This window comes from Scardinius erythrophthalmus (assembly GCF_964197995.2).
Source record: "Scardinius erythrophthalmus genome assembly, chromosome: 14".
In the NCBI taxonomy this organism is placed as follows: Eukaryota; Metazoa; Chordata; class Actinopteri; order Cypriniformes; family Leuciscidae; genus Scardinius; species Scardinius erythrophthalmus.
Genome location: NC_138234.1, coordinates 31,002,541 through 31,074,629, shown reverse-complemented (window position 1 = coordinate 31,074,629; position 72,089 = coordinate 31,002,541). Strand labels below are relative to the sequence as shown.

Below are 72,089 nucleotides of genomic sequence, written 5' to 3'. Positions count from 1 at the left end.
AGCTTCGAGTAATGAACCTTTGGCTGAAGCAATGGGCTGCGAGGTCTCAGTGGTTCAGGAAGCCTCATTTTGCCATCACTACCAGTAACTTAAAAATTTAGTAGCCAAATTGGCTGGTGAGTGAAAAAGTTGATTTCAACTATCATTCTGTTGGTTTTATTGTGTGGACCATGTATTATGTATTGAAATTAGACTTTGGGTAAACAGAAGTACAATTTTTTTCTATGATAAATGAATATGCATAACAAGCAGATTATTTAAACTGAGCTGACCAATAAACTTTGAGGAAGTAGAAGGAGATGTGGAGCATTGCTTGTGTTTTTATTCCTCCCATGTGGGAACGCAGGAAAAGGATCTGAAACAGCACAAGGGGAACAACAGAGGAAAGTTTGTGGGAAAAGATTAACTAATTCATTAATTTTTCTTACAACTCGTGAGCATCTAGATTGAGATGTAGTTAATGACAAATTAACTTAATGTGCCGTTCTTTCTGATTGTGGTGTGAAATGTGACCCAGGCATGACTTTACAGAATTTAATCTTTATATGTCACTTATATAACCACTGGACTGATATGGCATGTAAACAGACCTTTACCATTGTGTGGGAGGGACCATTTGTACTGGAATGGAGCATTTGTGATTGTCAAGGAAGTGATTCTTGTGGGAGTATGAGTTACAGTGGTTTTTGCACATGATCTGTCATTTAACAACAGATTTCAGTCACTGTTCGGTAAGTAATTATCTTAATTGTTTTTGAATGAGTTCATTGCATTTATGGTTATATCATTTATTTATCACATATCTCCTTTCCTCTCTTTTGAGTTTCACATTAATCATGTTGCTTTTAACATTGATGTTGTATATTATGTGGCCAGAATCATGTGTTTTTAATGGTATAGGATATAAGTAATTTTGTGGTGTTGTGGATATTATATGGTGGTAAAGCTGCATTTGATGTTGGGCATTTGTGACAAGTGTGTGGCTGTGATCGCATTGTGTTGGCGCCCCTTCTGAGTTGCATGTTAGTTTTATGAGTGAATGTATTTATGATACAAATGTGTTACATTCCTACCCCAGTCTATGGTTAGGGAACGAAAAAAACTAATATTAATGCAACAAGAAGACATGGAATAAAAATAGATAAACCACAGCAGATAAAAGCTTAACAAAAACTTTATTTGGAAAATAATTAAGTGTGTGTGTGTGTGTGTGTGTGTGTGTGTGTGTGTGTGTGTGTGTGTGTGTGTGTGTGTGTGTGTGTGTGTGTGTGTGTGTTTGAATCATACTAAAGGAAGAACAAAACTAAATATCCTACCAAAATAAAATGAAAATAATGACACAACTCATACCTCCCTCCCTGACTAACGAAAAACATGTTTTCCTTAAGATGTGCCTATAGCCCAGCTGTACCCTACAAGTTCAAACAAGCTAGTCATGCTATTCCAGCAGACTCTCCAAGCATTTTCCCTTTATACTGGTAAAAAAAAATAAAAAAAAGTATCTTTTTAACATTCCATTCTTGACTAGGGCTGTAGTACACATACACTAGTATGTAGCGAGCATAGACTTGTTCCCTAAATGGTAATGTACCGCTTATTTTCTCTAATTTTCTTCAGTTGTGAAAAACAAAGAGAGGTTAGATTTTTCCCCAATCATGTTTTCAACTCAACATTCAAATTTAAGGTTACATATTTATTCTAAATTAGCAATTTTGAGTATTATCATGTACATTTACTAATTCTCTTTGGCAAAAGAAATACAGTTTATTGTCATAACAATTTTATAATGTTAAAACCATTAAATTAGTTTATCAAACGCCAGTCCACCCTGTCGATGCTCTGAGCTGTCGACACAATCTCATCACAGTTGTTGTTGGTGCGTCCTACGATGTAGCCGGCCACAGGTGTCGCACATAAACTGGCTAGATGTGTATTTTTAAGGTATTGTGCTTTCAGCGTCTTCATTTCTCTACTGCAATGATTCTCTGGCTGGACTCAAAGGAGTGTGTTCTTAATGATCTGTGACCGTCATTTGGGTTCACGTTGCATAGTTTCAGATTTCAATAGGCCGTCCTTGTAATGTTTGAGTTGCACTCCTTGAGAGCGCATACCGCTTTAGAGCTGGCCAAAGAAAATATATAGGCCTACGCTATTTTGTCTATAATTTCAGGAACTGACAGTTTTTCCCAGAAAGGGAACCGTATTTAACTGGACACGACAGAAAACCCACAGTGTGTGTGTGTGTGTGTGTGTGTGTGTGTGTGTGTGTGTGTGTGTGTGCGTGTGCGTGTGTGTGTGTGTGTGTGTGTGTGTGTGTGTGTGTGTGTTTGTTGGTGTTATGTGTACATGCTGGTATGATTGTGTGCATTGTGTGCATCAAGGCAACAGTGTGTGAGTATGTGTGTTGCTCAGATTGAAGATTGTTGCCCAAAGATTGTGTGTTCGATTCTCAATACTGGCAGGAAATGACTGAGTTGTCCTTGAGCAAGGCACATAACCCGCAATCGCTCCTGTGTGTTCACTACTCACTGCTCCTAATGTGTGTGCACTAACTTGGATGGGTTAAATGCAGAGGACAAATTCCAAGTATAGGTTACCATGCTTGGCCTTCACGTGACTTCATGTAATATTAATATTCAAAAAACTTTAACTCTGTATTTTAATTTTGAACTGCTTGCACAAATTTCACAACCTGGCACACAACTAAGTTATGAGGTTCTTGCTGAAATCTATCAAGACCTGATGTCCATTGCAATGGATTTATGATGATTTATGGGGATTAAAAATAAGAGTGGGTGGATTTTTTACCATGGATTTTTTAGGGTGGTTGTGTACACACACTGCTGACACACATTTATGTTCAAACACCATGCAGAAGTGAATTTTGCATAATAGGTTCCGTTTAAAATAGAAAATTTGCAATGTAAAATATTAAAATAAGTTTAAAAATTGAAAAACCAGCTCTTCATATTGTTGTTAAACCACAGAAGCACTGTGCAAAAAGGACAAATATCTCCTGAAAGAGATGGAATGTAAACGGTATGTCTTTATGTTTGTGAGAGAGGGACTCCATGTTCAGTGTACATGAAGTGGTTGTTTTGAGAATAGCCAATTTGACTTTGTCTTCTCCTGAAAAGCTGTGGAATGATTCACTCTCGTTTTGTTTTAGTATGTAGTTTTTGCGATGTGATCTGGCATTTAGGGTTGAACAGATACGAGTGGCAGTCTGGTAGGTGATTTTCTTTTGTATAGATGGTGTGCAAATGAGCTGCTATATTACACCATTTGTTGTGTTCACAGTGTGTGTGTGTGTGTGTGTGTGTGTGAGAGAGAGAGAGAGAGTATTGGACACCATATTTGGCTACATGTCAAGTCACTTATGGAAGAAAGTTTGTTGTGAATATTTTGGAGTTTACTCGGATGTTCTTACTGTGCATTCTCCTGAATTACTTGAGCATGTGTCACTGGGTATTTTAAAAACATTAATATAAATCAATCGTGTGATATAGCCAACAAAATAATGAGAAAAAATATTGTTTAACTGTACAGTAATGAATCAGTTATTACCCAGAGCTTTTGTGGTGTTTGTGTTCGGTGAATATAATGTCTTTAATGTTGTGTACAGTATATTTAGAGTGCCTCTTCAGATTACTTTTTATTCATTTTAACATTTAACTTTGCTTTTATTTGCATTTTCTTCAGTTGGTGTGTGTGTGGTTTTTCTATGGTTTACCATAATTTATATCAATACATCTGGTGGGTTGTGACCAAAACTTTGTTTGCTTGCTAATACTATACAATATTTGTCCCTGTGTGCCATGTGTTTAAGTCGCACTTCTGCTGTTTTTTTTTTTTAGTTGAAAATTTTTAATATTTTCCTATGCAGTCTGTGTTTAGACTTCTCTGCGTAAAATAGATTTATTAAAGTTATAGGATCTGTCTCTATTCAAACTATTCTCACTTTTAACAAAACTAAAAAGTCCAGGTGGAGATGGGTGCTGCATTCTAGTTAACTGAACTTTACAAGTTTGAGATTGTTGTAGGCATGCTACTCTTCAACCCCTGAAACAGTCAGAGTTAAACATTTCAACACTCAAGTTCCAATACATGAGCAATTAGCCTATACTCTTTACCATCAACCACTGGTGAAAACAGATTTAAAAAACACTCACAAAAATATGTTTCGTGTTTTATATCCTATTTGATACATAATTTATGGTTCAAATATTGAAATGTCAAGTGATGACAAAACAATGACTTCTCAAACTAAATCTTTTATTCTGAATGATAAGAATACAACAGACAACTCACCACTCTAACACATTTTTAAATAGATAAATTAACCCTTTACGTTCTATAGCATGAACGGCAAAGTAAGAACTATAGTAAGACTGTCAAAACACTGCAAGTCGATCACATGAAGCACTACTGACTGTCGCCATCATCCTCCTATCCAAATCCGGTACACAACATCAGAAATCTTGAGCAATACCATGTATGTAGCCACACCAGTGACTAAAAAGCTTTGGAGAGAGACCCTTCCTCTTGGGGACGTAAGCCCAAACTTGTTTCCCAGGCACAAAGTCATTGTTATCATTATGGACGTTATATGCAGGCTGCCATGGTCTCCTGTTGGTCATTGATTACTTGAATGACTACTTGTCTCATAACCGCCACAAGTAATCCATACTTGGATACTCCTGATATCTCTTGTTCAAGAGGAGCCCTAACACTAACTCCATCGGCGTTCAAAGTTCCCAGCCAAATATGAGAACAGCCAGTGTGCAGCATTTGGACCCCTAGAACACTGTCCAATAGGACCACAGGACAAGAGGTTGGTGACGGTCCTAGTTATGCTGGTGTTCACTAGTCATGATAGCCATCTGGTTGGACATAGTGCGGATAAAATTCGGATGAGACGTTAAACCGAGGTCCTGACTCTCTGTGGTCATTAAAAATCCCAGGATGTCCTTCAAAAAAGAGTAGGGGTGTAACCCCGGCATCCTGGCCAAATTTGCCCCTTGGCCTCGGTCCATCATGGCCTCCTAATCATCCCCATATACTGATTGGTTTCATCACTGTCTCCTCTCCACCAGTAAGCTGGTGTGTGGTGGGCGTTCTGGCGCAATATGGCTGCCGTCGCATCATCCAAGTGGATGCTGCACATTGGTGGTGGTTGAGGAGATTCCCCATTCTATGTAAAGCGCTTTGAGGTCTCAGAAAGCGCTATATAAATGTAACTAATTATAATTATTATTATTAAACCGCTCCACTAGGCCATCGCTTTGTGGATGGGAGGGGAGGAGTGCAGGCCTTAATTAATCCAAGGAGCCAACAGACTTCCCCAAAATTCCCAGTTCCCACTGAGCCGTGGACCAACTGTAGGATCCAGCATCTAAATGTGTGAGACAACAGAAGCTGCGTGCTGTTATCTCCGTCCACTCTGGTCCCTGCCCAGTCACCAGCTACTCTCATCAGGGTAGGCCGTCTCCTGTAGCTGCAGCAATTCATGTCATTCCAAGAGTGCCCAGTCGCCATCTTCCTCGGCGACCAGCTGCACCATCTCCTCTATCACTGCTTGCTCCCATTCCTTCAGTCTTTGGCAATAACAGCAGTGTCACCTCACACTGGCAATGGGTCATTTGGTCCCATGTTGTATTTTGAAGGTGTAATCCTGAAGGACCTCCAGCCATCAGACCACCTGACGCTCTGGGTTTCTTAACAGCCAGGTAGTGGAAGCGTGGTCAGTGAGTCTGTAGCCAGAACCTTCTTCCGTAAAGGTATGGCCTGGAAATGGTGGAGCACCAACAGCCCCCGGCAAGTGACACACCTCCTTTATTGAAATCCTGACTGTTGTACATGATAACGTACCGCTATTGTCACGTGCCTGGGATAGCACTGCACCCACTTCCACATTGCTGACATCGGTGTCAACGATGAATGGACGCTCTGGGTCAGGATATGTAAGCACTGGAGCTACTCTGTATGCAGTATATTTTGGTATTTGTGGGATGTTAATTACTGTCAGCTGAATTCAGCTTGTCACCAGCAGGTTCGGAGGTAGTCGAGGACGCATTGTGATCACTCAGTCATTCTCAGTGTAATGTGAAAGCAATACAGCCATCGTGTCTGCATTCACAGGTGGACGTCACACAAAACCCAGCCCACTGTCTTTATTCCCCCTCCTCTCTCCAGGAATTGCTGCATGTAGCTGTGTGGTTTTGCGATACAGTCGAGTGCGAAGTACATCGCAAATATACTGAAATGTTTGCTTTCGCACCCTAAAGTTGCAGAACCATTCATTTTCTGTAAAGAACACGCATGTATCCCACCACAGCTGGCAACGTTCTCGGATACGTTTATCTGTACCATTTACATTACGGAATATATCCACATTAGTACTTGCAGTCTCTTCACCCTCATTTTGCGAGATTTGTAAAATGTACCCCGACTGAAAACTGTTTTTAAAAGAAAACCGACCACTTCAGGTCGACTTTGCACCGGAGCCATCTGAGTAAACGCACCGTGTCCTGATTGGCTTATGATCCGATCTGCTTGATTGGATCACGTTGATCGCATGTTAATGCCAAGTGTAAACGCAGCCTCAGTCATTCATTGTGAAGTCTTGTGTGTGTCACTGCTGCATTTCTGAGAGCTCTGTCTTTGGTTTTTCATGTTCATAGTTTTTGACTTTCTGTCTGGTTCCTTTGCATTTCTCTGTTTTGCCTCTACCCTGGATTCTCTTATTGTTTATATCAGGGGTGCCTAATCCTGCTCTTGCCAATCGACTGTCCTGCACAGTTCATCTCCAACCCTAATCAAACACACCTGCCTTTAATTTTCAAGTGATCCTGAAGACCTTAATTGGGTGCTTCAGGTGTGTTTGATTATGGTTGGAGATGAACTGTGCAGGACAGTTGATCGGCAGGAGCAGGATTGGGCATCCCTGGTTTAGACTGCCTGTTTTTTTTTTGGATTACATATTTGGATTACCCTTTCATAAACAACTGCATTTGGATCCTCAACCTTTGCGTCTCTGAGCAGTTTTATGATACAGCCATTATCTCACAAAACATTCAAAATAATTTGCAATATCTTAAATTATTCAAATAGAACTTTCATATTTACATATACAGTAACAGACATTACTGTGTAGACTAGAGTGCTGTGTAGAGACACAGGAGGCAAGAGTCCAAGGAAGGTGATCTTAAATCCATTGATGCAAATAATCACAGGAGAACACAATAGCACACCAACAGTGAAAAAAGGAGAATGACTATGGAGTTGGTGACAGAGTGGAGACCGTGGAACACTGGAGAAGGTATAGGAATCTTTCATAGAGACGTTGTCAACAGGTAAGAATTGTCAGTCTAGTATCCGCTTGTGAGAACAGACGATGTGTGTGACTGAGGTGTGTGCCTAAGTAGTCCATGGTTGATAAACAACAGGTACAGGTGATTTTTAATTGCTTTCCCTATTTTTTTCCAAAAATACTAATGTGACAAGGTTGAGAATAGTTTGCCGGGGTTGAAGACTGTAACCGGTGTGAAGGGAGGCATTGCCTTCAATTTTATATATTTTGTAAATATCTTTCTCATATTGTGCCCTTCTTTTTGGATCAACATATTCTGCTGCTGATGTGGCTGCCATTTCTGAGATTAGATGCTTGTCAGTGTTTAAGTGGACACATTATAAAAAATATTCTTTTGATAACAAAATTATGAGTTGTCATGAATTTGGTTAGTATATCTTTACTGAATTTTTTTTATTTTTTATTATTAAAATTATCCATAAATTAAGTCGAAAAACTCAACCCTGTCACAAGTTTTCAACCCTGAAACAAGAAGAAATATACAGATATGTGACAGGGTTGAGTGTGACGGGGTTGAGGTTTTCTGCACAAAATGGCCACTGGTCCTCTTGTAGTGTAGGAGAGTAGACCATATATGGCAGCAATGAAATAAGTACATTGTATTTACCTATGGATTAAGGTAGTGATGGCAAAATGAGGCTTCCTGAACCACTGAGACCTCGCAGCCCATTGCTTCAGCCAAAGGTTCATTACTCGAAGCTTCATTCAGCATTGCTCACTAGTGACACCTAGCTACTGTGCAAAGAAATAGCAGACAAATTCATTCATTCCGAACCAGTGTTCAGAGCCACGCCCCCCCCCCCCCCCCCCTCCCTCCCTAATTTTATAAAAAATATATATTTTTATAAAAAAATGTATATTTTATAAAATACTTTTAGAAATAAAAATATTTATTTGTAATGTAAATATACAAATAAATATTTATATTTATTTGTATAATTATATTTAAATGTATATTTTATAAAAAATATTTATTTATTTATTTTGTACTCACTGTTGATGTCTGTAACCTTTCATTTGCAATAATAAAAAGACATGATCAGACATTTGTCCATTACTGTGTATAATATAAAATATGTATCTTTCTCTGTCTGAATTTACTTGTGCAAAGTCACACACACAGTTTATTAATTATTCATAAATTGTTTGGATAGTGACAGTATGAACAACAACAGTGACACTGTGTTGAGTGCAGTGCTTATGTTAGAGGGAGTGTAATAAAGTACATTTATTCATTTAGCAGATTATAGATTAAAGTAAACTGCAACAGAATAGTCCGGAAGGAAGGATTACAATAGATTTTTTATTGAGAAACAGAATTATTTCAAGTGTGTTGGGGTTTAGACGATTCCTCTTCTTGGACAAAATCTCTCTAGCCTTGGAAAAGATCCTTTCACAAGGAACAGGGGATGCAGGGGAACGTAAAAATGCCAGTGTCATCTGGTACAAATGAGGACACTGATGCTTCTGTTGAGCCCAGACAGGGGAGGATTCCCTCTTTCTTGCTGGCTCCATTACCAGGAAAAAGGAAGAGTCACAAAAAGCAAACAATTCCAAAAGGGCAATCCAAATCAAAAAGCAGTCCAGTCCAGTCCAGATGCAAAAATCCAGAGCAATCCAAATAATCTTATCTAATTAATGTAACAAGACTATAATATAGCGAGGCCTACTATAATAATAATATACTAGGCTACAACTATTCTAACCTGATAATGTAATAATATACAGCCCTCACATATGACACAATAACGACACTGACACGGACAGTGATAATTTTCTAACTCTCTGACTCTCTGACACTACTACAACTGCTTCTACTACTCCTGACAACACCCACAAGGTGGCGCGAGTTTCGAACCGCATTTTATCCGGAAGCGACACTCAGACCGAACCGATGACGTATCCACACAAACCGAGGCCTCGTTTGTCATTAGTCACGTGATTTTCACGTTAACAACACAAGCCTCGAATCGCGGCTTCATCTGGCACGCCCACTTTTTCTCGACACACGCTCCGACGCCCCGCTTCAAATGTCACATCACTAGATTAAGGTAACATTTTAAATTTGTATGTGATGGGGTTGAGTTTTTAAGCTTGACAGTACCCTCCTTTGATAACAGGCCTAAAAAATATTAATGAAAAGTATGATACTACTTACCATTTTATGCAATACTGTTAAAAAGACCTGAATGATTTAATTTCTGGTAAATGTCACATATGGGTGGAGTCTAAAATATTATAGGTGGAGAATAGTTGTGAAGCAGTGAAGTACCTCAGGGACCTGACAAAATGCTTAGTTTACAATAGAAATAAGACATTATTTTAAATCGTCACATATGCAGTGTAGATGATCGACACGAACACGATGATGAATTGGAAAGTCTCTTTAATTATATCACAGGCATAAATCCAAACCAGAAAGAGAGCTACTCACACACATGTAACATAGACAATACCCGACAATGAACACAAACAGAACTGAACTTAAGTACACTAGATAATGAGTGCACAGCTGAACATAATGAGTGACCAAGACAACAAACGACTAACTCAGGCAGAAGGTGGTGAAACACAAAAAGTCCAAACTAACAGAACCGTGACAGAACGCCCCCATCCATGGGATGGCCTTCAGCAGGGGCAGGTAGATGATACTAGGGCTGGGCGATAAAACGATAACGATAATTATCGCGATATAATTTTTCTCGATAAAACGATATCAAGAGTTCGATAAATGTTCGATAATGTTTATGCGCCAAAAGCGGAACGAAACTCATTTGAACCGCGCGCCACACGGACCATTTATCCGCTCGGCTCAAAGTCCAAACAGCAGTGCAGCATTTGTCAACAGCGTATGTGGATCTGGGTCTTCTGACGGCCAATCTTCCACTACCTCACTGACTGCCTAACCTCCATTTGGACTTTTTGGCCTTTTCACCTGGTAGAATGGGAGTGTTACAATACAAAAGTTTCAACCAGCACTTCAGCCTTCACCAATCCTTTAATTGTTTTTCTTGTTCCTTCCACTGCTTCACGTCTTAATGGGTATTGTTGTTTTCTTGGCAGCTGAACTCTAATTCTAACAGGATCGGCTGACTTCACCAGGCCCACATCTGTGTCATGTTTAGATTACAACTGGATGGGTACCTTTTGTTCCATCTCCAATATCAGCTCAATATTTTTAACTTCAATTCATTTTTCTTTTATAACTCTACTATTAATTTAGGGAAATTTTAATATATGTCATATCTGGTGTTTGAAAAATGAAAGGGTTTTCAGTGGCTTCCCATTGTTTCTCTGTGGCTTTCAGCATCATTGAGCCTAAGTCTTTTGCTTGACACCCTTCATTCAGGTATAGAGTAACATTTAGGGTAACATCATCTACCCTAAACCATGTTTTAGTAAAGTCACATTCTTCAATGTGCAATGCTGCCCCTGCTGGTCCTACGATTACACTGTATATAATTTGAGTTCAAATATATATCCTTTCCCTTGGTTTTTTCTAACCAGTCTTTCTCCAGTCTTGGGTTTCTAAGGGGGTCATAACTCATGGTACAATGAAACTCAGTTTCTGGTGGGCTTGGTTTCCTAAGCTGTTCCTTTATATACTTTCTCCATTTCTCAAGTGTTTCTCCTACTCCCTTGTCTTGGTTCACTAACCAAAATATGTTTGCTTGTGGTTCCTGCAGGTTACTATTACTTATTACTATCATTTGTTTTATGCCTGTATTATCTATGCATATTCCTTCAAGAGAGCACCATATCTGTAATTTTAGTTTGCATATAGCATCCCTACCTAAGAGATTAACTGGTGTTTGTTCTGAAACTAGTACAGGATTTTTTATTTTTATGCTGACAGCGGCCCGTCATTGGGATTAGCTGCATCAGTCCCAAGAATCCTACTGTCTTGACGTATTTTCCAGATCTAGGGATCCCTAGTAGCCTTGTTCTGGGCCACGCCATGGGTTGACAGGCCCTGACACTTGATGCTACTGGTTCTGATGACTCTGTTGCCATGGCTGGTACATCTGACCCTGTGGAGGCCCATTTTGGGGCCATGGTTTAGTGGGACAGAATCTCTTGGTGTGTCCAGGCTGGTTGCATCCCCAACACATGCCTTGCGGGTCAGGGCTGCCCTACAAAGGCAAAAGACCTTAAGTCGCTAGAGTGTGGAACTGAGAAAAATGACTTTAAAGATTTTTAGTTGTCCCGCTTAATTAATTATAGGTAGGACACTGGAAATTTGGCAAATAGATGTTTTAGTAATGGAAATTATATACATAAAAAAATCTTGAGCTCAAACTTGACTTTTGACCACTATTTTAAAGTTACTGTACTCTGCCTTTGTATTGTCAGCAAAAAGTGAGAGGTCATACCAAGGCAAAAGGCAGTAACTTCCACATTATCAATATTTAGCTGCTGATCACCATTAACAAAATCATTATAGTACACACCTGTATAAAATCTAGTGATCATGGCATTTATTTTGTATGATTTACAATTATTTATAGCCATCTACTTATTGCTATCCTGTGCTTTGGTTGCATTCTGATGGCATTATTAATACATTTGACATGACAAAATACCTCCTATTAGTCCAGCGTTGACTCGACCGCGTTTAGGGCGGGGCTGAAGGCGAAGTTTTGGCACTCTGCCAGCTAGTTTGCGAGCTTTAATTCATGGTTGTATTCATCTGATACGGCAATGTGTAACGTTTTTCTGTCAACTCTGCATAATCCTTCGCGATCGTAATCGCACGTTTGTCGATGGAGCGGGTTCAGACCATACTAAATGTTCTGACCGCTCTGAGGACATCAGAAGTTAGAGCGACTGATGGCAGCTGTACAAAGTACACAGGATACACCGTAATTTTAATTTTAATGGACATTAAAACAAAGGCAGATAACCTTACAATCTGGTAGGTAGCATTATTTGATTAAACACCGGCACCGTAACTTCATATTGACGCGCGGCTAAACAAAGGCAGAGCACCGTAACTCGTAATTTGAGCGTTCCAAAACAAAGCCAAAGAGCGGTAACTGATGTTACGGTGGTCTGCCTTGGTTTCTCATGGGCTTTTGGAAGTTACTGTTAAGACAAATCATTATTTTCTCGAAAAATAAACGGAATTGATTCAAGATACTTATCCACATGATAAAGAAGGTCTTGAATGTGCCAAAAATATAAATAACTCATTTTCGACCAAAAACGAAGTTACGGTCTTTTGCCTTTGCACGGCAGAGGGGTCCTCTGTTGATTGTTGGAATTTCTTTTCTTTCCTCTTCCTCTTCCTGGCATTGTTCCATTTCTGTCTTGCTGTTCAGGAAGATATACTCTGCCTCGTAATGATCTCTCGCTCTGGTCCACATGTGTTCTTATCATCAGGCTTCAAAAAATAAAAAATCTCTTTATCACTGTCACCTCTCTCCCTCCTTATTTCTTTATCTCAATACAATTATTTACTCAATATAATGTATTTAGTCTGTTATGCTGTTCACACACACACACACACACACACACACACACACACACACACACACACACACACTCGTGTTTTTTTTTTGTTTTTTTGTTTTTTTGTGACAAATGGAGAGACAAAGTTAATCTATCAAATTTTTGTTCAGTATGGGTTGTGTTTCCCTATCTGGATGTGCGCTTGCATTCAGCAAAATGGCCAAACAGCCGACAAAACCAATTTCGAGGAATATTCTTTGTTCTTGATATGTTTGATTTCTTATTTTCCTTTCATTAATTTGTTTTTTATTATCCATTAAACTTTTAATAGCATTGTTTCACCATTCTTATTTCTTGCAAGGAATTTTTTCATAAGCCTTTGTCTATCTCAGCTTTCTCAGCCTGGTAACTCCCTTTTTACACTGAGTGGTGCCAAGGTCGCTTGCGTAAGGGCTCAGCTGCAGATTTTTTTAGGCAGAGCACATAGCCCAGTCAGAAAACACTTTATCTCTATAGTAATCGATTGTCGAGTTCACGCGCATAGGTTTAGTTACCAATGATCACGCGCGTGAACTCGACAATCGATTACTATGGCGTTCCACCGAAAACAGGATGTAAACAAAGGTATGAGCGCTGGCTGAATTAACTTCGTTTTTATTAATATCTCTAACATCTACTGCAGTCAGATCCACTCGTGTTCACTCGGAAGGAATCACTCACATTTTCTGTGCACTTGTAATAACACTTAAAGGATGTTAAGAGGCTAAAAAGCAGGCTTACTACTTGCCCTATTGAAGTCAACAGGGTGCAAATTTTAAAAATAGAATAACTCGGTGTAGGCAACACTGATTTTTGTCGTTGTTCTCTGTATTGACAGCACTCCAAATGTACAAAAAAATGAGCTCAATGTTAAAATTGACCGGAGTTCTCCTTTAAGTGAGCCTTAGCGTATCAGCAACGTCAAAACCTCTCTTGGCAAGTGGCCATCGTTTTTTTCCCCCATCGAAATCCATTGGGATTTGCTTGCTTTATTTTTTTATTTATTTGCTATATTTTGATTTTTGTGGCATTCATTTTTCTGCGAGATCTGCCTGTCTTATTTTGTGGTATATCACTGTATGGGAGGTCTTGTTGGGTTACGTGTTTTACATATTATGGTTTGATTTGGTTTTGATTTTTTTTGGTTTGATTTGTTCCTCCCATGTGGTGTAATTCCCATTTTATGATTCCTGGTCGATTTGTGTTATTTTGAGTGTCATTCTTATCATTGTCTTTTCTTCATCATTTGATTTAAATTATGATTTGTTTGTTTAATTGATCTGAATTTTGGATTGATTTATTTCTTTAATTGTATTCTTTTAATTTGATTTTGATTTGTTTGGAGCATTGTTTTCATTTCTTTTGAGAATGATTTTGGTTAAGTTTACTTTAAATCCATTTAGAGTGGAGTTGAATTGTTGTGGTTTGTTTGTTTTCTTTAGTTTGTTTGTGTTATGAATAACATTGTTACCAACCAAGTCATTTCAGTCATAAGAGAAGAACGGTACTTGTCATGTAATAAAGTAAATAATTTTTTTTGTACTCTGGCTTCTAGATCATTTTTTTGAACTGCCTGTGCAAAGAGATCATTGTTAGGGTCCCCCATTCCAGAACGTGGGGGTGGCGTAGTCAACTTGGTCGACAATTTAACAGCCACCAAGTTTAGGTCACACTTGCCGTATAGTCTGCAGGGTTATACATTAGAGAAGCCTGAGTGCAAATGGTTGTATTGCTTTAAAGTGTGTATTTTGTGGGGTGGGGAAAGAAACGGTGGTTGCAACAGATCGAAAATTTTATTTTGTTACGAGCGGTGATCCTCATCCATCGTCAGTTGTCTATTGGGTTGCTTTTGTGTGAATGTTACAGATCGCTATGGAGGAACAACTTAAAGTCTTGACTGAATTGGTACAACAATTGCAGACAGATAACCAGCAACTTCGGCAAGAACTCGTAAGGAGGCCTGTTGAGATTGTTGATGAGGTTCAGTCTGCTAGTCCTAGACGTGATGTTGGTGCCCGTCTATCTGCTAACATTCCGCCATCTGAACGTTATGTTTATGTTCCACGTGAAAGAAAGTGTCCCAGGTTTTCTGGAAGGAGGTCTATTGATTTGTTGACGGTAGAAAATTGGGTCGAAGAAGTACGTAGGTCTTTGATAGTTCGTCCAGTTCCTGTAGCTGAGAAAGCTTTGTTCGTCTATGATCTTCTAGATGGAGAAGCTAAGGATGAAGTAAAGTTTCACCCTTCTAGTGATAGGGATGATCCTGAAAAAATCTTTACAATCTTGCTTGATATGTATGGTTGTTCTCAGTCTTTGGTTGGTTTACTGTACAGAAGCTGTTTTTTCAACGTCGCCAGCTGGAGGGAGAGTCGCTCCGTGAATACTCGCACGCCCTCATGGCCCTAATGGAGGCAATGAAACGTAAGAACTTGACAGGTATTTGTAACCCAGACCACACATTACGTGATCAGTTTATTGAACATATGCGTGATAATACCCTTCGTAGGGAGCTGACACGCCAGGTGCGGTTAAATGCTGAGATGTCATTCCTGGAGGTTCGTGCTGAGGCTATACGGTGGGTAGACGAGGGAGACACCCCTAGTGTAAGACCTCGAGCTCATTCTTGCGCTGCAGATGTTCAGGTGGTGGGTACGTATGGGCCAAATCGATTCTCCTCCGAATCCACTTATGAATTGGGCGAGCTTAAAGATTGTCTCCGTAAACAACAGGCGCAGCTGGATGCTATTTTGAAGCACTTGAGTATAAATCCATCAAATCCTGTAGGGGGTGCTGTTGGTTCCCAGCCGGGTTCTGCCCGTTTCCAAGCCGATGGTAAGCCAATCTGCATGTGTTGCAATAAAGCTGGTCATATTGCAAGGTTCTGCAGATCTGACTTGGCAGGCATGCATGTGAGTGGGAGAGAGGGGGAATTGGCCAGGGACAGTCATCCCATGTGCAAGGTCAAACGGTTGTACAGGAAACCCCAGTGCAGCCGGGAAACTAGCACCCTCTGGTGTTGGGAGCTTGGCACCAGAGGGGGGTTCTTCTGGCTCTAAAGGGGTATTTGAGGAAGATTTGGTCCAACTTATTGGGCAGTGCCCTGTAGTGGAAGTTTGTTTTGGGGGTGTGAAAACTCCCTGCTTACTGGACACTGGATCTATGGTGTCAATGGTCACAGAGAGCTTCTTTGAGTCTGCATTTCCATTGCATATCAGGGAATGTTTGAAACCTTGTAGCTGGTTACGGTTGAAGGCTGCTAATGGAATGGACATTCCCTATTGTGGCTACTTGGAGCTGGAAGTTGAGGTTTTGGGTAAAATCCTCCCTAAAATGGGGATACTAATTATGAGAGATCCATTAGATCCTCTGATACGGCAACAAAAGCTTGCAGTCCCAGGTCTTTTGGGCTTGAATGTTTTGAACTGTTGCTATCAAGAGCTTTTCTGTCAACACGAAGAGCATTTATTTTCCTCCCTCACGGTTAAGCAAGCAGGGAAGGAGTGGAAGCAGGCCCTTTTGGAGTGCCAAAGTTTAGCTCTTACTGCTGAGTCTGGGTTCTTAGGGAAGGCAGTTGTAAGGGCAGGATCGGCTATACGAGTGCCAGCGGGTTCCCTTCAATGGGTTCCTATAAATGGTTGTCAAGGTATGGCACGTGTTATTACTTCTGTATTCTTGGAGCCTCCAATAGGTGAGGAAAGTGCACTATCTGCGAATATCCTTATCTCAAAGTGTTTATTACCAGTAGAGCAGGGTGTAGTTCATGTTCCTGTAGTAAATTTGGGAGAGAAGGACCAATGGCTTAGGCCAAAAACTTTTTTAGGCCAGCTGTATATGGTCAATCTGCAGTCAGCTCTGGAACCTGAGTTGGAGGAGAGTGTGAATAGTCAGGATATGGTGAGTTGTAATCAGGTCATGGAGGTAGGTAGCGGGCTATCCTTGGATTTCAATGAGGCGTCATGGCCTTCGTTGTCCGCTGTACAGTTTCAGCAGGCTAAATGCCTTTTGACCCGTTTTAGTTCCGAGGTTTAGTAAAAAAGAGGGTGACTTGGGGTGTACTCACCTAGTCCAACATGAGATTCCAGTGCTAGACAATGCTCCTGTTCGGCAGCGTTATCGTCGGTTGCCCCCCTCTCAGTATGAGCAAGTCAAAACTCATATTAGTGAGCTGCTTGAACAGGGTGTAGTTCGGCCTAGTTGTAGTCCCTACTCATCACCTATTGTGCAAAAAAAGGATGGGAGTATCCATCTTTGTGTTGATTACCGCCAACTCAGTGCAAAAACACGGAAAGATGCTTACCCACTTCCAAGGATTGAGGAATCGCTTGATGCGCTAACAGGTGCTAAGTGGTTTTCTACTCTTGACTTGGTGAGTGGGTACAACCAAGTTCCAGTGATTGAACGGGATAAGGAGAAGACTGCTTTCTGCACTCCTTTTGGCCTTTTTGAATACAATCGAATGCCTTTTGGTTTGTGCAATGCACCCAGTACTTTCCAGAGGCTTATGGAGAGGATTTTCGGTGATCAACGTTTCCAGTCCCTTCTGTTATATTTGGACGACATTGTCATTTTTTCTGGTTCCTTTGAACAACATCTTCAGCGGTTGGAGATGGTTTTGGGGCGTCTTCGACAAAATAATCTGAAACTGAAGTTCCAAAAATGTCAAAAATAATCTGAAACTGAAGTTCCAAAAATGTCATTTTTTCCAAAAAAGGGTTAAGTATCTTGGTCACATAATTTCCTCCCAGGGAGTGTCCACTGACCCAGAGAAAATCAGCGCTGTAGTCAATTGGAAGCGACCCAGTAATCTTTTGGAGTTACGCTCCTTTTTGGGTTTTGCATCATACTACAGAAGGTTTGTAGAGGGTTTCGCTCAATTAGCAGCACCTCTACACAGATTAGTAGGGGAGCTCCAAGGTAAGGGAAAGAAGCGGGGTTCAGGCACTAAGACTCTGCTGGAGGGACGATGGACAGAAGCTGTGGAGAATGCCTTTGTGGCTTTGAAGAAGTCACTGGTTTTAGGTTATGCTGATTTCACTAAGCCATTCGTGTTAGAGATAGATGCTAGTCAGGTCGGTCTTGGTGCCATATTGTCTCAAGAACAGGAGGGGCAGCGGAGGCCTATCGCCTACGCCAGTCGGGGCCTGCGCCCTGCAGAAAGAAATATGTTAAACTACAGTTCAATGAAACTGGAGCTCTTGGCCCTTAAGTGGGCCGTCTCCGAGAAGTTTCGGGAATACTTGCTGGGTGTCAAGTTCGTGGTGTTCACGGACAACAATCCTTTGAGTTATCTGCAGACTGCCAAGTTGGCTGCCGTAGAGCAGCGGTGGGCGTCACAGTTGGCGTTGTTTGATTTTGAGCTGAAATATCGTCCTGGTACAGCCAATCGCAATGCGGATGCACTCTCCCGCCTGCCTGTGAATCCAGCTCCTAAAAGGGTCAGGGAAATTGCTTCTGATATAACCTTTCCCCATGAACTTTCATTAGTTCAGTGTTTGAGCTCTGCTTCGAACTGTACTCTAGCTTCAGAAATAGCTGCCCTGCCCTCTCGTGAGAAGGCAGATATGCAAGCTCTTCAGGCGGCAGACATGCATATTGCGGCATTTCTGAAATATTGGCAAAGAGGAGTGGTCCCTACTCGTTATGAAAGGGTTAGTGAGTCTAGGGAAGTAATGGAGCTTGTTCGCCAGTGGAAACGTGTTCGACAGGTAGATGGAGTTTTGTATAGGGAAGTCTTCTTGGGTCCAGGAAAGGTTAGAGTGCTGCAGGTTTTATTGCCTGGGGTTTTAAGGAAGGAAGTGTTGGAGGGCCTTCATGACCATCACGGGCATCAAGGTATAGAGAGGACAACCACCTTGGTGAGGGAGAGATGCTTTTGGCCTAATCTGCGCCATGATGTTGAGCAATGGTGTATCAAATGCGAGCGTTATGTGGTCGCTAAAGCCTTACGCCCTAAAGTTCGTACAACCATGGGGCATTTGATGGCTTCAAAGCCCTTGGAAATTCTCGCAATTGATTTTACACTGTTGGAGCAGGCAAGTAACGGATGTGAGAATGTGCTTGTAGTTACTGATGTGTTTTCTAAATTCACCCAAGCTTACCCAACTCGAGATCAAAAGGTGAGTACTGTGGTCCGCATCCTGACGGAGAGGTGGTTCTATGTTTATGGTGTGCCAGAACGCATCCATTCGGATCAAGGGCGGAATTTCGAAGGAGAATTGCTTAAACAACTGTGCCACCTATATGGGGTTCAGAAGAGTAGGACTACAGCATATCATCCCGAGGGAAATGGGCAGTGCGAAAGGTTTAATCGCACTTTGCATGATCTATTGCGTACTTTGCCCATCGAAAAGAAAAGAGTATGGCCTTAGTCTTTACCTCAGTTACTTTTTGCTTATAATACCTGCGCCCATCAATCCACTGGCTACTCCCCTTACGAACTAATGTTTGGCCAGAAGCCAAAGCTTCCCGTGGATGCCCTTTTAGGGATGGAGGAAGGAGGTACTCCAGTGACTGCCCAAGATTGGGTGGTGAGTCATCGGAACCATTTGGCCTCTGTATATGTTAAGGCTAGGGAACAGCTGGGGGTGGCAGCAGCCCAGCGAGCACGTCACCATCCAGAGTCTGTGCCTATTTTGCCAGTTGGTACGTTGGTTCTGTGTAAGAATCATTTCCCAGGCCGGCATAAGATCCAAGATGTGTGGGGCTCCAAAGTGTATGAGGTGGTAGAGTGTTTGGATGCGGTAGGCACTGTGTATAAGGTAAGACAGCAAGACACAACGGCGCATGTGAAGAATGTCCACCGCTCGGATTTGCGAGAGCTTCCTGATGGGTATGTACCCTTGGATAAAAGCGAGGGTGAGGTAAATAACCCCCCTCCAGCAGGATTGTTGCAAGAGTATGGCCATCAGAGACCATTAGCTGAGGAAGAGGAAATGTCAGAAGAGGAGACTGTGGTTTTACATGTAGCCAGGAGGGAGGTCCAGCAGCAGCGGTTAGGGAGGATTTGGGTGAGCTGGGGTTGGACCAGTGTTTAACTGAAGTCATTGATCCCCCAGATTTCCAGTGTCCAGTGGAGCAGGGACTTGATTAATTGTATTGCAGGGACACTTTAATTGTATTCTTTTAATTTGATTTTGATTTGTTTGGAGCATTGTTTTCATTTCTTTTGAAAATTATTTTGGTTAAGTTTACTTTAAATCCATTTAGAGTGGAGTTGAATTGTTGTGGTTTGTTTGTTTTCTTTAGTTTGTTTGTGTTATGAATAACATTGTTACCAACCAAGTAATTTCAGTCATAAGAGAAGAACGGTACTTGTCATGTAATAAAGTAAATCAATTTTTTTTGTACTCTGGCTTCTAGATCATTTATTTGAACTGTCTGTGCAAAGAGATCATTGTTAGGGTCCCCCATCCCAGAACGTGCGGGTGGCGTAGTCAATTTGGTCGACAATTTAACAGCTACCAAGTTTAGGTCACATATATAAAACATGTATTTTTGTGAGTGAATGCAGCACAATCGCCAACCTAAATGAACAACTTTAAAGGAGATTTTCTCTCAGTTTCGATTTTTTTGCACCCTCAGATTCCAGATCTTCAAATAGTCGTATCTCGACCAAATATTGTCATATCGTCAATAGACGGCTTATTTATTCAGCTTTCAGATGGTGTATCAATCTCAATTTCAAAAAGTTGACCCATGTGACTGGTTTTGTGGTCCAGGGTCACATAGATTTTAACAATAGATTTAGCATAAAAGCATATTAAAGTTCAAGCACTTCAAACTTTTAAAATCAAAATTAATTTGGTTGTGCAGAAGTAATAACCTAACCATATGATAAAAGGCATACTTTACAACGAATAGAGATTTTAAAAGTTTCGACAAATCACATGTTAACTCTAGCTCATTCTGTTAACAGCTCGGAGCATCATTAAAGTTACCAATGAACCCCAAATGTAGATAATCTCTTTCTGAATCTTAAAAATAATTTAGCGTGATAATTGGACTAATATAGGCCTGTCCTATCATTCAATCACTATAAATGCACTGATACAGATAAATAATTGTATGCACGTCCATTAGCTTAAACACAAAAATGCACTACATACGCGTATCACACCGAGTGTTGATTAACGATAGTCAAAAACTCTAATCTCACAACAACTAATAGATCAAGAATGCATTTCCAAAAAAATTGCAATGGTTAATAAACAGATGTTTTGCTGATCTCTGAGAAAACAAAAATACTGAGATTGAGCAGTTTACTTTTGTGATTTAGCAATTATTGGAGTTGTTTATGAATTTATCATTTCTGCATTTATGAAGGCTACTGTTTCCTTTTTGCTTAGTGCGACCAGAAGAGGGAGCCAATGTGTTATATTCAGTAGTAGGAATTTTGAAAACTTGTGCCTGCCTGATAATATTAGTATACTATTATTTCCTGAATTTGGATGCTATTAGCTCACCACAAAGTATCTGACACACTTTACGAAACTACCGTGATATAAAGTGATAGATACCGTGATAGAATAAAGAGACTGTTGAAATGTGTTTGCTTAAATATCTAAATCCACACTGCATTATGAGCGTTTTTTGAAATAAATTGTCATGTGTCAGCTCCGAAACTTGCTACAGGCTAAATGAATTAAATTAATAATAACAACTTATATTATTGTCAGGAATGGACTATATATTGCCTATGTCGTTTTGAGAACGGGGTACAGCCCTGTTGTTTACTGTCTGAGTCACGAAAGGGCGGTGCGTGGTACGTGTAATGGAAAGTCCGGTTCATTTATGCGATCCGGTTCTTTTAAACGGTTCGTTTCTAAGAATCGGTTCAGAATTATTCAACAATTATTTTATATTAAATGACGTACGCCATTATCTGATTTTATCATCCATGTCAAATACACGCTCAACAACACTGAAATAAAGCGATAGTATACACCGGAAGATATATTTTTCGGTGTGTCGATGTTTACAGAGTGATTCTAAAGAACCGACATGGGCTGCGTTCCACTTCACTTTTAGACACGCACTCGCGAACTTCCCTAAGCACTTCCCCTCGGGAGAAAGAAGTTCCATTTCGTGAAGTGGACGAGGGAAGTTTATCGACAGACCCTCCTCGAGGCTCGACCCCTCGATTTTGACCGAGGGAGCGACACTGGTGCACACTTCAAGCAGCTCTGTATCCCACAATTCAACTTGATTGTGACGTCACATCGCGCTCAACCGTAGTGTATGACATATGAATTATTTTTTAAATTAATATAATAGTATAATATAATTATGTTGATATTTAATCGCATAATACTTGTAGCTACCCTATGTGCACAGTCAAATTTACTATTGATATTTTTTGTGTGTACCGGTATTTGTAATAAAAAAAATAAAAATCCAACAGCTCATGTAGGCTATAGGATTGTATTTATTTTCTCCAACAACTTATACGCATATAGAATGATGCTTAAAACAAAATCATAAGTTAAAAAAGGGGTTTAAATAATAAATCAGCTCCACTGAATTCCAAGTGATCAAGGGCTTATATTGCATTCCATTTAAACCTTATGCACGAGTTCCGCCAGTAGTGGGCTCTCGGGCAACGTAAGCAATGCTAATCCAGTACTAAATTAGATATGTACAATAACAATTTTCCAGAAATCATTTTCAATAGTACAGGCTTCAATTGGTTTAATTTGTTATTGAATGAGATCTAGCCTCATTAGTGCCGAGATTTTTCACGTGAAAAAATCCATAGATCCACAATAATTCCTATAGTGTTCTTTAATGGTCTGGTAGAACTTTTGCCAAGCGTGTCAGAAGTTCTGGGTTTTAATCCGCACTCATCAGTGGTTGTATATCAAGCAGGGACACGTTTGTGTGCGTTTTGTGATTTCACCAGAATGAATGGAGAGTCTCCACAAAGGCTGAAGCGCATGTCCGTGCGAAGAGTGCGCGAGCCACAAGAGAACACTGTATTCGCACCACTGATCGCAGCGGCAACGAGCGCTCAGCTTGATTTAAAAAAACAACCCATTTCAGCACTAGATCGCCTCTTACAAACGAATGAAATTAATGCTTTGCTAGTAAACTGGAGATGTTTTATTTATTTGTATTAGGTAGGCTACATCAGTGCCACAAGATGTTTCAAAAAGTGGTGGGGACAATATCAACCCTGGCAAAAAGTGGTGGGGACATGTCCCACCCGCAAATTACGCCTATATCATTTCAGATTAGCCTACAGTGCATATGGACAGATAAAACAAAAATGCGCTTATTGACCGCAAAGAGGTTTGAAACCTTCTAAAACCTAAAACGACAAATGTGCTGCGTCTCAATTCGCCTACTTATACTACGCCCTATAAGGTCTTTCATGCAGAGACTCTCCTCATATTCATGCATAACGATGCATTTAAAAGTTAATGGCCAAATAATGGATCTTTATAAAAGTTCATGTTGTTGTTGCAGGTTAAATATAATGTGGATAACATTACATAAATATTTTTTATCAGCTTAAAGGAGAACTCGGCAACTCTAGCGAACTCTAGTCACTTCTTCGCTGATTTTCCCTTTTGTTGTCGCATGTTTTCCCCACGAGCTCCCCCTACCCACTAAACATTGGACGTCGGATAGACGTGCAGATCATGTCTATATTGGGTCCGTCGGTCCATGACCAATTCTGGACATCTATTCGACGTCCAAACTAGGTCCACTATTTGGACGTCCTACCATGACCCAACTTGGACGTCATATAGACGTTCAACACTGGACCTTTGAACTGGGTAATTTTTTTCGACGTCCAAACTAGGTCCACTATTTGGACGTCCAACCATGACCCAACTTGGACGTCATATAGACGTTCAACATTGGACCTTTGAACTGGGTAATTTTTTTCGACGTCCAAACTAGGTCCACTATTTGGACGTCCAACCATGACCCAACTTGGACGTCATATAGACGTTCAACATTGGACCTTTGAACTGGGTAATTTTTTTCGACGTCCAAACTAGGTCCACTATTTGGACGTCCAACCATGACCCAACTTGGACGTCATATTGACGTTCAACATTGGACCTTTGAACTGGGTAATTTTTTTCGACGTCCAAACTAGGTCCACTATTTGGACGTCCAACCATGACCCAACTTGGACGTCATATAGACGTTCAACATTGGACCTTTGAACTGGGTAATTTTTTTCGACGTCCAAACTAGGTCCACTATTTGGACGTCCAACCATGACCCAACTTGGACGTCATATAGACGTTCAACATTGGACCTTTGAACTGGGTAATTTTTTTCGACGTCCAAACTAGGTCCACTATTTGGACGTCCAACCATGACCCAACTTGGACGTCATATTGACGTTCAACATTGGACCTTTGAACTGGGTAATTTTTTTCGACGTCCAAACTAGGTCCACTATTTGGACGTCCAACCATGACCCAACTTGGACGTCATATTGACGTTCAACATTGGACCTTTGAACTGGGTGATTTTTTTCGACGTCCAAACTAGGTCCACTATTTGGACGTCCAACCATGACCCAACTTGGACGTCATATTTACGTTCAACATTGGACCTGAACTGGGTAATTTTTTGGACGTCTATGACAGGTGCAGGAAATTTACATGATTATTATATTTTTTTTAATTTACAAATGAAGAGCTCTTTTCCAAAACGCGAGTTTGTCGTGTCATTTTGCTGTGTAATGAACCTATTCACTGCTCCATCCACGTTTCCAAATCGCTATATTTAAAATGTAATAAATTTTTAAAATATTTAAAATATTATATTTAAAATATTTTAAATGTACTGCAAGATGCTCGTGATCCAAGCGCCGAACCTATTTTTAGCCTAAACGCGATAATCTTAAATTATCTCACTCTCTCTGTAGCTCAAACAGTAGAGCGTTGGCACGTGGAGTGTGTGTGTGTGTGTGTGTGTGTGTGTGTGTGTGTGTGTGTGTGTGTGTGTGTGTGTGTGTGTGTGTGTGTGTGTGTGTGTGTGTGTGTGTGTTTTATTGTAAACAAACTTTTGTGGATGGACGTCGAAAAATGACGTGCGGAAGACGTCGAAAAATGACGTGCGGAAGACGTCGAAAAATGACGTGCGGAAGACGTTGAAAAAAGACGTGCGGAAGACGTCGAAAAAAGACGTCGCCTGGCGTTACAAAACAACCCCTTCAATGGACCAAATTTGGACGTCCAAAAATTACATGAAAATGACGTCAATACGACGTCACATTGCGCAGTGGGTACAGCTGTGGGGGGGGCGTATATTTCACAACACAGTCGTAAAAAGCTCACTTGCGGCGGCCTCCTCCCCCTCTCTACCGCTGCTCATGTGCGTTTGTTATGATCGGAGCAAGCCAACTGTATCGCGTGGAGCTATGTCTACCGAAGTGGGTAATCTGGTACATCATACATGCGTGTGTGTTTATGTCAAATTGCCGTAAAGCAATTCGTGTTTCGTGCTCGTTCTCGCTTCTCACGAGACTTCCAATTTCTATCTTGCCGGGACAGTAGTGGCCAAGTTGCAAGGTTGGTTTTCCGCCTGGGAACGCTGGGGGGAGCGGGGAAAGTCACCAATATCACCAGAACAGGTTGTTTAACCATCCAAATGATTTCTAGACAGTTTTATTAAGTTAAAAAAGTTACCAAGTTCTCCTTTAAATGTTGATTATTAGTCACTCAAACCCCTTTATCTAAACCTCTCTACTTAACCGTCGGTCGCACACATCTGCCATGTTTTATATTTTTCTGAACACACTTTATTCGTATTTGTAGTTCTGAATTGGATCCTCCTCCAAAGCACAATGGGTTGTGGGCAATATTAGCCTTTATAGTGAGCACGGATCCACACTTTCGAAAATCCACCGGAAATAGCAGACCATCCGGGGACTTCTGGCATACACTTTTCAACATACTATGCTTTGGGATACACTTAGTTTAATCTTGCATATTGTTTAGGATGGATAGTATGGACATTGAGACGCAGGGATAGTCTCATGGACTTAACGGACACACGCCATAGTTGTCAAGTCCGCTTATAACGCGTGACTTTGGGCTTCTTTTTTTGGCCGCTTTAAAAAATCATGGGTCGCGGGTTGCAGTGTTTTGGGCTTATTTAAAACAATGTGGTTGCTTGTTAGGGAAATATGATAAGCAACTTTGTTTATTTATTTACATTTATGGTCGCTGTTTTCTCCAATGCATTGATTGGCCCTGTCCCAAATGGCACCCTAAGCACTCACAGTCTTCCTACCTTCCTACTTTCGTGATGTAATGCCGCACTGAATGTCGGGAATGCCGCAATGGAGCTGTTTTTTTTACTGGTTATTTCCCGCAGCTGGTTATTTTACTGTTTAATAATGTAAATCTTCTTTAAAACAATCTTTATTATTAAAAAATCAGTAAGGCTGAACTTCGAACACACCAAATCAGTTGAGTACTCAAAGTAAATGTTTTTACTTGTCAACGCACAAACATAGGCTATAGTGCCATGGTTCATGTGCCGCGTCTTCACGATTCCCCTACTTCCTGTTTTGCAAATGTTTCTTTCTTTATGGCTGCGTTCCACTCCACTGCCCTGGCCATAGCCGCGTTTCCACAGTTGGGCCAGTGCGAGCCAGGCCTTTAAATGGGCCGTGCTGGGCTAAAAGCCTCGGACCTGTAGCACCGAACCCAAAACCACGCTGCGTTTCCACTGTCGGGCCAGAAGCTCCATACCGCTTCACTAAAACCTTCGGTCTTGCACTTTCGGTCTTGTGGACTTATTTGGCTGCCGCGTGCGCGTGTCAGTTGCCAACTCTCGCAAGTCAAAAAAAGCAAAAAACAAGCCCTATAGACCTTATGCACCAGAGAAACGAGGGCGCCGCCATCTTTAGAATTTTGTCTTTTAACTTCTGTTTTTACGGTCGCTCTGTATATTTCTATGGCATTGCTGTCCAGAAGTAATTAGCTTTTGAAGTGGATTTACTTGAAGTTAACAAAAGTTATCATGAGTACTGTAATGTTTAAAGCAGATGTCTTAACAAATGTCAGTAGACCGGGAAGATTTTAAAACGAGCCATTCATTAATAAACACGCAGAATCGCTGTGAAAATACAGACTGGAAGTCAAAAGACAACGAGTGCAGTGCTGAAAAGGGGCGGGGCTACATAAGATATTATTATTTATTATCATCAATATTATTTATTATCAATAAATAAGCCTACAACATATTCAACTGAAACCACTCAGAGTTTGAAAAGCAAAAACATTTATTTTACCAAAATCATCAAATTGCAACAAAGCAAGAGCTGTACGCTTCCAACTTCATTACAGTCTATAATAATAATGATAAAAAACAAGTATACTAATACTAACATAAGTATGGTTTGAATTTATTTTATTATAAATGTGGCTATATTACAGCACTCCCTTAGTGCTTGTCTTTTTCACGTTTACAGTGTGTGTGTGTGTGTGTGTGTTCACCACTCACTGATCTAACGTGTGCACCAACTTTTATGGGATAAATTCAGCGGATATTCCGACTATGGGTTAGCCTATACCATAATTGGACTTCACGTCACTTTTTCTCCTTTCCATCTCCAAACCTATTTTGCTCACAGCTGATCGGAAAATAGTGCGTAGGCCTACAGCACCTGCTTCGTTACAATTTGATGATTTTGGTTAAATAAATCTGTTTTTGCTTTTCAAACTCTTGAGTGGTTTCAGTTGAATATGTTGCAGGCTCATTTATTGATAGCCTAAAAAATAATATTGATGATAATAATATATTATATTATAGGCCTATAATATAATACAGGGCTTGTTTTTGAAGCTGCAGTTGCTTATTTTACTCGCGAGAGTTGGCAACTGACAAACTGTTACCTAACCGAAAGTCGAACGGCCCTGTCTCAAATGGCAAGCACTCGCGGTCTTCAGGAAGACTACGAGTCCACTTTCGTAACGTTCCGCTTTAGACTGTCGGGAATTTCCATTGCAGGCTCGGCAAAAGTGCTCACTGAGGGCAAAGGGGGCGCTCCCGAACACCATTCTGAAACCTAATGACTTGTTATGGGACACCCAGGGGAGTGGAATGGAACGCAGCCATGAAGAAAGAAACATTAGGAAAACAGGAAGTAGGAAAATCGGGAAGACGCACAAACCGCAGATCATTGTTGGTGATCAGCCGCTACATGAACCATGACACTAAGGTATGTTTGTGCGTTGACAAGTAAACACATGTGACCACGTGCACTTTGGATTTGGTGTGTTCTAAGGTTGGCAATCCAATTGGTGAGATTACCGCTGGCAGTCATGATCTTGTCACCTTATATCTAGCGCTTTTAATAATATAGATTGTTTTAAAGCAGATTTACATTATTAAACAGTAAAATAACCAGCCGCGGCTCCTCTGTAAGGGCTGGATGGGCTTAAGCTCCGCCAAAATATTCACCGAAAACACAGACCTATAAACTGAATCAACAAAGAATTGTAATGTGTTCATATTGAATAGTGATGTTACAGACACTGAAGCTTCAAAGCGTGTATCAAATACGCAGCGCAGCTCACATAAGCCCCGTGTCGGAGAGCGTGTATTATTTCAGACAGATATTTCGTGATTAACGAAAAATTAAATTAACAAGAGTAGCCAGTTAATCAAAGAGGTTTCTGTAGGCTACGAAGATAAATTAAGAAATTAAATTAAATTAAATTAAATTAAGAAATTATTCAGTAAAACGATTGTTATTGCAAATATTATTGTTACTTTTTCATCATTGTGTCAGTTTTATTCCCTGACTAGCTTGCTCCTTTGCATGAAGAACAACTTGAAGAAACGCGTTTGGCCCTGTCCCAAATGGCACACTCCGGACTTGTGGACTTCCTCAGAGTCCACACTTTGGTGACGTAATGTAGTGCAGACCTAAGGGCCCTTGGCGCGAGTCCACGAGGGCGCATTGAGAGGTATTTTTGGGACAGACTCGATCGTCACGCCGGAAATAACGGTCTGGTTGTTGTTCGACAGGAGAAATCACGTTTTTGCGCTCCGACGTCTTATCTCCATGTCAACTACACAGCTTAATTTTACAGATCTATATTTTTATATTGTGCATGCCACCTGGGCATTAGACAATAGATGCATCATGCTTATTTAAAAGATTTATACAGTTGTAGCTAGCTACATAATAATACATAATGTTCCATTTGAACTAAGATTACAATTATAACACATAATGAAAATGTGCATGAGTTTCAGATGAATTTACATGTTTCAATATTCATACTATGTTTACATATGACTCAGTAAAGCCCCGACATTCGGTTCTATTTATTTAATGAATTATAATGTGATCGTATTATTCAACACACTATTATTATGTTTGAGACATCAACCACTGCTCGATGACCATAATGTTTGTATAAACTGTAGGTAACAACTAGTAAAATCTACATCTAGGTCATAAAAACCGTAATATTTTCTTCTCAGCCATGTCAACAATTATCCGTGAGCGAAATCTCCTCCCATCCGTTGTCTGATTGGCCTTTCGCAAGGATTCCTGGGTAGTTAAAGTGCGTGAAGCCTGCTTCTATGCGGGCTTCGCGGAAGACCGCTTCAAGGGTACAAAGGGGGCGCTGCTGAGCACACTTCAGAGTGTTAAAATGCTGAATGGGACGGTCTACGGACTCGTAGACTCGGCGAGCACGCGCAATTCAAGTCCACGAGACCGAAAGTCCACATGAAGTGCGCGATTTGGGACAGGGCCTTTGTCCGTTAGGCCAGGGCTATTGTAGAAACATGGTGGCGCAAAAATGTATTTTTCAATGGGGACCTGCCTGTTCGGATCAGCAACAAGATCAAGGCCCCGGCGTAGTTAGGGGGGTTCGGGGGCATGCTCCCCCGAGAAAATTTGGATGTCTCTATGTGCAATTTAGGACTTTTGAAGGCCAAAAAATTATTAGAAATAGGGTAGCTTTAAAACCTTGTCATTAGATTATTTGTCAATACCTGCTCTCTCCTCATCTTCATATTTCTTTTTCTCTCAGTCTTCTTATCCTGGCCTATTTCTTCCCCTCCTAAAGCTGAACCTATAGTCTTTTCATTTTCGTCTGTGTCAGTGACGAAAGTAAACATAGGCTCAACTGATATTTATATGTTTTATGAATCATTTTCTTAGACAAGTTAATTCACTCAAGGCTACCAGGAAAGCTGTAGCAATCAGTATTGCCATTAGGAACCTTCTGCAAGCTTTGGAATTTGAAAACGTCTGTTTTTAAATGTTAAAAGTAATTTTAAATAATACAAATAATAGACTACGTTTACCGCAGTTGGTGGAATTGGCAGACGTTCCCTTAAAGGAACTGTATGTAGGATTGTGGCCAAAACTGGTACTGCAATCACTTTAAAAATACTATAGAGCGGTGTATCCCCTCCCCCTCCCCCCTGACTCGAGGTTGCCAGATAAGCTGAATTCAGCAGAAACGTACGCTGCTACAATGAGCTTCCGACGAGACGTGCACAGCAAGTTTTTTTCTGTTAATTATGTTAATACTTCATGAGAGATATTTTGATAAGTAATTATGTATTTAAAAAATGTACTAATTGTCATTAGTTAAATATAATCGTAAAGATTTATGCTCGTATGTGACAGTATCGTAAAGATGCATGCTCGAATGTGACAGTATAATCGTAAAGATGTAACTTATGCTCGTATGTGACAGACAGAACGGTAGCTGTAAGTCTAACTTGTAACGTTATGTATCTGTCATTAATGTAAGTACAAGCACAAGCCTATGTCACTATGTGTAACCAATATCAAAGATACAGCTATTCATTTTTTAGCTGATGCTATAAGTGAAAGTGGCCAGCTGTATTTTTTTACTTACCCTGCAGCACACGTCCATAACACGCTAAAATATGTGATGTGAAATACAGGTCAACTTGCAGCATGTGTAACTTAGTCCACGATATACGTGAAGAACGAATGTCGAATAATTTTTTCTGAGGTAAAGTTAGGCTTCTGTCTCAATTACGTTTCAAATTGCCATAATGGGCGTGCTAATGTTGTTTTCCTCAGCGTCTCAGCATAATAACAAAGAAACGGGCTCCTATGCATTGCTAATGTTAGCATACGTCCATGTGAGCTAACGTTACGTTACTTTGCACGAACATGCATAACTTTGTTCGACTGTCATGACTATATGAAATGTGCATTGACATCAAGTACAAGTTAGCCAGGCATAAGTTAGATGAATCTTACCTGTCCAGGAAAAAATGAGCTACATTGGCGTCTGTGTTCAAATTCTTCTCCGTTTTCAGCTGTCTCCATCTTTCAAAAGCATCTCCTATACAAATTCTGGTTTTATTTCGGACTTTGTCACGACGAATTTCTGAATTATAACGAGGTCTTTTTGATTTAGTAACGTTAGACATTTTTATCCGACTAGAGTTAGGGTAGGTTAGAGCAAAGCTGGCAACCCGGATCCCGAAACACTACTGACTTCGTGATTGGTCGATAGGTGGAGGGAGGCGCATCAGGCCAAAACACAAAATGACAACATCAACATCAGTTGAGGGCTGCAAGTCCACTTTTTAAATGACAATATCCTAGCCATACTACTGTTGTCAGTGATATAAGTATTTGAAATGAACATGATTTCTTAATGTCTAGTGACACATCAGGGCCATTTTATGATTAATTGAAATAGATTTCTTACATACAGCTCCTTTAAGCATCGTGCGCAGTGGAAACGCGTCAAAGCATTCTCAGGTATAATTATGCAGCATTAATGCACGAATGATTTTTGAATGAATATTTTCATCATGTCGATATACAATGGTCACATAATGTTAAAACTAATCTTGCTATTGATATCTTTGTTAGACTACCGACCCTATAGGCCTAGTAGCTACAAATGTCCGGCTAATATCGAACCTAACACGAACTTTACCGCGCTCAACCAGCGGGAGTGCATTTCACGAATTGAGCGGCCAAAGCGTCAACATGCGTCAACAAGCTTCCCCGCACTTTTTGTCAAGCGTCCTTGACAGGGCGGCCATAGCTTATTGCAGTTCAAGTCGGCGGCGGTGTGAATGTACAGTTTCCGCGACTGCGCAACTGGGTTATAGGTTGCCAGGTTGAGGTGACAAACGGGTTGAAATTGTATGTGGTGTGTGAATTTAATGCATTATTTAATACAAGATCTGGCAACTGGTCAACATTAGACAATTTGGTCCTATTATTCATAAAGGAGTTTTGGGCCATGCAAATTACTGGAGTTTCCCGGGAGAAATAACAAACCGGGAGGGGTCCGGGAGATAGGGCTAAAAAACGGGAGAAACCTGGGGAAAACGGGAGTGTTGACAGGTATGACTAGTACAACGCAATATTTTCTGGGCTTTATGTAAGGGATAATGTAGAGCGAGGCGGTTGTTATAGCGAATAGGCCTACAACCCCGACAGGCTGATCAGGACCCCGACGCAAAGCGGAATAAGCATTATCCCGCTTATTACATGGCTACTTACCAAATAACTCAATAATTTGACACAAGTTTATTGATTTAAAAACGATTGTATTGCTTCCGCTAAAGAAAATAGTCCGTTCCGTCTCTACGGTTAGAATCATGCGTCTATAGCAATGCTCTGTTTTTCATGGCAACGGTGTGTTATACTTAGCAGCGGTCTGTTATCAAGAAATAACAGACCGCATTCTACATTGGAATTCAACCAAGCTATGTAATAAGAAGTCATAATGTTACTCATTTAAATAATCCCCGCCCACAGAATATGTAAAAAAGGCCTGGTTGAGCTGCTGCTATGTCAAAGAGATGCTGTTTTTTTCCACAACTCATTTGTTTGACCTTCCTAAAGGCTGATGAACTGGTTAAAATTTTTGTTAAAATGTATTTAACCTTGGCTTACCTTAACATTATAATCCCAATGTTTATCTGTGTGCTGCACATTTGAGAACAGCTTCCAGAAACGAATAGAGTATCATGCAGGCTAGGCTCAAAAGCTTCTCCATTGACATCCATTAAAAAAGAAAAAAACAGCCTCTGGTCTCATTTCCTGCGTACTGATACAGCCGCAGCGTTAGCATTAGCCGTTACATTTTGGCTAAAGGTTGCAGGCTTGCCTTCTAGAGGCTTTGGACACTGCGCCCGAAAACATAGGCATTGACTTGTTGCCTCGCTCCACTATTTGCTGGCGGTGTTTGTGCACGAAGGTTCCTCACAAAACTGATTTCGGACAGACTTCTGAAGCAGTGTTATGATTTAATTATCTACAGCAAAATAGAGCGAGCTTTGGTGAAAACTACAGGGTTCTCAAGTCTCACGCATTGGCCGTGAGACACACGCAATTCAACCAGTTCACACGCTCACACGCCACACCATGTATTTCTCACGCTGAAAAGGCAATGCCAACCAAGTTGTCCTACAAGCTTTATATATAACGTTGTATACGAGGCACACGCACTGTACGTTCGTTACTAGGTAACCAACAACATCGCGCGAACGAGCTGGTGTAAAGCATTGGTCAAAAAAAAGTCAGCGTTAGTTTTTTTTCTGACAGACCAGCCCATAAAACACGTAGATCAGCGGCCCATTGGTTCTTTTCTTGATTGGCACTGGGCTGGCCCAATCACAACTTTAAACGAGTGAGCGAGCGTGCAGCAGTGTCACTGTGTATCTGTCAGAATAGTCAGCGAGATGGAGAAGAAACGCAAGGAATGTGCAGAGAAATAGCGTGAACAAATAGAAACAGGCCCTTAAAGCAGACACTGTAAACTGTGTTAAAATATAGAGTATGTTTTTTGACCTTCATCAACTCCTGTGATGATGATGATAGTGAGGAGGAGAGAGATGAGAAAGTGTAGAGCCTACGGTAAGCAGAACTACTTTCAAAACACTTAGGCCATGTCATGAGTGTAGGAACCCATAACCCAGATTATTTCCACATCTGCATAGTTGACGATTACCGCAATTCACTATAAATCTAATGAGACGCGTTTGTAAACCATGTTTTCCGCCAAAATAAAAGCTTGATGCAGTTTGCGTCAAAATAAAAGATCATGTGCTTATCTCTTTCAAGTATAGAAATTGGTACAAATCCTTTATTTCCTTTATTTTTTAGTGCATTTGTTTTTACAAAATATGGCTATTACTGTCATTGGATTAATATTATAACATTATTATGTAGTAGGTGTAATGTAAGTAGACACTGTAACTAAAAGAGGTTTGAATTTATCTTTGTTTAATTTGCACACTGAATATGGGTTGGAGCTTGTAATTTTGAACTCTCAAAGTGCACCAGATTGATGGATTTAACATTAAAATGTACAAAATTTTCTTACCTCTCTCCCTAGAAGGACCGAGGTCCGCCCACCACATTTTTACCAAAAATCCTGTAAGAAACACTGGTATTGCTATGTAGCTTAGCTTGTTTTAGGATTCACCACTGTGGTGTATAGTTCAACTGTATTAATAAATGTAAAATTTTTACTTATTTCATCTGTTAACTCTCACTCGTTCCTACTCACTCATTATGTGGCATTAGTGGTTTTAAGGAATAGGAAATGGTATGCATATATTTAATGGCGTGCTATTTAAGATGGGTGGTGTTTATGATCATATAGTGGGCCAGTCTGGGCCAAAATGCCAGGGCCGATTTTTTGTCCCAGTCCAGCCCTGCTCTTGTGTACACACACACACAAACACACACCTTAATACTCTAATATGTAATTTATTCACAATGTCCCACCACACAATAAATCATTATACCATTTCGACTAGACACATTCAAAATGCAAAAAGATTTGTTTTTCCAAACTGTTTGGAGCAATTTGTTATATTTTTGTATATTTTGAAATATAACATTAAATAGTATATTTGATGTGATGAATTGCTCTGTCATTTATCAGATTTACCAATTGTTATAATTTCAATTTGTGCTGGTTAATTATGAACAATGGGTAAAATTGGGGGGCGGGGACAGGTGGGGGCGGAGCTACATTATGGCTCCTCCCCTAACCGCATGTGCTCTCACTCCAAGCTTTTGATCAAACTTGAGAACCCTGAAACTAAGTGAATATTTAAGGACTACAATAGCAATTTGTTGCTAGAAATTACATCATAAGTGGAAAACGTTTATCAAAAATGTGTATTTACACACAAACTGACCACCAGCTGCAACTTTCAGACGCAATCTTTATTTTTCTAGCTCAACTGAAACACAGAATGGTAAGCACAGGATTGTGGGATATCAAAGGCAGTGAAGGATATAGGGGCTTTCGCACCGGATAGTTCTATTAAGAAATTAAATTAAATAATGTACCTGAGTGTAAAAATAGGAACTAACCACCAGGGTGGTTCCCAGAGAAACTAAAAGTATGTACTGTGTTCTGAAGAAAAAGTTCATACCTTTGAGTGTGTAGCAGAAGAGAAGACAAGCTTTGGGACATAGGCCTACTATCCCATCATAAAATTGCATCTTTAACGGTTGCATCCTGTCACGTAAACTGACCTGTCAACCATCTTGTCACAATTAACATCCTACAAATTTAATTTAATTTAATTTCCTACTGTATCAGAGAGAAAAGCAGTAGCACATTAATCTACCAGTCACGGGTCTAACCGCCCGTGTCAGACGCTTAGTTTTTGGCTCCCAGAAAAAAAAAAAAAAACATTCATTTTTAACCCTCTACTGCACACATTTTGATGGCACATGAAAAAAATTATTCCACATAATTCCTTGGCTCATTTGGGAACATTTTATAGATTTTTTTTTTTATTTCTGAACATGCAAAATGAAAAAAAAACTTCATTAAACCTGCCAAAAGGCTTCTCTACACCTTCATTCAGTACAGTTCATGTCATTTTAAATAAGATTATTAAAGGGGTCATATAATGTCATTTTTGTACAAGCTAATATGATTCTTTAGGGTCTAAATTAAAAGTTTGTAATATACTTTAATTAAAAATTCTCATTAGTATTGTAAGAAAACACTCATTTTACCTGGTCAAAAACAGCTCTGTTTTCAGCACGCCGTTTAAGTGCATGTGTCTTTAAATGATGATGAGCTTTGCTCACCCCGCCCCTCTGTTCTGTGCATACACAGTTTGTAACACAATAGCACAATAACCATAACGCGTTGTTCATTATAAACGTGGGATTATGAATTATATTGATAACGTCGTACATAGAAAACATGCCGTAATGTACCTGAGTGTAAAAATAGCCGCATTCATCGTGAAGCGTGCTAGCGATTTGCAAAGATTAATATAAAAGGTCAATAAAACATTACACTCACTTCAGTTCTTCTGGATGTGCAGCAGGAACACGAATAGTTGGTACCGATCCTTTTTTCAGGAGCAGCTTCTTAGCAAATAACCAGCTTTTTACTGATCCTCGTTTGTAAAGCAGTCTGGTGAAATGATTCGCGCAAACATTATTCCTTTCGAAAACAAACTCAGCCACTGCTCTTCAGCTGTACGGATTTAGGAACATCGATATGATGCTGTGTTCGTTATTACACCCAAGAACAGATCACCACAATCTCTTAGACGATGTCACAAAATCGACGCCCCTCCCACGATGGTTGATTGACAGCAGTGTTTCAACACAGACCCGCCCTCGTGAGCGAGCTGTCAATCATAGCACGCGCCGACGCGCATTCATTGTTGATACGCTGGATCACTGAGTAGAATGGCGTCGGCGCGTGCTATGATTGACAGCTCGCTCACGAGGGCGGGTCTGTGTTGAAACGCTGCTGTCAATCAACCATCGTGGGAGGGGCGTCGATTTTGTGACATCACAAAATCGAACAGCTTGATTTGAGATGGGAAGAAACATATAAGAAGATAAAAAAAAAACCACTGGATGGATTTTTATAATTTTATGATGGTTGTGTACAGGCACTGCCAACACACACTTCAGTACAATCAACTTGTAAAAGTGCATGTACCATTATATGACCCCTTTAAAGCAAACAATATTGCCTTCTCACACCATGTGCTCCTGTGACCATGTGTCAGAAAAGGACGTACCACCTTCAAATGGTGCTTGATAGTGACTCCCACACCTTATTAGACTGTTCTTTGATACTTTTTCAACCCTTCTAATTGGTTGCAATCATTTAAAGAAACATGTACTGAACATAGGGCTTTCCATTGCCCTAGGGAAACGCTGTACTGTAGACTACAGGGTTAAGATTTGTTTTTGGTTTGCTGGGAAATTTTGCTTTACAGAAATAGAACACTATTTTTAGGTTTGCAGAAAGTTCCCCTAACTTTCAGCTAAAGTTCTCCTAATGTTTTTACTCTATCACTGATATCACTGTTGAATGTCAGTTATCGTCCAGCACTTCCCTTACCCTAGAGAGTGCCTTGTTGTATGCTGGGACAGCAGCGCCCTCTTGTGAGGATCACCAGCTGACAGATACTGAAATTGCTACCAATACCTAGTTAGGGCCCGAGCACCGATGGTGTGAGGAGTGGACCCTCTTGGAATTGCTCCGTTTATTATTTATTATGTTTTGTTTTGTTTGCATAAATTGTTGAAATCTTGAGGGGAAAAGAATAATATGGAGAAGGAATGAGAAAAAGAGAATGGACCGTACCTAGGCAAAACTAAATATCAATGCCAAGCAACAGTTGGACAAATTAAAGACTATAAACAACATAGATCCATTTGACTTGGCATCCAAAACACTGGATTGCAGTCCCCGAAGCACTACCTCTACTCGCATACCTAGACATTAACTATTTCTTTTTTTCTTTTCTTTTTTGGCCTATGTGCATACACTTTGCATGAGTTTAAATGTAAAAAAGAATAATTTTGCCTCAAGCCAGCAAACTGTGAAAGCATAGTTATACTCCAGCCCGTTCTCATCCCAAGGCGTCATATACTGACGCTTTTGACATTTCGTCTACATGGAACGCACATGGCACCCTTTAGCGTCAATATGAGACGCAGATAGATATGGGCCAGAAGGCGCCTCCTAGCGGTCTAACCCTAACCCTACCCCAGACCTAAACCTACCCATAACCGAACAAAGCTGTCTGCGTCTCATATTGACACTAAAGGGTTCCATGTGCGTTCAATGTAGACGAAATGTCAAAAGCGTCAGTATATGACGCCCTAGGATGAGAATGCGTTGTTATACTCACAAAGGTAAAATGTCACTCCCCCTTATTATTAAACCAAACAACAACAACAACATCATTCAGAAACACTCAGCTACATGATCTTGGACCTAAAAGCATAGGTTAAAAACAAACTTGCAGTTTTGTTTGACTGTTTCAACGTGACATACCATGGCACTGAGTTGAAATACATTCTAGTGACGTCATTACACAATGGAGTAAAAGAACCACTGAATCATTTTCTCAACTGGTTTGTTGAAACAAATAAACCTGTTCATGGAAATTAATCAGGCTTCCAATAACTATCGGCAACTGGAAGTGAGGCAAATTAATGATTCTGAGTGAATTAATGAATTATTAAATTATCACACATCTTTACTTTGTATTTAAAGCAGTGCATCATTTACTTGTGCTATGAATTAACTATGAATTAAAAGGTGCCCTTTTACACAAACCGATGTGTATATTTCTAATTTATTGCGGTGCACATGTGGGAACTGTATAAATAACGCAGCATATGTTCGCCTAGCACTAATGTGAATAACTGATGTAACATAAACGTTGGTAAAACAAATCTTGCTCCACCCTTCATCTTTACTCACAGTAGTGAGAACGACAGACAATCCGCATTAATAGACACAGTTTTAGGTAATAGTGGCCCACAGCTGATTAGCAGAAGTATTTCAGTAAGACGGTAATAACGTGAGTTAGCCGGAAACTTACAAAATATAAAACACAAAACTACATATTTTGAACACCAGGTAGAAAGTATATGCATCAATAATTGTTCATACTTACAGGTTGTGATTTGAGGAGCAAGCTGGTCCAAATAAACTGGGTACTCACCCATCTTTCAAGAGCAAGTGAAACCTGCGTTGAACTTTGAGACTTGAGAAGCAGTCGTCAGTAAAATTACATTTAATGGCTGGTCAAGTTGTTCGCGGACAACGTACATCATAGACGGGCATTATGCAAATGTGTCTTCTAGTGATGTAGAACCGTCAAACAGTGGGATTCGAAACACAAACGACTCGTATTGGTGGTTCAGAGTCGATTCTTTCTTTTGGGAGATAATAACTTTATTTATCGTACACTTTTGACTTTACAACTGTGCAGAACTTTACATTCACAAACAACTATATTACACACTGCATGAAAGGGAATATTTGAAAAAGCATAATAGTAATAGACAAGAATCATAGATGGTGCAGCCTTTATCAAATATTAACTTTGCTTTCTCTCATTTGTGCAGATGCTGCTTCGTTGTATTCCTTCTACATCTGACAGGCAAAGGTTAGTATTCACAGACCTCAGTTAAGATATTTGTTTTCTATTGATGTATTTTATGTTTGGTGCAGGTTTTTTTTTTTGCTTTCTAACGTAAATTACTCTTTTCCCCAGTGTTTCTGCTGGACGCAGCAAACAGATTTGAGCGTGTTGTTGGAGACTCCGTCACTTTGCCGTGCTTGTATGAGAATAAAAAAAGTAATGTATTTTGGCGATACAATGAAAGCAAGAAAGTGTTAAATATTATAAATGGTCAACTCTCACTACAAAAACAGGACACAATATTCCAGAATCGAACGGAAAGTTTCTCTTCGGGTTATGCAAACGGAAACTATTCTATTACGCTGAAAAATGTGGAGTTAATTCATGCAGGAAACTACACTTGTTTTATTCAAGAATCAAACGAGGAAAAGGAGCTTCAGCTCTTTGTCAAAGGTACATGGAATCCTCGTTTTGGAGTTTTAAATTTCCATTTTATCTCTATTAAACTCTAATGATTTAATTTTATCTCTATTCAACTCTAATGAATTTACAGAACTGCTTCTCTCTACATTATTTTGTTTTTCTTACAGAAAAGCCTGCAGAACCAGATCAGAAACAAAGAAACTCGTCCATGGAAACACAATCACAGAAGATTATGACTTTCCTAACTGCTCTATTGGGACTTACTCTGCACTTCATCTGAGTTTTGCTTCGAGTGCCATTTGATAACATTTAGTGAGTGACCAGTTGTGTTTGCTGTTGACACTATTATTCTCAATCTACATCTGTTCTATTTACCACTGTAGAAGGAATTGCTTGTTTGGTCATTATATTTGTCATACTCATGTTTGGACCAGTGGATCACAACGCAGACACTCTGGACTCTTTTGACATATGAAACATCACAATTTTGATTCTGTGTGCTGAAAAAATCCTCCCAGGTTTGTGCACATTAATATGAATGGCTTTAACTCTGTGAACAACATGAGATATTTTCACCAAACCTGCCTTGTCATATTGACATGAAACGTGAAATCCCCACTACGACAGTGTCATATCAACTTCTTCACGTTATATACATTTTTATCAAATTTTTTTTTTGCCGTTAGTGTGCTTAGCCCCTTAACTGCTACTTGCAGCTATATTTGATATTATTTTTGCTGCTACATTGTTTGGTTTGCTTGTTTTGTTTCTGTAATTAGTGTTGTTTTTTTAACATGTACAATACAACACTAACTATAATGTATAGGGATATAAGCAATTTATCTCAGAGACAAATAAAATAAGATACATCCACTTGCTGTTCTCGTGCTATCTGACACATTTTCCTGAATGCTATAGTTATTGTTAAATACTAAACTTAAAGCAGTGTTTTTATTTGTTTTACGTAATTATTTATTTATAATTATCCTATTGTTTACATCTTTGTTGTTCTTTTTTTTTTACAACAAAGCAATATATATGCAATTGACAAATTTCTGAGATTATTTTTATTTTTTTACTTACTGTGCACACTCCTAACTAATACCAGAGACAATTTATATAAAAGGACTTTGCTAATACTTAGTTGAAGCATCCTTTGATTACTTTTGTTAATAGAAATGTTTAATTTGCATATTAAAATCACAAAAAAATCGAGCTGGGGGCACGGCCACCCCCCATCCCCCGCGACACTGTCACCTTTTTTACTCTGAGGAGTTTGCAGGTCTGTCTATTGCATTTACACATGTAGGACATTTAGTACTTCAGTAGCACCTGCTGGTGGAATCCTCAAACTGCAAATGCACAGATTTTTCAAGCCCAGTTGAATTTGTGGTCAGTGATATTGTGATTTTTGGCTATATTATATACTTAAGTGCAAATTATTTTAAACCACTCCAACATCTTTCCATTCCAACATGAGTTAGTGGTGTTTTGCAAACCATAAATATGCGTAACAAAAAGCCTGTTAGCCATTTATGTGTGGCTGATTGGTTTGGAGTTTAAATCTAGTTGCTTTGTTGTTGTTGTTTTTTTGTTTTGTTTTGTTTTTGCTCTTCTGTTTTATATCTGTACAAAGTGGACTTTGATATAATCCAGCCTGCATCATATGGTGTCGAAATTAATTAGAAAAAAGTATTTAATAAGAAAGTGCTGTGTGATCATGTGTTCATCTCTGACTTCCTCTCTGGTCTGTGTGGTCGAGGTTTTATCTAAAGCTGCTGATGTTTCCGCACACAGTACGAAATGTTTGTATGATCACAGTATAGCAGATATTATTCATCTGGATCAGACAATGAAGATCATACAGCTGCAGATCTGTGAGTTTCTCACGTCACATTTGATTGAGTCAGTTTTCTTTTGATTTTATATCTTAATAAATGTGTTTTTCTTTCTCTCATAGATCTGTTCATGTTGTATCAAGCCACAGAGAGTCTAACAAACACACCAGTAACTTTAGGATCTGATGTGATTATAACCTGTGATCTTGATATAGAGGAGATTTACTGGTACAAACAGAAATTACCGGATCCTCCAGTGTTGATCTTACGCACTTATGATACCCCATATGCATGCAAATATGAAAACAGCAGCTTTAAACACAAATACTCAGTGGAAACTAACAGTCGTCTGTTCATCAAAAATATCACCATTAATGAATTAGGAGTTTATTATTGTGTGAAAGTTAGTGAACCACTAAAATTCAACAACGGCACCAAAATCTACATCAGCGGTGAGTTATTTTATCATTTCATGTCTTTATAAACCACATGATGGATTCCAGATTGAATATACTGTATGAAGATCTAATAATAGTTTCATTGTTCTCTTAAAGACTGAAACTGAATAAAGATTGAACTACAAACCTTTTACAGACTCAGTCCATAAGAATATTACAGACTCCGTCCACAGGAATCAGACAGATGACGCTCCACAACACCAGATAACATGGAGAAATCTGACCATCATCATATCTGTCCTGCTGAGTATGCTTCTGACCATTGCATTAATAGGTTTGTACCTGTTTTGAAAGTCTCATTGAATCTCTGTTCAAAAATGTCCTATTATCACTGTAAAGCTGCTTTGAAACAATCTGTATTATTAAAAGTGCTACATAAATGAAGGTGATTGAACGAACTACAAGTAGACAAAATCTAGATCTACACATATGTAACAATATCCTATCTTATGTCAGTCTTAATTTAGTTTTTAATTTTGTTTGTTTAAACTGTCAAAAGGTGATGTTTATTCACTGTTGTTTTCTTCAGGTGTGGTGAAGAACTGCCTTCATGCAACTAGAAGATCTAAAAATAGTTCAGAGAACCCTCAAAGTACAACTCTAGCTCAGGTAAGAATAATTGTGTAATGAATGCTTAATTTAAAAAAAAAATGGCTTAATTAGCATACTATTTTCAATTGGTGTTGTAGATCCATTATTTGAATGAATATGATATTAAACAACTACAGTAGAGTATAACGACCACTAAAATGCATATTTGACTGTTGTACATTGCACTAGTTTTATGTCTCACATAACCGCACTTCTAATTTGCCAGATTTCCATTTCATGTCCATTTATAGATTTAATTGATTATTGCAAAGTAAACCCGTTCAGACACATCTACTTCATGTTGGAGGTTTTATTTTATGATAATGATCGCCTTGCTGTACATTATTCCTTACATAAATGGCCATTCATTGCTAATATCTTAATCTTTCAGTATGCTGAAATTGAATTATCCGTGCCTCCTGGTGGAAGCAGGCCTCAGGCCATGGATCAGCCCACCTATTCTCTTCTACAGCCAATAAAAACGTAATGATGTCTGATATTTAATGATTTATAATATTCATAATTTGTAAATAAAAATATAAAGTTTAACATTTCTGTACTTCTATTTGTGGGATTGCATAGATTTAAACACGTTAGTTGCGTAATCTGATTCATATCAAATGCACAGTAATGAACATGGAAATCGAGATCAGATTTGAAACAAAGTTGAACAAAATCTGTTGTCATGTACTCATTTTTTTTTGTATATTGTTTTTTTGGTGATTTTCCTTTTATTGTGACAGGACAGTAGAGAGATGACAGGAAACGAGGTGGGAGAGAGACGGGGGATGGGATCGGGAAAGGTCCACGAGCCGGGACTCGAACTCGGGCCGCCCGAGCGCAAATGCCACGAGGCCATTGGCGCCGACATCATGTACTCATACTTGTATGAATGCAGACAGTTAGTAATGATCAGTTCTGAGATTATTTGACACACAATGTTTAAAGTTATGAAAAGTAGAATTAAAATACTTACTGGTTGAACATAAAGTGCTGAAAGTAGTGGGCACTGGGGCTATTTTCCACAAGAGGAAATTGTCAAAAAGACTAACGGTCCAACGGGAGTTTCCACGACTGGTGGGTTTAACCACGAGGTTGATCTGCACAAACAAGAGTATTTTGCATGCATGTTTTTGTGTGTTACCTTGTTTGCTGCTTAATGAGTTGTTTTAATGTCTAAACATGCAGTGTGGTTGATGAGTGGTAGATATACTGTTCTTGTCTGGTAATAAATGTTGCTGTTTTGAATGGAGATCTTGCTTTTACAGCGCTGACTTGTTCAGACTAGCAGTGAAGTTGCATGTAAACCACAGACTAAAGGCGTTTCTTGGGCCTGAAAGCAGATTCTTAGCCCAGTTTCATGAAACTTGCAACAAATAATGCTTAATCTCACCACAGATCAGATGGCTTGCATTGTTTTTCTCAAATGTTCTGCTACTTTTGTTTCATAAAGATTTGACATGCAGCTGGTAATGTCAAATCTTAATTTGTAATCTAAAAGCTGTAATCACAGCTTTTTTTCTTTCTTTGGCTTATGTATTAATAGTTTATGTTTTAACCTATTAAAACACCCACTTCTGCTCATCTCTTCTTTGTGGTTGACACATGCCGTGGTTTCTTGCAAACGAACTTTTCCGCTGTTTGGTCACTTGATTGACACAGCTCTAGTCACGAGTCATGACTATGAGTTTATTTATATTTTGTTTATAGTCATAGACCAGGGCTAGACGGCAAATCTAATTTTATGCATATGGGAACGAGGCTGTGAGAGATAGACTTCAAATTTTTATAATGCATGCGCTGTAAAGTTCCAAGATCACATGCTGTTTTTAAAACTCAAAACTTTCAACTGTTTTATGGAATAGTTTTTTTCTTTATTTTGTCCACTGAAAATCTGAAAAATCTCTGGCCCGCCTATATTAGATAACCCGATGTGATTGGTGCAGCTCGGACACAAGGGCATATTTAATGAGCTTCATTACTTGACACCAGAGTAACTCGCTGAGCAAATTCAACTTGTGCTCTCCCGAGAACTCTGGATTACCAGGGTATCTTGTAGACACAATCCAGCACAAATAATAGATTTTTTTTTATTATTATTCTTTCTGTGCAGAGTTATAAATGGAAGGTCTTATTGAAATTCACATTACATTTTAAAAAGCAGCCAAAAAGAGTGTAGGAAACGAAAGTGTGCTGCCTACACAAAACCGGCCCAAAGGTACAAAAGCCCACATTGGATCATCATGGGCTTAATGTGGGCAATCTGCTAATGTGGGCTGCTCACAGAGAGCCTGCGGTGAGCCCAAAGCTGTGGGCCTGTTTAGGTTTGGTGTGGCTGGCCCTAGCCCACTGTGCCTGCAAAAAAGGAGTCAAGACCCCGATACACTTAAAGCGAAATCGAAGAACGAACTGGTGTGATGTCATTTAGAACAACATCAGGCCGAAACAAAGTTGGTTTTGGGAGTTCGAAACAGCTTGCCAAAGCTGGTAAACACATTTGTACTCCCATTGGTCCGTGGCGATTATGTAATAAGTAGGCGTGCGTGGAGGTTTCATCTTCTTTCATGATACAATCTTTTCTTGTTCAGTTGTCCTGTTCAGGCGGTTGAGGTCAGATGTCCGCAAGTGATAACATGAACACACTGGAGAGATGCTTTATAGAAGAAAATGTAGCTGACACTGTTTTTCATGTTTTATACATTTTTAAAATTTTGTCGTGTTTATTTTGATATTGAGAGGAAAGCACGCAGCACATTTACATATTCATCTAAACACCACTCTCAGCAGTGTTGGCGGCGTCAGATGTTCAATAACAGTATATCGCTGCTCACGTATATCTCGAACTTCGCTTTACCCCTAAAAGAAGAACGACATAGGACTTCACCGTGAGTCAAAAACAAGAAACAAAAAACTGGTTATCATCGCCTGTTAGCCCCTGTTGGTGGGTGATGTAACTAGACCATCTGACTCCAAAGAGGAAAAAAAACATGAACAAAACTAAAAAAAGTAAAAGAAATACAATCCAGGCTAATTTTAATCCATGCTCATTTGCTTTGAGGATAAACATGTTTTGTGTCGACCACAGTGTTTAGTGCAGCAAATTACTGACTGCTAAAAACGTCATTAGCATTTATTTATATAATGGCTGTATAGGCTACAGTTGAAGAAAATATAAAATTAGTGTTATATTGACTTATACTGCTTTCTGTTACAAGTATGAAGTATTAATTCAATTTTTTCACAAAGTGAAAAGATTAGGCTATATATATTGTGAACAGAATTAAACTCTAGACTTGTGGTCAGAGCAAGCCTGACTTTAACTTCCTCTTGATGTGTGACCGTGTTAAAGCTGTGAGGTAAAGTGTTATGTGAAAGTAACAAGACTAGGTCCTGCTGAAGTGTTTTAAGACCCTGAAGATCATGTGAAGATCATGTGCTTTGGATAATGATAATGTTCATCACTGGTTAGGTGGTAAGAGGGTGGTTTGGACCTCTTTCTCATCTTGCCTCTCTCTCTCTTTGGAATTGGGATTAGTGTGGCAAAATACACTCCCTCTAACACCTCTCCTTGGCCTCTGTTAGTGGCATCCTCCCCAACAGCCACTTCTGCCCCAATCCAATCAGGGATCTATGGCAAATCCAGATTTTCATGTTCCTGTGCGCTTCCTTCAGGCTCCAGTGGCCTTTCGGTGGTCAGACTTGGCTCATACACATTGGGGTGTACAGCCATGGGATTTACTGGGTACATCCCAGTCCCCCTGAAGCCAGCTTGGGCAGTCTGGACTGTGCCTGCCCTCCTCCATGCCCTCCCAAACAAGGAAAAAAACTACCCTTTAAGGAGCTTTCTCCTTCCTGTTAGCCACATGAAGCTCCTTCCCTCCTCATTCCAATGATGTTTCAGGGACTTGAAGAGGGACTTGTCGGCTGGTTGCAGACAGTGGGTGGTTTGGGAAGGATAGCACACCACATGTACCCTGTGTGACTGCATGAACCTCAGGAATCCGATGTTGAATACATGACTGGGGTGGCCGTCCAGCAGCAGCACATGTGGTCTGAGGTCATTCTTACTGTGCGTTCACACCAAACTTGAATAGCGCGTCAAATTCGCGTCTAGTTGGACGCTTGAACATTTTGAATCCATTCGCGCGTCCAGAGCGAAATTGACGCGCGTAAAAAGCAAAAGTTTGAAACGAAATTGACGCGCATCTGAGGCGAAATCCGCTTCTTGTGGGAGGGGCAAGTGCTAGGCGGTTGTCTGTTTGTGTTGTAAATGGCTGATGTTGATTGAGCATTCCTCGAGAGAGTTACCGCTCTGTATTTGCTTTGGAAAATAAGCAAAGCTTACATCATGATGTTAGGTCTGGCAACTCACCATAGACACGGCTCAATCCGAGGGGCGGGATAAACGGCTGTCTTTCAAATTCCTTCTGCACGCAATAGGACAGCGCTTCAACCAACCAGAGCGTTTTCCCAACAGCGGAGCTAGTTGATAGATTCAACTTTTGCCATATCTGGCCGGCAAAACTACGAACACATCTTCCTTTTTTTTAAGAATGAATTAAGTGCCGTTCTTTGCTCTTTTCTCAAAGAAAAACTTAACTCCAAGTCCTCCAGAGTCGCGGCCAAAGCCGATTCAAAAGACTGTTCTCCAGTAGCAGCAGCCATTCTTTGTTTTCAAGTAGCAGGGAACCGTCGCAACTTTGTCGTCATTATGTTAAGCCCGCCCCGCCTACTCTAAACGCGATGTGATTGGCCTGACCAAATTTTGATTTTTGCAGCTCGAAAGTCAATGGAGAGTTGCTAGACTACCCTGGCTGCAAAATACATTTTGCTGCCGCTAGGGTGCGTCTAGATTTCTAGGCTAGAACATCGGAATAGGAGTCATCATCGCCGTACTTGGGTCCACCGAGACCCTCCGGAGGCGTACCCAGTTTGGCGAGTTTCACCATTTGCTCCGGGAGCTGTGCCTGGATGATGGCCGCTATCAGCGGTGCCTCCGCCTGTCCCGTGCCCAGTTTGATGAACTGTTGTCCCGCATCGGAGCGAGGATCACCCTCGCCCTCACCCACATAATCTGTAATTTATTTTTGTATTGATGATAAATGGAGCCAGCCTCCAAAAGTAATTAATCTGTCCTGTGATTTTTCTTTCTCACACACTGTCCAGACACGAACTATGTTCTTATACACTAAAATATATTGGTTGTCTTTACATTAGAATAATAATGTTTCATATAATCTGGATTTAGATATTGAATAAATAGCATTCAATACAAAATGAATATATCTCATATATTGAAATCAAGTTTTTGTGATAAAAGATTTACTTTGTTTTTACTTCACCACGTGACAGCAGCAAGCAGGCTCCTGATTGGTTAACGCGCGCGAACTGACGCCAAAGTTCAGATTTTTCAACTCGGGCGTCAGACGCGAATTCGCGCCAAACGCGTGAATGCACAAAAAGCACCAAATAAAATCATTTGCGCATAACGTGCGTATGAGGTGAATTCGCGTCCACCACGCCGCGCTAAAAGCCTCATTCGCGCCGCGGGACCTCCAGACGCGCGTAAACGCGTCTTTGCATTGACTTAACATTGAAATCACTCGTGCCAGACGCTCTATTCGCGTTTGGTGTGAACGCACCATTAGGGAGCATGTCCACGAACTGCTTCCCCCAATCCAAAAACAGCTCAGTTGTCATCCAGACATTATCGGACACCTTCACTACTGTGTTGGGAGTAACATTATAAAGCCACTCTGCTTTTAGCCTCTTGGCTTTGAAGATGACCAAGAGAGGCCCGTAGTCCCCTGCAGCATTAAAGCTGTTGCGTCTCCCCCTTTTCGCCTGACGTGATCTCGTAGCAGGCACTCCCCACCTCTGAAATCACAGTGGCTGATAGAAAATGGTCCTGCATTCCGGTCTCATCGCAATTCCAAATGTGGGAAGGCACATCCTTGATTCCCAGTTCAGTAAGAAGATCTTGATACTGCTGGAACCATTTCTCAATTGCTGTGGGGTTAATCCCTGCTGGGTCTTGATCATCTTAGCCAACTCTGCCTCACTCTCTTTAGGTAAGACTGGTTTGCGACCCGAAGCATGCTTGTAGCCTTGTACATGATTCTTGACCCTCAACTGGAGGGTGCTTTTTGGCTCATTCCATGCACGTGCAATCATGCGAAGTTGAGGAGCCTGCCCTGCCTCCACCTGCTCCCTACTCCATAATCGCACCCTCCATCCTATCCTCACTCCATTGGTTCAACTTTTGCCCTGGCTTCTGGCCTAGCCTATTCTTCTTTGCTTTCCTTATCTCTTCCCTCCCTGTCCTCTTTTCTGACATTGGATTCTGAAATAGGACCTACATGATTATTATCATCATTAATATTATTCTGTCAATCTGTCAATTAGCATCGCGATTAGCATTAGCATCGCAAGCAAGCTCAATATAAGTAGTTTAAGTCAGTCTTTGTTGAAATATCTAGCTAACTAACTAAATTTATGAGGGACATATAAAAAGGGAACTCAATTCCTCCATTAGAATGACGTGAATGGCTGTCCCAGTTTGCCAGTAATACCCCGTCCCAGTTTAACAATGTGCTATTAGCAAACTGGGACAGTGTCAACATCGCATAAAAAAACTCCAAGAAGATTAATATGAATGTGATTTTTAAAAATTCTGATTCACCATTACATCCTTTAACAACATATATAACAATTACAAATGATCCATGAGTTTTTTTATTTTTATAACCTTAACATTATTTACCTCAGAATGCTATGTCATTTTACTTACCATCATGGTTCACTGTAAGGTTGTTAAATATGATGTGCCACACCCCGGAAGAGATGTCATAGCCACAGAATCTTTTTTTTTTATCACATACTTGCTAATGATGAGCTCAGTGTTGATTTTTAGTAATAAAAACATATCCGTGTAAAGATAGAAATTATTAAGCTTAACTGTCTCACTTTACCAGTATTCACCCTATGTAATGTATTTACAAAAATGTATGTAAAACCCTTCAATGGTTGTGCTATATAAATAACCGTGACATGACTAGAGTGAGGTAGAGCTTGTGCAAATATAACCACGTTGCTTTTGTTATGCTTTATTAAAATGCTTGCTGTTTTTTAAATTGTGTTGTGTTTATTTTGGTATTGAGAGGAAAGCACGCAGCACATTTACATATTCATCTAAACACCACTCTCAGCAGTGTTGGTGGCATCAGATGTTCAATAACAGTATATCCCTGCTCACGTATATCTCGAACTTCGTTTTACCCCTAAAAGAAGAACGAAATAGGACTTCACTGTGAGTAAAAAACAAGAAACAAAAAACTGGTTATCATAGCCTGTTAGCCCCTGTTGGTGGGTGATGTAACTAGACCATCTGACTCCAAAGAGGAAAAAAACATGAACAAAACGTAAAAAAAGTAAAAGAAATACAATCCAGGCTAATTTTAATACATGCTCATTTGCTTTGAGGATAAACATGTTTTGTGTCGACCACAGTGTTTAGTTCTGCAAATTACTGACTGCCAAAAACGTCATTAGCATTTATTTATATAATGGCTGTATAGGCTACAGTTGAAGAAAATATAAAATTAGTGTTATATTGACTTATACTGCTTTCTGTTACAAGTATGAAGTATGAATTCAATTTTTTTTTTAAATGAAAAGATTAGGCTATATATAGTGAACAGAATTAAACACTAGACTTGTGGTCAGAGCAAGCCTGACTTTAACTTCCTCTTGATGTGTGACCGTGTTAAAGCTGTGAGGTATAGTGTTATGTGAAAGTAACAAGACTAGGTCCTGCTGAAGTGTTTTAAGACCCTGAAGATCATGCTTTGGAAATTAATACTTTATGATGTTTAATGACACAATAATGATCCATATTGTGTGTGTGTGTGTGTGTGTGTGTGTGTGTGTGTGTGTGTGTGTGTGTGTGTGTGTGTGTGTGTGTTTATGTCGCAGACTTGCTTATGATGTGAAGCTGCAGGAACTTTAACAGATCAACTAACAGACTGTGACAGTAAAATGTGACTATAAACTGTGATCTTGATGTAAAGAAGGTTAACTTGGTTATTACTAAAACTACCAGATTCTCCGGTTCTGACATTACACACGTTCTCATCTACAACTCCTCATTACTACAATAATAGATTTAGACACAGATATTCAGTGCAAAGAAAGCAATGCCTGTTCATATATAATATCACTGATAATTTATCACACAGCGACTTTATTACTGTGTGACCAAAGACGTTCCTCCAAAATACAGCAATGGCGGCAGACTGCACATCTTTGGTGAGTTCAGTGATCATGTTATTACACAACATCCTTTTTATATACTTATAAAAAATGCATGTAAAACCCTTCAATGGTTGTGCAGCACTGAATATAGAGTATTATGCATCGTAGAACCGACTCCAGAGATCCAAAATCATAATTGAACACAATAGACGGCTCTTACCCTGTAGTTGGTCTGATGAATGGTGTTCTGATCATTGTTATGAGTTCCTTGATAGAATTGTTTTTTTATTACTCTTCTGTTAAAAAAGGAAGTGACTGTTAAAAATGTTTGTTCTTGGAAAGAAGAGAACCAGAGACAAACAATTTCAAAATACAAATCTACAGCAACTTCAAGTTATGGATCTTGAACAACCTTAAAGGGATGGTTCAGAGTAAAATCAACCTAGGGTCCTTTGCACCAAGTCCTGGCAGAAAGCGATGCATGGATGTAGTGTAACGACACCCAGTTCCAGGAATGCACTAATATTTTGTTGGTAGTACCAGTTTGCAACAATAATTACTTTCTGCCAGGACTTTTACATGCTTTTCCCAAACCACTGTGATTTCAGTGACGTCAACGTCCGGGTTAGCAGTAGCATGAGCCATCAGCAAGTCACCCAACATATGTTAAAACATAGCCTATATTTACTCTTGAGGTTGACCAAGACAGCCGAGGTCACTGGGGGTCACTCCAGCCTGTCTCCTACGTGACCGATTCTTATGTAACAAATTGACGTGATGAAAATGATCTCATGATTGAGGCATCATATAAAAGTCCCCTTTTCCCTTTGTTCAAACTTGATCACTGGCCCTGCCTAGAGTTGCAAAACAACTTCTCTTCAACTTCTCCCTGACCGACCCTAGCGGAGACTGTGTCTGGGGGAAAAGACAGCAGAGGCCCAGAGACTAGAGACAAACTTGCAATACACATAAACTGCCCCAACTGTATATAGTATTCTCCTGTGATTTATGTGTCCCTGGGCTATATTAGCCTAGTTGTGATTCTTTAGTTATGTTGGGGAAACTTCAAATACTGAAATCCAGGTTTATGTATGTATCACTGTTTTTAAGGTTTACAGACCCCATCTGTTTGGTATCAAAATCATCCTCATTTCATTTCATAATTAATGCTGTATAGTATGTTATGATAAAATGCATCATAATATTTTTACCATCCTTTTGTGCAAAACTGCACAAATTCTCCAGACCAGCATAAACATGCTAATAGGGTAAAGATAGAACAAACTGGCTCTAACTGGCCTTTGTGCCAGAAATGGGTGTGACTGATAGGGCCTTATCTAGAACATCCTTGCTCGATCTCTTTTTAGACACTAAGTTTCCTGACCTCCGGCTATTTTAACTTCAAGATAACTTCGTTGATGTCATGTTTTGGGTTTGTTCATGTCACGTTTCCATGTCTGTCATGTGATTCCCTGTTTGCATTGTGATCCTGCCATGTGTCTTGTCATTTGTTAATTGTCTGATCATTGTTCACAGGTGTCCCTTGTCTTGTCATTAGTCTGTGTATTTAAGCCCTCATGTTTGCCATGTGTCTTGGTCAAGTATTGTTTCCTGTAACCACTGTTCAGGTTCAGGTTCAGGTTCAGGTTCAGGTTCATGTTCAGGTCTTGATTTGAGTTTTCATGCCACGTCATGTTTTTGTTTCATGTTTGGTTTTGTTTATAATAAACTGCACTTGGGTTCTCATTTACACTTGCCTTCAGTGAATACCTTATTACAGTTGGATTCAACGTGGTCCATCCAGAAGAACCCTTCAGCACATCCTAACAAAATCATCAAGAATCTCTGGACTCTATTGCAACCAAAGTCAATGCATGTATCTGGTTTGCAGCCAGTAGATGCATCTCAAAATTGTGCCTTTTTTTTTTTAAGGTGACCCAGATTCATTGTTTCTCATAGGCCGTGGTTAACTGTTTGTAATCTTGCCTTTCTCTTCTCTCTCTCTTTTTTACTTTGTTTATACTGTATATAATCTTTGCTTAGTTTAATTGTATGTAGCCTATACCCACAGTTTCATTTATTAGACCATTATATCCACGTTTTATTGTCTCTGTGTTTGCCGCTCACAAATAAAAGTCACTGAAACGTTTTGGTTTTGCTACATGCTATTACCCTTCTAGTACATCAGCAAAATTCTTTCTTGGCCAGGAAGATCATTTATATACTAGAATTGATCATTGATTATGCTGTCTGTTCGGTGGACGGACTGATTAAATAATTGTAATATTAATTCTGCAACAGTCAATTCTGAAACTAATCCAAATATTTATAATTATAATTCATTGTAATTATACATATTTGACTTATGAGCTAATTTGCTACACTTTTTCATCTTCAGTCACTAGAAAATAATGATGAATATTGTTTGAATCTCTCACTGAGAATAAGAACATGTTATCAGTATGTTTTGGGAATGCATATTGATTAGAGCAAGAGCTCAATCAACTTCAACCATGAAGAAGCTGTGTGTGTGTGTGTGTGTGTGTGTGTGTGTGTGTGTGTGTGTGTGCGTGTGCGCTATAGTATTCTTTGTTACAGGTCCTGTATTGGTGAGGTGAACAACTGGCTCCACGACCTCACAGAGTCACTTCATGTCTAAAGCCAGGATCCTTGTGTCATCTGGATAACCAATGGCGATATGGCTCCGTCTATCAGTCCATATGTGGAGATTTTCTAAGTTTATCTATTTCTTAACCAATCAGAATAATTCAACCTGAAGTAATGACATAGATTAGTGTCCTGTGTAAAGTATAATTGCTGTGGTTTTGTGAATGTACGGCAGAGCGGGCTATGAACTCTTTGCTGAGTGTTGAAGCTGCTGATGAAACTTCTAAATATTCTTCAATAAAACTTTCTTCTGTTGATTCCATCTCTTGACACCTCATTTATCATATCTGGTCCTTGGGTCTTTAACTGTAAATGCCCCTACAAAGGGCATTGGTCAGATTTGTTTGACTGCTGTTAAACTGATTTCAGCTGTAATCGTTTTTATATATCTCTTTTTTCTCTTTCTCCTAATAAATGAATTTCAATTTAGATCAGTATTTCATGTTTATTTGGTAAGTAGCTGGGTGATATTGGGATATGAACAGTTAGCCTACTTTTAGGCCTACCCTCAGCTGAAAGTCTTTTTCAGTTACAACCTTGGAACAAGATGAGCTACATCACTTTTTCACAGTTTAGTGTCTAGTAGCCTATAGCTACAATGCACAGCTTTGCAAACCTGTGGCTAACACCTTGGAGTTTACCTCATATGAGGTCGGCTGTATGCTAAGTTGTTTAGAGATGGTCTTGTAAAGTGTGTGACTGCTCTTGCTTGTTACAAGCAATTAACGACAAAGTTTCAGCTTTGTGAGAGAGTGCAAACGAACCAATAGTTTTTCTATTTGATGTTATGCATCAAATTCTCACGATTTTCTAAATCTCAACAGGAAGAGTGATTGCTCCTATGTTATTGTTAAAAATTCTTCACTGCATTGACAATTAATCATTTTTCCCATTTTAGTTCATAAATTAGAATAAACAAGAATTCTTTTTTGTGTGCCAAAAAACAAAATATCGACTTTATTCAACAACAACTTCTCTTCCTGACGCGCATTCACAAGAGCACCACGACGCATGCGCGTGGAAAGCCGGGATCCTCTGTTTGTAAACACAGCCCTGTGTTTCCGGGTCATATGTCAGAAGGCCAGCTCCTGCGTCATCACCACACACGCATGCATCGTGATGCTCAAAGACTGATGCGGAAGAGAAGAAATTGTTGAAAAAAAGAAATAAGTTACTGGTTGAAAAAGCACAAAAAGTATTCTTGTTGCTTCATAAAATTAAGGTTGAAGCACTGTAGTCACATGGGTGGAACGACATGAGGGTGAGTAATTACAGTTCTAACAAAAAACTCTTAAGTTCTCTCTGCGCAAACTTTAAAAATGCGAACGAGTGAGAACGCTGATGGCGTGCACATGCGTATTATGTGTTTTGTCTACAGGTATGCACGTTTGAATATATATGTGCACAGGCGTGTAGTGCTTCTCTATAAACCAACCCTCAACAAACTACTTGTCTGGCCTTAAAAGTTATTCCACGTAGCCACGCGAACCGGAATTATCCCAAAAAACGCTTTATCTGTAGAGAGGTAAAGGGAGGGGAGGGAGGCCTTCACAGGGGAGAGAGTAGTTGACACTTCAGGACTGCATTGTCGTCGCATCCAGGCGCAGGTCCTTCATCAGATCTGGATACAACCTGGATCTGGCGGACTGCGGTAAACCTCGGGATAAACAGAGCCACTAATATTAGCATAGACCCCATTCTTCTTATTATGTAACAAGTACATCAGGATTTATGGGAAGTGTTCCCGGTTCCATCTGACCTAATCTAGCCTAACATTGAGTTATAGAAGTCTATAATGTATTATGTGTATGCTAGGTCAAATAGGTCAAATATGTTTTTAGTCTAGATTTGAACTGACAGAGTGTGTCTGCTTCACGGACAATGTTAGGAATACTGTTCCAGAGTTTTGGTGCTAAATAGGAAAAGGATCTACCGCCAGCAGTCAATTTTGATATTCTAGGTATTATCAACTGGCCGGAATTTTGAGATCGCAATAGACGTGAAGGACTATAATGCGTTAAGAGCTCGCTCAAGAACTGCGGAGCTAAACCATTTAGTGCTTTGTAAGTAATCAGCAATATTTTAAAATGTATATGATGTTTAATAGGAAGCCAATGCAGTGTTGACAGAACCGGGCTAATATGGTCATACTTCCTGGTTCTGCTAAGAACTCGAGCTGCTGCGTTTTGGACCAGCTGTAGTTTGTTTATTAAGCGTGCAGGGCAACCACCCAGTAGAGCATTACAATAATCTAGCCTTGAGGTCATGAACGCATGAACTAATTGTTCCGCATTTTTCATATGACGTAATTTAGATATATTTTTAAGATGGAAAAATGCAGTTTTACAGATACTAGACACAGTTAAATGAAAGATTGGTATCAAAGAGCACACCCAGGTTCCTAACCGACAACGAATGCTTTACAGAGCAGCCATCAAGTGTTAGACAGTATTCTAGGTTATTACCTGAGGACGTTTTTTGTCCATTAATTAGAATCTCTGTTTTTTCCAGAATTTAGAAGTAGAAAATTACTAGAAGCCTAAACCAGTTTTTTATATCAGCTATGCATTCCGTTCATTTTGTGAATTGGTAAGTTTCGTCGGGGCGTGAAGAAATATAGAGCTGAGTATCATCAGCATAACAGTGAAAACTAATGCCATGCTTCCTAATGATATCTCCTAATGGTAGCATGTACAGAGTGTACAGCAGCGGTCCTAGTACTGAGCCTTGTGGTACGCCATACTGAACTTTTGATTGATAAGACATCTCTTCATTTACTGCTACAAAATGATAACGGTCAGATAAGTATGATTTAAACCATGTTAATGCAATTCCACAAATGCCAACATCATTTTCGGGTCTATTTAAAAGAATGTTGTGGTCAATAGTATCAAAAGCAGCACTAAGATCGAGTAACACAAATAGAGAGATACAAACACGATCGGATGATAAGAGCAAATCATTTGTGACTCTAATAAGAGCTGTCTCAGTACTATGGTACGGTCTAAATCCTGACTGAAAATCCTTGCAGATACCATTTCTTTCTAAGTGTTAGTTGTTAGGTGTTAGTTAGGCCAGCAGGGGCCACTCACCCTGTAGTCTGTGTGGGTCCTAACGCCCCGGTATAGTGACGGGGACACTATACTGTCAAAAAGCACTGTCCTTCGGATGAAACGCTAAACCGAGGTCCTGACGCTCCGTGGTCATTAAAAATCCCTTGACACCTCTCATAAAGAGTAGGGGTGTAACCCTGGTGTCCTGGCCACATTCCACACATTGGCCCTTTCCAATCATGACCTCCTAATAATCCCCATCCATTGAATTGGCTCTATCACTCTCTCTCCTCTCTCCATCTATAGCTGGTGTGTGGTGAGCGCACTGGCGCCGTTGTTCTGTGGCTGCCGTCGCATCATCCAAGTGGATGCTCACACTGGTGGTGGATTGAGGAGAGATCCCCTGACAAGATTGTAAAGCGCTTTGGGTGTACAGTAGTACATATGAAAGTGCTATATAAATGCCTCATTCACTCATTCATTCATTCAAGAGTGCACAAGAATATCTTCACCAAATTTGAAACAATCCTTCTATAGATAAAAGGCTGTTTAAATACATAAATTGAGTTGTTCTAAACACAAATGTGACCCTGGACCACAAAACCAGTCTATGGGTAATTTTATTTTAAACTGAAACATGAAAGCTGAATAAATAAGCTTTCCATTGATGTATGGTTTGTTAGGATAGGACAATATTTGGCCGAGATACTACTATTTGAATATCTGGAATCTGAGGGTGCAAAGAAATCTAAACATTGAGAAAATCGCCTTTAAAGTTCTACATTTCTGTTGGCGATTGTGCTGCATCCACTCACAAAAATACATTTTTTATATACTTAAGGTAGGAAATTTACTAAATATCTTCATGGATCATGATCTTTACTTGATATCCTCATGATTTTTGGCATAAAAGAAAAATCTATATTTTTGACCCAAATAATGTATTGTTGTCTATTGCCACAAATATACCCATGCAACTTATGACTGGTTTTGTGATCCAGGATCACAAATGCTATAATAAAGAAAACCTGGACAAAAATTAAAAATCAATAAAACCTGACAGATAAACTAACAAATAAATGAATAGTAGATTGCAACAATCCTCAATGAAACATCCCCTTCTAACTTTACTTGTATGAGTGTATGCAGAGCGGGTAGAAGAGGTGGGGTGGGGGTGTATCTGCTCTTTTTAAAGATGTCTATCAATGTAAGCAAAGCATTTGGGAATTACTCATCTTTCAAATATTTGGGTATTGTGTTAAAAGGTGCTCCACACATTTTACTTATTATTTACAGGCATATCATTCAATGGCCTAGGACCTCAATACATTGCAGAAATGCTCACTGAATATAAACCCAACAGATCACTCAGATCATTAGGATCACATCAACTAAAAATACCAAGGGTTCACTCTAAGCATGAGTCTGCTTTTAGGCCAGCCGCAGCTGGAACCAGCTTCCAGAGGAGATCAGATGTGCTCCTACAGTATCACATTCAAATCCAGACTCAAAACACTTCTGTTTAGCTGTGCATTTACTGAATGAGCACTGTGCCAATGTTCGTCCGACTGATTACACTGTATTTTATCTCTGCATTCTCCTTTTGATTCTAAACTGAACTCAAATGGCACTGATTGATAACCGGTGTTTTGTGAAGGGGATTGTAGTAGTGGGAGAAACCCCGATGGTCCTGTGGAGTTTGAGAGGGATTGACTCATGACGGTCAAGGGAACACTGTGGTGACTAGTACAGATTACTGGTCTGGATTGGTACAGATTACTAATCTGGTGGGCTCAGATAATCCAGATATATGAAAATACTGACCGTCATGACTCATGAGGAAATCTCAGAGTCAAAATAAGATACACCGGTGTTTTGACAGATGAGAAGTTTATTTACTATTTAAATTCATTTTACTCTAATTCATTTTATAACTGTATCATTTATCTCTTTTAATTCTTTTATAACTGTTTTCTAATGACTTGTTGATTTAAACAACTAAGAATGCTCATGTTCTCAGAGAAGGCCAGCTCTGACTTCCCCTCTCGTCTGTGTGGTCGAGGTTTGTGTTTCCGCTCACAGTTCGAGATGTGTGTATGATCACTATAGCAGATATTATTCATCTGGATGAGACAATGAAGATCATACAGCTGCAGATCTGTGAGTTTCTCACGTCACATTTGATTGAGTCAGTTTTCTTTTGATTTTATATCTTAATAAATGTGTTTTTCTTTCTCTCATAGATCTGTTCATGTTGTATCAAGCCACAGAGAGTCTAACAAACACACCAGTAACTTTAGGATCTGATGTGATTATAACCTGTGATCTTGATATAGAGGAGATTTACTGGTACAAACTGAAATTACCGGATCCTCCAGTGTTGATCTTACGCACTTATGATAGCACAGCTGAAGGAGGTAAATATGAAAACAGCAGCTTTAAACACAAATACTCAGTGAAAACTAACAGTCATCTGTTCATCAGAAATATCACCATTGATGAATAAGGAGTTTATTATTGTGTGAAAACTAGTGAACCACTAAAATTCAGCAACGGCACCAAAATCTACATCAGCGGTGAGTTATTTTATAATTCCATGTCTTTATAAACCACATGATGGATTCCAGATTGAATAAACTGTATGAAGATCTAATAATAGTTTAATTGTTCTGTTAAATACTGAAACTGAATAAATACTGAACTACAAACCTTTTACAGATTTTGTCCATAAGAATTTTACAGACTCCGTCCACAGGAATCAGACAGATGACACTCCACAACACCAGATACCATGGAGAAATATGACCATCATATGTGTCCTGATAAATGTGATTCTGACCATTGCCGTGATAGGTTTGTAAAATATTATTGAATTAACTACAGGGAGACAAACTCTAAATCAATACACAAATTCAGCCATATATAATATCTGCTCTTTGTTGAAACTGTCAAGAAGTGTCTCAGTGATGTTTATTCACGGTTGTTTCAGGTTTGGTGAAGAGCTGCATTACAACTAGAAGATCTAAAAATACTTCAGATAAACCTCAAAGTACCACTGCAGCTCAAAACACAAATGATCCACAGGTAAGACACTTCTTAATATATTATCTTAATTATTTTCAATATATTAGTTTAAATATAACCTGCCCACATTATTTTTGCACTATGCTCTTAGGTTAGTATAGTGATATAATAGTTATCTTTTAGTAGTGGTTAATCTACTTAAATCCTTTCAACTTAAGATAATGTACATTACATTAACTATATGAAATGTGTTTTAGAAAATTACTTTTAAAAACATAGCCCACATGCTGTCTGGGATACTCAATTCTGATTGGTTAGTTGCAGCATTCTGGTCAAATATATTTCTTGTAATTAGTGCTAAACTTTATATTTGATCATTGTGCTAGTTTTATATCTCTCACATCATCCTTCGTCTGTTTCTATTGGTCCTTCAGGATGATACAAGACCCCTATGCTTCATTTCGGGGTCCTGATCACCTTGTTAGGGTTTATTTTCCTATCGGCTGACTGTACATTGTCTATCATATACTATATATTTCCATTCATATATAATATGGTCCTCTTTCAGTGTGCTGAAGTTGATTTCTTCATGTGCTCCAGTAACACCAGGCCTAGTCAGGAGCAGAGCACTACTGTCTACAGCCAATGTGTGATGTGATACACTTTATGAATACAAAGTGTGCCTACAAATATATATATTTTTTATTAACATTTTTAAATGTTATTATGTTTTACATTTGTAGATTTTAATTTCCATTTCCATTTATGAGTTTGCCTCTTTGTATGTAAATATGCAGTGTGTGTATGATAGTAACAGTTTTTGCTGGTACTGTTTTAAGTGGAGATCTTGCTTATATATAGTAATATAATCATTATTTTCTCTCTCTATTATAAGTGCGCTGACATGCTCAGCAGTGAAAGTGGTAAACCACATGGATGATGAGCTTTCTTGGGGCTGAAACAGCTTCTTTTTTATCAGCAAATTGTTTTGTTATTCTTGATATTAAATCACACATCACATTTTTTTTTAATCATGACATTTTCTGCTAGTTTATGTTTTGTGTTTACATAGATTTGACAAAACTTGAAGTCAAGAGAAACTTGAAGTTTTAGTTCATGCTAATTAAATTTTTATTGTTATTTGTATATTGTATGTATATTATTGAAAGCAAAAGTTGTATCTGTAAATATTATTTAATGAACTTGAGCTAACATGAACTAACAATGAACAGCTGTATTTTTTTTACTAACATTAACAACGATTAATAAATTGTTTAACAAATATGAGAAATAAGTTTCACACTTCTTTTCTTGTTAAAAGAGGGCGTACTAGGCAAAAAGAAATTCAATCCAGATTAATTCAAATATATTCTCACTTGCCTCGAGGATAAATATTGTTAATGGTGAATTAGTGGCTGCTGAGAGTATTGAAATTCAAGAGACAGAAACCATAAACCTCCTCTAAACTTATGAGTTAATAATCATTGGTTAGAACGAGAATACAGTTGAAGAAAACATAATATGTGTGTTTGTATGACACTGAAAAAAGAAAATTGTGCTGTTCTCAGTGTCTTGGGTCATTTTGCTGCCAGTGAATTAGATATAAATATATATTTTTAAAGGGACACTAAGTGGGATTTTCTCCCATCTAGTGGTGAAATTGTATTTTGCAATCAAATGAATAGTGCTCTACAGCGCCTCGCTTTTTCAAATGTGTGTTGCATCTATGGTAACCATTATGTACCAAAAAGCTATGGCAGGATGTCCTCTAATAGCACTTCATCGAGTTTTCCTTCGGGTGAACAGGTTTGTTATTAACCAAACTGCAACTTGACACAGCGAACAAACGAATGTTACAGTTTTGAACAAACAAAACGTACAACCTTGTTTAAAGGACCTTCTCTACTTTACTCAATAGCTGCTATTCATCAAAGAGACTGTTTAACTTTTAACTATGTTCTACTGTCTATATCAGTGTTTCCCAACCTTTTTTCAGTCAAGGCACCCTTTGAAATGTAAAAAAAAAAAAAAAATGTGTGGCACCCTACACTAGTGTTGTCACGATACTACTTTGATACTATACTTTGAAATGTGCTGGGGTTTTTTATTTTATTTTTGATGTGCACAAATAAATGACAGGTACCATAAGATTTTCTTCTTCCTGTTCCTTTTTTTTCTTCGTTCATGCATGTTACAAATGAATGAATGAATTAAACATTTATGTATGACTTGAGCAATAAAGAAATGTATCAATTTTCAATACCACAGGGAAGAACTTATAGGCCTACTGTCATATAAATATTTTGATCTATTATTATTATTATTTTTTTTTTTTTTGTCCATCCATTTAAAATCTAGGAAATCATTACTTTCTTCTGAAGAGATCACTTTACATAATGACATATTCAATTAAGGCTTTTTATTCATATATAAACATTGCTCAATTACCATTGCAAATCTCACCTAAATGTTTGCTCACTCAGTGTATGGGATAATTATTGGGATAATAATTGGGACAATGTGATAATTATTGGGATAATTTTGTTATAATTGCACAAGATAGCTTGCTTTATATTTTATGTAGCCTAATAATTTCACAAAACATCATAAAGACAGTATATTTCAAATAATTGTTTAATGGCATATTTTTATGAATGAAGTGTTATGATGTCACTGTTGCACTGTCACATGTGGATCCCACACGCGTCCCATTTTTCTCACAACTCTTAACGTTCATTTAAGACTTTATTTAACTAATTTAAGACTGCTCTGATGAGGATACTCAAAGCGAAAGCGCGAAAGAGAAGTCGAGTCTGGCGCGCGTCGTGTCAGCATCACAGACAGCGCATTCTCTTTTGTATTTTCTCGCTTGCATGGTTAGAAGCATTTGCATGAAGAAGAACGTGATTATATAATGTAACGCTAGCCAAAGGATGACAGAAAAAAAATGCTGCTTTAATTGCGTTAAATATTTTTAACGTGTTAAACTGAAAAACATTAATCGCACGCGTTGCACTGACAGCAGCACGGACATAACCGATGTGTTTATGTGAATACGCGGCAAGACGGACGTTGTGACAATGTTTTCGTGTGTATTTGACTGTAAGCGCATCAATGAAAAATAGGCAGCTTTATGTGGACGCACTGGGAATGAGGCACGGGAATAAAATCACACGCAAACGCAACCTCCGCAATTCAACGCCGAAAACTTATGATTTGCATTTTTATTATAAATTTGTGGGCATTATTTGTTGTTATTAGAGATTTCCGACGATCCGAGATTGATGGTAAAAAATAGTTTTTTTACACAGCACCCCTGCTCTGCCAGAAGCACCCCAGGGTGCCGCGTCACCCCGCTGGGAAACGCTGGTCTATATAGGCTAATAAAAAAATAAAAATAAAAAGCCTGTAATTAAGACCGTAACATTGACTTACCTGTCGAGAAGAAAGCAGGAAACTTCAGCGTCTCTTTTGAAAGCTTTCTCCTGCATTAGCTATCCCGACATAAACCCTTGTTTTTGTAATCTCCGGTCACGTTTCCTTTTACGGTCTTATTTTGGACTTTTTCGACGAAGAGGACTCGTTGTCCTGTAACTTAACCGTGCAGTGCAGCCTTTTAAACTTGCCGGGGCAGTGACAAGCGCCTCTCTCTGCTCTGCTCAGTTTCTGCTGGTTTCAGTCAAGTGACGCGGGCTCTGAACGAAAACGCGTTGTGGAAACCCGTTGGCCTAGTACTTTTTGTCCCTCTCTGCTATTATAGTTTTTCAAGATGGCGGAACTACATGGAAGCCTCTGTGGACTTACCATAGACAGTAAAAGAAATGGACACAGCGACCTCATTGGAACTCAATTGAGACAAGTGAAGCCCATTTTTAGCGATTTCTTAGCACTTCCTTTCCTGACGCGCAGACTCAAACCGAGCAAAGCGTTACACGGACCACGTGAGCAACCCGTCTATCTTCTAGTAGCTGTGCCAAGAGAAATCTGAATCATTCCCTTCCGAATCTTGCAGAGACAGAGAGTGTGAGTAGGAATTGTCCATGAGCATGGAGCAGGATCAACTTTTGCTAGGTATTCTGATTAATTATATTGTCATTTTGCCTCTATGTCCCCCGATTGCCAGCGAGCTTCTCCTCCTGTCCATACGGTAATCTCTCTAATGTGCGACAAAGAGTCGCTTGGTTATGACGCAATCGTTAGCCTACTTTTACAAAAACTGCTTCTACGGGGCCATAACATAAGCTACAAGGTAATGGAGCATTTTATACATTGTCGTGTTTCTTTAGAAATAAAAAATGGACAAATGGAGTCTTCAAACGCCTCAGATGTAAAGTTATTCGCTGTCAAAGTGACGCCAAAATGAATGGAAGTCAATGGGATTGCTAACGCAAGTGAAGTTCCGCTCAAGATGGCGGCACCCGGCCGACTTCAACTTCCGGTCGACTTCCTTCCCGCTTGGGACTTACCCGTCCTATGTATATAAAGATAATAAATTCTTCGTTTACGAGGATAAGTCAGATCATTGGCAGAGGTATTTGGACAACATTGAGGGCATATTTATGAATAAAAATATTGATTTTAGATAATAAAATACCTAAAAAGATACATATTGTCCCTTTAAAAGACAAGAGATTATATATATATATATATATATATATATATATATATATATATATATATATATATATATAGGTCAAGGGTTGAGTTTTGAACAAACAGACAACAAAACTAAACGTGTGGCGAGAGCAAACCTGCCTTTAACTTCCTCTTGATTGTGGTTAATCACCATATTCATCTGAAAGCTCTGAGGTAAAGTTACATCTCTACAGTCGTGTGAAAGAAACAAGTGTTTTAACATCATGAAGATTGTGCAGCTTTACCTATGTGAGTTTATTGTACTTTATGAATATTTTATTGTTCTTTATAAGATCATTTATAATGTTTAATGACATAATAATAATCCATAGTATGTGTGTGTGGTGTTTATTTCACAGATCTGCTCATATGGTGTGAAGCTGCGGAGACTTTAACTGATCAACTAACAGATTTGGGTCTAAATGTGACGATAAACTGTGATCTTGATGTAAAGGAGGTTAACTGGTTTTTACTGAAACTACCAGATTCTCCGGTTTTGATACTACGCACTTTCTCATGTACAACTCCTCATTACTACAATAATAGATTTAGATACAAATATTCAGTGCAAAAAATGCATAAATAATGTCACTATTGATGATTTAGGACTTTATTACTGTGTGACAACAGACGCTCCTCCTAAATACAGCGACGGCACCAGACTGCACATCACTGGTGAGTGAACATTCAGTGATCATATTGATGTCATACAACTAATTATTATACAATGCATCCTTTTTAGACCATTATGTAAAGTAACTAAACATTTCAATGGATGCACAGTCCTGAATATATTATATATTATATTGAACCGACTGCAGAGATTAAATCAATATTAATCATATTAATTAATATTAAATATTAATATTAATTCCCTTCAATGATTACACAGTACCAACTCCAGAGATCCAGAATACAGTGGTGAAGAACATTGAGAAGAATCAGACTTATTGGCAGATTATTATCTTCATATCTGCTTTCATAAATGGTCTTCTGATCATTATGATCATAGGTGAGCTCTTTGGTGAAATTATACATGTATGTCTCCAAATGTGGACATTGTGCTCTTGAATTCTCACTATAATATCAGTATGCTATTAAAAAAAAAAAAAAAAAAAAAACTAAGAATATTTTAACAGCTCTTGCAGTTACAGCTCTTTTTACAATTATTATATTACAGAAAGAACAAAACCATGAAATGTGGGTGAATAAATCATGTTTTTGGCTGAACTACTCATTCAATGTTGAAATGGAGAAATGGAGACGACTTGAAACTATTTCAAGAGACCTACAGCATCTTCAAGATATGGATTTCGATCAAGACTCAACACAAACACTGACATGTTACATGAAAATATAATGTAAAACAATATGTCTTTCTCTTTGTTAAAGCATAAAGCTTATAAATATGGCTGATATCAATGTATGTGCTGTTTAGGGGCAAGTAAATATAAAAAACATAATACCCAATTATGCATGAGATTTTCATTTTCATAATATGTCCTAGAATCAGGAATATGTGACCGGAAATAATGTTTTCCTGTTTCCTGCTGGCTTTGTAATTTGTTTATTTCTGTTGAAACAAAACAAGTAATAAAAACTCAGTGAGTGTTTTAGCGCAATTTTCTCACCTCATGGGATCACAACACTAAGAGATAGTAAATCTTTTCCTGGATTTTTTTTTGTGCGTTCCCGAGATTAGACCTTCCTTAACATAATGCCGAAAACCCGAAGTCTCTAGGTGGTCTGGTTGAGGAGTAGATAGAAGTGCAAGATTGGTGCGCACAGACAGAACAGAAATCATGAGTTAACAATCACAATTTTGTCCGGTGGAAAATTGCACTAAAAAAATAAAAATAAAATAAGTCACAGCACAAAGGAAATGCCTCCTGACCACAAGAGAGCAGTGTTGAGCAAGAAAACCATGATTTCAAAAAACATTTGCTGACAAATCAAAAACATTGACTAAAGTGACTACATTGGCTATAAATGTATGAAAACCAATTTGCATTTCCGTTGTGTTGTGAACCTTTGTTCACTGAGTGTGCTTTAAAACACAAGGTACTGTGCACGGACTAAATCTAAGGATGTGGATTTTGTCTATTTGCTAAATTTAGGTCATATTAAAACGTATGGGTTCACAAGTTCCTTTGACCGTATAATCTTTAAGATAATAAGGTTAAGTGTATTTTGCTTGCTGTCTGCAGAGGAAGCAGCTTCAACTCGAGCTTAGATATTCCCCCAGTGGGACTACTAATGCTTGGATGATGAGTATGGTAAATACTAAAATTATGTTGGTGGAGTTGGGGAGGTGTAGGGATACAGAAACAGCAGATGCCAGAACAAGGTGATGCTTATATGCTCCAGCAGTTAATTGAAAGATTACATGGGTTCACTTCTCCCGACATTACGACGTGAACTTCACTTAGAGACCTTTATCATGCATTCAACATTTATTTTACTGCGTTGTAAATGTCTTTTATGTATAGGTTTATTATCAGTAAAATCACCATTCTTAAGAGGCAAACTTGTGTAGCCCCGTCCCTTAAGCGCTCAGTGTGTCTTCCGGTTTGTATTTTCCAGAGCATCAAAGTAAGATCTTATGGATTTTTGAGTGAAATCTTCCCGGTCTACTGACATTTGTTATGACATCCACTTAAAACTTTACAATGCTCATGATAACTTTCATTTACTCTACAATAAGTAAATCCCCTTCACCAGCTTATTACTGTTCCACAGCGATGCCATAGAAATATACAGAGCTAAAGCAAACATGGAAGTTCAAACAAAATTCGAAAGATGGCTGTGCGCTTGTTTCTCTGGCACATAATGTCTATACTATATGAAACTGAACAAGCATGAATCTATTTGGGCAGGTTCAGCTGGAAAATAAGCCTGTTTAATTCCAAGGGTTTATTCATTTTAATTATTTTTTCCTTGAGGTCCACTCGAGGTCCACGAATGGTTTTTTTTTTTTTATATATAACTTTTTAATTTCTATTGTCCACTCTGAATTTAAGATGTGACATCTTTCAAAATGTTCAAGTTTTTTTTTTTTTTTTTTTTATCTCAAATATCCTTCTTTTCATCCCACCAAGTAAATACTTTGTTACAGTTACTGTTTTTGACCACCAGAGGACAGCAATGGCCCACAGTAAAACACTTAAAGGCATCTCATCTCACTTGAACATTAGCTTGTGCTGTTTTGATGACTCTTGCGCCTGATGCAAATCTAAAATGGGTTGGTCTGAAGTAGCTACATTACTCATAGGTGTGGTTTGGGCGTAACGTGAAATAAACCAATCAGAGCATCATCTCACATTCCCTTAAAAAGCAGGCGCGCTTGTTCCATGGCGGATTGCTATTATAACGGCGGATTTGCCAGACGCACGCCAGAAGCGGTTCACAGCCGAGGAGATTGACGTTCTCGTCAGGGCCGTAAAAGACAGAGAAGTGACATTGTATGGGGATGGGAGAAACCCACCCAAATTAGCTTCGCTTAAACTGGCGTATAATTTGGGTAAATGTGTAAGCTAGATTTATGCCTATTTTTTCACAATAGCCATTTCATGGACATTTCATTCACTTCACGGATTTCCCTCGTGTGCAATATATTTGCAACTGCTGCGTTTGTGTAGATGAGAGAAGCAAAATGAATGCGCGTTGTGCACACGCTACATTATGGCCAAGCATGCGCCCTTAAAATAGCAACTGAATGCACCACTGACTTTAGACCAGGTTTTTCCTGGTCTGTGCCGGAATAGTTTTCTGAAACTGCAAAATAGCACCGGGGAACGTTTGCGCCGGAACACGCCTCCTCTTTTCGCTGAACCGCCCCCAGGAGCGCAAATTTGTTCCCTAATTTACCAACATGTGTCTGTGGAGGGAAAAGTCTGCTGTGCGTCGAGTGCAAAATAGGAATGATACATGCATCGGTGTACAAAGTCAATTGCGCTGGGTGTAAAATAGGGCCCTCTGTCTTCAAGTTCAAGTCAAGTCTCGTGTCAGTTCTTCACGAGTCCAAGTCGCAAGTCGTTTTTTTGCGGCTTATGTGCGATTTGAGTCCAAGTCACAGACTCGAGTTTACATCTCTGCCCAGAAGCATAGAAAAGGAACGGCCACTTCGGCGATGACAGGGTAGTCAACATGACATCATGACTTTGCGTAAACATACACGCCACTTTCAAGTCAAGTGGCGTGTTATTTATACGCATTTTGAGCTTTCCGCGTGTATGTCCACGCGCATGTATGTGTACGCCGTTACACGTCCGAGTTATTCCGCGTGTATGTGTATGCCGTTAAATGTCCAAGCGAAACGGAGGAAAATGTATATCTACATCTGGGGAGCAATATTTTTTTTCCTAGGATGGTAGGGGAACACTCATAAATGGTATTAACCCGAGTGATGGGTAGGTTTAGGGATGCGGTTGGGGTAGGTCATATATATTTATATACAATAATGTAACGTAAATCAACGGCGTTGATAAACACGCTGAAAAGCGATTATGCGTGTTGATAACACGCCAAAAATGGAAATACGAATTGGCGTGTCATACATATGCCATTTCATGAGATCAGTCTGGGGTAGTGCTCGGGCTGGAGCCGACACTGGACTGTACTCAGGGGCTTGAACAGATTCTGGAGTGGACTCATGAACTGGAGCGAACTCTGGTGCAAGGATGGCTGGAGTGGACTGGGGAGGAAGCGACTGAGTGAAATTATCATCAATTTTGACAACAGTGATGGAAATTCCACTTAGTCACAGCACAATTCATTTAGCTCTCAAGGGAACAAGTGGTAGCTGATGCCGGAATCTGGTGATAAAGATGGCCGTCTTATCCACACCAAAACATGATCTTCATGGTATGGTCATTTCATGGAACCAGGTTGGAGAGCTCAATACATTTTTCAATGTACTAGCAAATACATATTAGCTGATTCGCTGGATAACATGATAGGAGGTCCATGGTGGGTGTTGTCTGTTGAGGTCTGGTCTTCTGTCATGAGGTTAACGTAACAGTGCTTTATTTAAAGGTGTGTAGCAATCTGGAAGATCTTCAAAGAGGTGAGTGATGAGCACAAGCAGTCCAAATGATAGTCACATTTAGCTGACGAGTATCTTTAATCTTGCAGCGTAGCCTAGTGATGGGACGGCTGATACCGGGGCTCCAGCGCGGTTTTCAGCGTTGTCACGTCATGCCTACCCAACCAGGGACTGGTCACGTCATGCCTACCCAACCAGGGACTGTTCACGTCATGCTTACCCAGCCAGAGACTGTTCACGTCATGCCTACCCAACCAGGGACTGGTCACGTCATGCTTACTCAGCCAGAGACTGTTCACATCATGCCTACCCAACCAGGGACTGGTCACGTCATGCTTACCCAGCCAGAGACTGTTCACGTCATGCCTACCCAACCAGGGACTGTTCACGTCATGCTTACCCAGCCAGAGACTGTTCACATCATGCCTACCCAGCCAGAGACTGTTCACATCATGCCTGCCCAGCCAGAGACTGTTCACGTCATGCCTACCCAGCCAGAGACTGTTCACATCATGCCTACCCAGCCAGAGACTGTTCACATCATGCCTGCCCAGCCAGAGACTGTTCACGTCATGCCTACCCAGCCAGAGACTGTTCACGTCATGCCTACCCAGCCAGAGACTGTTCACGTCATGCCTACCCAGCCAGAGACTGTTCACGTCATGCCTACCCAGCCAGAGACTGTTCACATCATGCCTGCCCAGCCAGAGACTGTTCACGTCATGCCTACCCAGCCAGAGACTGTTCACGTCATGTCAGTCACGCCTGTGTCTTTGGACAAGATGGCCGCTGCGCCTGAGTCAGCTCCGGATGATGCAGCTCTTATGATAATGGCCACAACTATTTTGTGTGTGTGGGCAGTACAGAGCCCTTGCCCAAGTTGGCCGCCACGCCTGAGAGTTTGTCTCCGGCCAAGATGGCCGTCGCTGTTCCAGAGTTTAGTCTTGAGATGGCTGCCACCTCGCCAGAGTCTCGTCCCAAGAATATTTTGGGGGGGGGCAGTTGGTACCTGCCCTGGCCACTTGAACTGTCAGGTCCACCCACGCTCCAGGGCCCAGGTCTGCCCACGGCCCAGGCCCACCCACGCTCCACGGACCAGGCCCAGCATTGCCATGGCCTGGTCCATTCCCCTGCACGGGCCTGGCCCTCTATCCCTCCACAAAGACCGCCTCTGCCGCACCACCCTCCTGAACTATTGTGTTTTTGTTCACTTTTTTCCGGCCCTAATGGGCTGTTATGTCAATGTCAGAACGAACAACATGGCAGTGGTGTCTAGGGTTGAGAATCGTAAGAAATTTTCCAGTTCCGATTCCAGTTCGGCCAAACGTTTCAGGTTTCGGTTCCGGTTCCCATTCAATAAAAATGAATAAAACAGCTAATAAAACATAGTAGTAAGGGGAAAATGCACAATCCTTTGTGTGTTTATTTATAATACTTGTCAAATTAGTTTAACAGACTGGTAATGTCAACAAATTCAACATATTATTTAGCAATTTTTGCTAAAATTATTTTTCTGAAGGAAAATAAACATTTCTGCATTCTCTAGGATAATTTTGGGACCTCTCCTATAGCTTATAGGCTAGTCTGCCCTACAAAGCAAAAAGGCAGTAACTACGCAGAGTGCAGAACTGCGAAAAAATTACTTTAAAGTTATCCTGTCATCCAGCCTAAGTAGTTGTAGGTAGATTATTGGACATGTGGCTGTTTTGTTACTTTATATTTGCTTATTCTTTGTACATATCAATCCTCATATTTAATTTTATATTTTACCCCTATTTTGCAGTTACTGTATTCTTGCTTTGTAAACTTTCTTTGTATTACTTACCAAAAACGTGGCACCATACTAAGGAAAAAAGCAGTAACTACAGATTCTCCAAAAACTATTACCATTTTTCTCCAAAACGACACACATTTGAGATAAGATGTTTTGTCACATAACAAAGGATGCCTTGAATGTCATGAAAATTATAATAACTCATTTTTGACCAAAAATGCAGTTACTGCCTTTTTGTTTTGTAGGGCAGTAGTATCTCCAGCAGTGGAGAATACCCTCTCAGAAGGGGTAGAATATGCTTGAACACATGCAAGATCCAGACAATAAACTGGATCAATAAACAGAACTGCATGCATCTTGCGGAAGAACATTGTAACCGGAGCTACTTCTCTATGTTAATGTCTATGACGCGGATGAGTCACAATGCGCTATGCGCTACTCCGCAGCGGTGCCGACCCAACCGGTGTAAAGTAGTCTGAGTCTAAACGCTTATTACAAGCTTACCATAGTGATTACTTCTGTGATAATTTGAATTTTTGTAACACAGAAATATCGATATTGTGTGGTTGAAAAGACTGTGAAAGTAAAGCTGTTTCATATTGACAACTGTTCTCTCAACGACAGTGAAAACAAATTTGAAGTTTTGGTCAGGTGTGAAGTTTTTGTCATTTAGGAATAAGATCGTGTGGGTGTTTGAATCAAGATCAAGATCGATTAAAGATTAATCATGCAGCTCTACTGTCTTTATACTCTCTCTCTCTCTCTGCATTGATATCTGCCGCAAAAAAGGGGCAGTGCATTAATTTCTTAATATTTTAATATTCATGAGGTGTACGTCGCTATTCAAGGATAAGCTCCCAGCACTTCGCCCACACATCGCACCAGAACCGTTTTCAGAACCGAAACTTAAGAATTTCGCATGGTTCCGGTATTTTTCAAAAACACTAATGTTTCTGGATAAGGAACAAATTTCAAATTTGGAACATGTTCGGCGAGGCGGGTGTGGACCTCTTTGTGTAGCAGGGCTCGACACAGTGCCCCCTGTGTTTCTCCCTGTCTCATCCGACGGCTCT

At 39.5% G+C, this 72,089-nt stretch overlaps 2 protein-coding genes across 2 annotated transcripts; both read left to right on the top strand.

Annotated features, from left to right (window-relative positions):
- Positions 1-27,788: 27,788 nt before the first annotated feature.
- LOC308702600 (V-set domain containing T-cell activation inhibitor 1-like) lies at positions 27,789-40,552 on the top strand. The gene is made up of 4 exons (XM_081385562.1): positions 27,789-28,058; positions 39,240-39,280; positions 39,389-39,709; positions 39,847-40,552. Exons 1-4 carry the CDS (start codon positions 28,048-28,050, stop codon positions 39,957-39,959), a joined length of 486 nt encoding a protein of 161 aa, XP_081241688.1. The 5' UTR covers positions 27,789-28,047; the 3' UTR covers positions 39,960-40,552.
- Positions 40,553-41,465: 913 nt separating this feature from the next.
- On the top strand, positions 41,466-45,544 carry LOC308702599 (uncharacterized protein). Its single transcript, XM_081385561.1, has 6 exons — positions 41,466-41,556; positions 41,640-41,969; positions 42,112-42,249; positions 42,505-42,584; positions 42,958-43,049; positions 43,310-45,544. Exons 1-6 carry the CDS (start codon positions 41,532-41,534, stop codon positions 43,323-43,325), a joined length of 681 nt encoding a protein of 226 aa, XP_081241687.1. The 5' UTR covers positions 41,466-41,531; the 3' UTR covers positions 43,326-45,544.
- The last annotated feature ends 26,545 nt before the right edge of the window (positions 45,545-72,089 follow it).

Coding starts and splice junctions, on each gene's coding strand:
- LOC308702600 (XM_081385562.1), top strand. Junction 39,281..39,388: donor TCTACATCTGACAGGCAAAG/GTTAGTATTCAC, acceptor TCTTTTCCCCAG/TGTTTCTGCTGGACGCAGCA. Junction 39,710..39,846: donor GCTTCAGCTCTTTGTCAAAG/GTACATGGAATC, acceptor TTTTTCTTACAG/AAAAGCCTGCAGAACCAGAT.
- LOC308702599 (XM_081385561.1), top strand. CDS start 41,532: ATGAAGATCATACAGCTGCAGATCT. Junction 41,557..41,639: donor GATCATACAGCTGCAGATCT/GTGAGTTTCTCA, acceptor TTTCTCTCATAG/ATCTGTTCATGTTGTATCAA. Junction 41,970..42,111: donor CACCAAAATCTACATCAGCG/GTGAGTTATTTT, acceptor AACCTTTTACAG/ACTCAGTCCATAAGAATATT.